Source organism: Monodelphis domestica, chromosome 5, assembly GCF_027887165.1.
Source record: "Monodelphis domestica isolate mMonDom1 chromosome 5, mMonDom1.pri, whole genome shotgun sequence".
NCBI classification, from domain to species: domain Eukaryota; kingdom Metazoa; phylum Chordata; class Mammalia; order Didelphimorphia; family Didelphidae; genus Monodelphis; species Monodelphis domestica.
In genome coordinates this window covers 102,787,338-102,859,051 of record NC_077231.1, presented here as the reverse complement: position 1 = coordinate 102,859,051, position 71,714 = coordinate 102,787,338, and the positions used below count along the sequence as shown (strand labels likewise).

At 47.7% G+C, this 71,714-nt stretch overlaps 2 long non-coding RNA genes across 2 annotated transcripts; one reads left to right on the top strand and one right to left on the bottom strand.

Moving 5' to 3' along the window:
- Nucleotides 1–30,543: 30,543 nt before the first annotated feature.
- LOC130454542 (uncharacterized) lies at nucleotides 30,544–43,174 on the bottom strand. Its single transcript, XR_008912156.1, has 3 exons — nucleotides 43,046–43,174; nucleotides 32,967–33,315; nucleotides 30,544–31,721 (listed from the first exon to the last, which is right to left on the bottom strand). It is a non-coding gene; the product is annotated as an uncharacterized LOC130454542 (long non-coding RNA).
- A 77-nt stretch (nucleotides 43,175–43,251) lies between these two features.
- LOC107650055 (uncharacterized) lies at nucleotides 43,252–56,002 on the top strand. Its single transcript, XR_001624716.2, has 3 exons — nucleotides 43,252–43,920; nucleotides 55,204–55,357; nucleotides 55,909–56,002. It is a non-coding gene; the product is annotated as an uncharacterized LOC107650055 (long non-coding RNA).
- The last annotated feature ends 15,712 nt before the right edge of the window (nucleotides 56,003–71,714 follow it).

The window sequence follows — 71,714 nt, the reverse complement described above, 5'->3', positions numbered from 1 at the left end:
TAAAGATTCTGAAAGCTGGAAATGAAGTTATATGTTCTGTGCATGCTATCCAGTATATACAAATGAAAAGGCGAAATATTGCAGATTGAGTTCAGTGAAGGGCTGAAGAGGCCAGATAGGGAAGAAAGTGTGCATGAAGGGAAGGAACAGGACGTAGGGGTGGAGAAGTCAGTGGGAGACAGATGGTGGATGACAACCATCCATATCATGCTCTAAATCCTCCCTATTCTTCAAGACTCAGCCTTCTTCCCACTTCTTCCAGGAAGCCTGGAGCGGCAGACCCCATCTCTTCACTTAGAGTATCTATGTATCGGATAGAAACAAAGGATGATATCCAATCCCACCCACCTGACTAAGAACCCCCTCTACCACATACGCAGCAGGGACTCACCCAGTCTTTGCTTGCAGACCTCTAGTCATAGAAAACTTGCCATCTGAAGCAGTGCGTTTGTCTCTTGGTCCATTCTAATTTGGGGAAAGTCCTTTCTCCCATCGGACATAACTCAATCTCTTTGCAGAAGCAGCAGCAAGAGAGGAAGCCCAACAGCAGCTGGTTTTACTTAACTGACTTTGGAAAGATTCTCCATATGCCCCGATATAAACCTGTTTGCCTTCCCTTTAGAATGCAAGCTCCTTGTCTTTGGATCCCCAGCACCAGAGTGCCTGGAACACAGTAGGTGCTTCATAAAAATTGCTGACTGATTGATTTGCAACTTCCCCTTGACTGCTCCCAGCTCTTGCCTTTGGGGCCAAGAAGAACAAGTCTAACCCCTCTTCCATGATAAGACAGCTCTTTCACCACTTGGAGATGGCTCTCTAATCCCTGCTGAGTTGTATCTTCTCCAGGCTAAACATCCTCATTCCTTGTCAGATCTAAAGTGATATGTCCCTATGAAATGCAAACATAGAGATGGAAATTAAAATACATTATCAGTAGCAGACAGTTGGGAAGGTCTCAAGAGCAGGCAGGAGAATTCAAATGCAATTGGGGGCTCATGAGTGTGTGTGCTAATTGTTTTTGAGATCCTTTGCTGTCTGTCACAAGCAAGACTGGGTTTAATAACTGAGGAACTCTTCAAGGTGCAGCATCAGAGCACTTCGGAGACCGGAAGGACCTTCTTATATGGAAGCTCATATGCTAAACTCTTAAGTTCCAACTTGTTGAGGCAAGACTCTGAGCCCAGCTGACCCTTCTCTGTCTTGCTCAGGCTTACACACAGCACCTGGCACACGATAAGCACTTAAATGTTGATTGATTGAGTGATTCAATCTTGCCTAGGCTAAGCTCCTCTATCCAGCTCTCTTCCATCTGGCACCATCCCCAGACCACTTTAAGAGAGAGTTTTGGTCATTTCAAACATTTCTGACTCTTGGTGACCCCTTTTAGAGTTTTCTTGGCAAAGGTGCTGGAGTGCTTCACCATTTCTTTCTCCTGTGCATTTTACAGAGGAGGAAACTGAGGCAAACAGTGTTAAATGACTTGCCCAGGGTCACATGGCTAGTAAGAGTATGAGGCTGGATTTTAACCCAGTTCTTCCCATTTTAGGCCCAGCATTCAATGTACTGTGCCACCTTGGTGCCCTTGAGGGCAAATGCCTGAAGAGAAATAATCTTTCCTTTCCACTCTCCTGACTTAATCCCACTTCTTCCTATCCTAACTGCTGCCTGGTCACACACTCTACTCTCCCTTTTGCTTCTTTTTTCTTGGTCAAGCTGAATCCTCTCTGGAAAAGCAAATGGCCAATGAGAGTTGAAACCCAAGATGAGTAAGGAGATAGAAAGAGCACACTGGGAAGCCCTTGATGAACACAAGTCACCTGGTCTCTCTGAGCTCCCTCCTCAGGCCCCGAAAGATGTGAGTGTTTTAGCCATTCCCAGTGATCTTGGAAAGACTATGGCGACTGGGAGAGTGCCTGCAGTACTGCGGAAGGACAAGTGTTGTCCTGATTTTCACTAAATAAAAGAGATTGAAATCTGCACACGATGGGCCAGCAAGCTGGATTCCAGGCCGGATTCTAGGACACGTCCCTAAAACAGCGGTCAGGGAACATCAAGGCAGGGAATGGCAATTATAAAGACCCAGCAGGGCTTCAACAAGAGCAGGTCAGAGCAGACTCATCTCATTTCTTCTGGAAGAGCTCTGAAACAGAGAAATTGGGGAATAGTGTAGATTTTATCTACCAAGGTTTAAGCAGAGCCTTTGATAATGTCCCTCGTGCTATTCTTGTGAGCAAAATAAAAGATGTGGACCAGATAGCAGGACAGCCAGGTGGAAAGATTCCAAGCTGGCTGAATGGCCAAGACCAAAGAGTAATCATCACAAAAGGTTTGATGTCAATGCGGAAGGATGTCCTCCCCAAAGGGGCACCCCAGGCATCTTGCTCATCCCTGGGCTGTCCACATTTTTGCCAGTGACTTTAATTAGGGACTTCAACTGTATACCTTCCTGTTCTCTCGAATTCCTGATTCCTTATCATATGAGATTATGCCCAGCCGAGCCCCAGCCTTGGATCATTCCCACCATTTGACACCTCCACTCCTACACAGGTGCTGCCGTTTCACACACAAGACACTCAGACTCTCAACTCTGGACATTTTCTCTGGTTGGCTCCCATGCCTGAAATACTCTTCCCTCCTTCACTCTGCTTGCTGACCTCCCTAGTCTTTTTTTTTTTTTAACCCTCACCTTCCGTCTTGGAGTCCATACTGTGTATTGGCTCCAAGGCAGAAGAGTGGTAAGGGCTAGGCAATGGGGGTCAAGTGACTTGCCCAGGGTCACACAGCTGGGAAGTGTCTGAGGCCAGATTTGAACCTAGGACCTCCCGTCTCTAGGCCTGGCTCTCCATCCACTGAGCTACCCAGCTGCCCCCTCCTCCCTAGTCTTTTGAATCTCAACTAAAATCCCTTCTTTTACTGGAAGCCTTCCCCAATCCTCCTTAATTCTAGTGTCTTATCTCTCTTAACTACTTCTAATTTGTCCTGTGTATAGCTTACTTTGTATATTTGTTTGTGTGTTGTCTCCCACATTCCTTTGTAAACTCCTTTGAGGGTTCTTTTTTCCCATCCCCAACTCTTAGCACAGTGGTTAAGTTGTTCAGTCATGTCCTACTCTATGTGACCTCTTGGACCTCGGCAAAGATACTGGAGTGGTTTGCAATTTCCTTCTCCAGTGAGGTAAGGCAAACAGAAGTTAAGTGACTTGCCCAAGATCACATAGCTAGTGAGTGTTGGAAGCCAAATTTGAACCCAAATCCTCCTGACTCTAAGCCCAGAACTCTAGGCACTGAACCATCTAGCTTACTTCCCAAATGTTTATTGATTGGCTGATTGACTTGGATAAAGGTATAAGCAGCATCTTGCTTTGATCTGGACCACTGATTTCATTGATATGGAGAGGGAACTCTTGGTAAGAAAAATCCCTCCATGTTGCAGGTTGGTATTTTTGCTGCAGTTTAGTCTTGGAGAGTCACCTGGGGACACTGAGAGTTTAAATGGCGTGCCCAAGGTCACAGAACCAATAGGATCAGAGGTAGGCTTTGAACTCAAATGGTCCTCATTCTGAGGCTGGCTCTCTACCCATTTTTCTGGGTTATCTCTCACTGGGGGCATGCTGATCTGCATGTGCAGAGGACACAAAGCTAGGAGAATTACCTATCAAATTGAATCAGAGTGAGGATCCCAAAAGATCCTAGACTTTGAGTCATATCTAATAAGGCAAAATCTAATAGAAATAAACAAGGCCTTGGAGCTGGATTCAGAGAATCAGCTTTCCATTTAGATGATGGGCAGACCCTGATAGAATGCAGTTCATCTGATGGATTATAATGTTGATGCAGCCTGCTGCCCATCTCCCGACCAAGAGGTGGGAGACTCAGGGGGAAGAATGAGTCACAATCTTAGGGACCTGGACAATGGAAGAATTTGTTTTGCTTGACTAGACATATTTGTTTCAAGGGTTCTATTTTTCTTTTATTCCCAGGGAGGGAGAGGAAGGTAAAAAGGATAAAAATAAATATATGTTCATTGAAAAAAAATTTTAATTAAAAAAATAAACAGAAAATGTTTGAGTTGGAAAGAACCATTGAATATGGAGTGTCCAAACTGAGAGGAACATTAGAACATGAAATATCATAACTGGGAAGGATTTTTGAACCTGGAATATCCAAAATGAGACAGAACTTAAAATGTGGAATATAATCACTAGGAAAGACCTTAGAAAAGTGATAGCAAACCTTTTAGAGATGGAGTGCCAGGCCATGCCCTGACCCCACTCCCCAGATCAAGTGCTGTGCCTGCCCCCTCCAGAGACCAAGTGCCACACTCCACCCTCCCAGAAACTGAGTGCCATGCTCTACCCACCCTTTCTCACCCCTGTGGCCCCCCCTTTAACCTAGACAGAGGAGGGGGGCAAGCACTCCCATTGGACTGCTGGGCAGAGAGATGGGTGATATGAAAAAAGTCATCAGGCACAGTGGAGAAGAGGAGGGGAGCAGATCTTCCCAGGTACCTTTGCCTTTCTAATAACAAACTCTGGGGAGGGGGGGTGCTTGTGCCCACAGAGAGTGCTCTGCATGCCATCTTTGGCACCTGTGCCATAGGTTCACCATCACTACTTTAGACCATAGACTATCAGAACTGAAAGGGCATTAGAATATGGAATATTCAATGAACAATAATTCCCAAGGAATCATGAGGAAACAGGCTACCTACCTCCTAGTAGAAAACTGATGGACACAAAATCAAGATTGAGACCTATTTTTTCTACCATAGTCAATGTAGGAATTTGTTTTATTTAATATTGTGTTTTTGAAAGAAAGGTTGGGGTTTGAGGGGTTGCTTCCTCAATGTTAGGAATGGGAGGGAGAAAATAGGGTTCTAGAACTAAAATAAAATTGAATTAAAAAGAAAAACCATGGACTGTCCAAGCTGAAAGAGAACCCTCCAAAAGATATCAAGACTCCCAGACTCTTTGAGTGCCATGATGTCTAGTCAATCCTCCATTCATTCATTCCTTCCTTCCCCATTCCTCTCTCTACTCATCCCCTGTTCTAGAAGAAGGTCTGTCCCCAGCCTCCTTGCCCTCCTTTGTCCTCTGTTCCTCCTATTCTCCCTTCTTCTTTTATCCTTTGCCATAGTCAGCTCATGTTTTGTCTCCAAGGTAAGATGAGTTTAATGCTGACTCCTCCCATTGCCTCCTAGTTGGTGTGTCTGATGCTGTGAACAAGCAGGGAGGAGAGAGCCGGGCAGGCTTAAGTACCCATGCAGGAAAGGTTACCAAAGAACCATAAATTTAGCATCAGGAGAGCTAGGCTCAAATCTTGATTCTACTACTGACAAGTGTCACTTCTCTCATAAACAATGAACTGGAGGAATTCCATGTGAACTGGAACAACCTCTAAGAATTGATGCAAAGTGAAAGGAGCAGAACCAGGAGAACATTGTACACAGAGATTGATACATTGTGGCACAATTGAATGTAATTAACTTCTCTATGAGTAGTGATGCAATGATCCAGGACAATTCTGAGGGACTTATGAGAAAGATGCTATCCACATTCATTGGAAGATCTGTGGGAGCAGAAACACAGAAGAAAAACAACTGCTTGATCACATGGGTCGATGGAGATATGATTGGGGATATAGACTCTAAATGATCACCCTAATGCAAATATTAATAATATGGAAATAGGTCTTGATCAGTGACACATGTAAAACCCAGTGGAATTGTGCATCAGCTATGGAAGGGAGTTGTGGGGAGGGGAGGGAAAGAAGATGATTTTTGTAATCCTGGAAAAATACTCTAAATTAATCAATTAAATAAAAAAAATTTTTAAAGAGTCACTTCTTTCTGAGGCTCAGTTTTCCCTTTTGTAAAATGTGAAAATTGGACTCAAAGATTAGTTTCTTCCTAGTTCTGACCTGGAACAGAGGGCCAAACTCTGGGGAGATGGCACCCTCTTTATCCATCAACTTATCCAAGGTCAAGTATCTCACATCATGGGAGCTCTCTTTCCTCACTTTGCAGGAAGTTAGGCTACTTTCTAGGTATCCTCTGCAAACTTGAAGGAAAAAGACAGGAATGGCAAAGACCTACCCAGGATCTAGGGTGGGAGCCACCAGGGACAGTCCCTGGATGTCTTGGGAAATGGGGCTCTGAGGCTTTCACTCTGAAGGGAAGTAAATGCCCAACTCTGCTGCCATGACAGCACTGGTTCTGACTCAAGCTCTGCCCCTTAGCCCTTCTAGAGCAGGGAGAAGAGAAAGGAGGATAAGGGAGAGAAGTGAGGAGAAAAGGAAGGAAGGGAAAAGAGAACAAGAATGGGTAAGAAAAGAAGGGAATAGGAACAGTGAGGAGAGAAGACAGAAAAGGAAGAGAGCAGGAAGGGGAGAAGGAATGAGGGGGAAAGATCAGCATTAAAAATCAGGGATATTTGCTCAGGCAGACTCTGAGGACAACCTTCAAGACCTTCTTTGACAGGGACCCAACCTCCTCACAAGATCTCCAAGTCAGAAGGACCCTCAAAAGTCATCTGGTACAACAGAAAAACACTGAGGCAGTTGGTCTTGAGGGAGGAGGGCTGGATGAAAGTCAGGAAAAGCCCAGAATTGAATCCCACACTTGACATTCATGAGACCATGAGCAAGCTGTTAACCCTCAATGAGCCTCATTTTACTCTTCTGCAAAATGGGGGGATGATCCCTGCAGCATGCACTCCTCAAGGTAACTGTCTCCAAAGACAACGTGAACAACATGCTTTTTGCAACCTTTCCTTGTCCTTGGCACTCAGTAGATGCTAAATAAATGCTAACTTGACTTGGCTCGATACTGTAGACTTAGAGAGTGTCCTGGAACACTGAGAAGGTAATGAACTTGCCCAAGGTCACACAACCAAGATGTGTCAGAGGCCAGCTCAAAATGGAGATCTTCTAGCCACTCCACCAAAGCCACCTGCTATTATCACCCAGTTCTCTAAGATCACACAGTAAGTCAGAAGCCAAACCAAGACTTGACCTCTGGGTCCCCCAGTCAGGGTTCTTCCACATACACATTCCCCTATACCAACAGAGGCCCCTGAAGTTCACTCTCTGAGACTCCACCATTTTCAGAAGAAAGGCTAGATCCACGGTGGCTCAAATAGGCTCTTCCTCATTGTTTTGGCCACTCAGGACTGCTCAGCTCCCTAGTCAGAAGTGGGCCTGCCTGCTGGGCCAGTTCCATCCTCCCTCCCTCTCACACCCACCACCCCAAGTGTCTTTGAAAGCCCACCCCAACCCTGACTTTTACTTAAAAGAAAAACAACCTCCCACCCAGATGGAGAGAGTCGGACCATTTCCCAGACATCTGCTGTGTCCTCAAGAAAACACTGAGCCTGGGTGCTCAGCAAATGAAGGACAGCCTAGGGTTGGGAGCTAAGCTCTGCTGGGTGATTATAGAAGAGATAAAGATGAGTGTCCTCCAGATGAAGGCACCATGATGGAAAGAAGCCTAAGGATCTGAGTTCAAATCTTGTCCTTGCTGCTTCCTATGTGACCTTAAAGAAATCACTCGACCTTTGTGGGCTTCAAAAGGAAGAAATCGGCTTGGATAATGGTCTATTGAGTTTTCCAGGACTCTGGACCCAATGAGCCCAGTTTGTGGATGGATATATCTCCTTTGCCTGCCTCAGATTGCTAAGATGGGCAGGAGCTCTGTACAGAGACCCTCAGAGAGGCCAATTCCATTTATCTGATAGGGGAGTGAGGAAGGAAAGCTGGCGGAGGAAAGAAGCTGTTCCTGTAAAGCCATAAGGCTGCTGGTGCCTCGCTAGGGCAGGCAGCTCAGGCAGTGGAGGGAGGAAAGCGATCTTGGGATATAAAGCCCTGGACAATAGGAATCCAATGCTCTGAGAGCAGGAAAGAGCTGGGCCAAGGAGAAGCTCTCCTGAGAAGTGGCCATAGGAAAAAAGTGAGGGATAAGCATGCCATCTGGCAGCCTCCTACTTAATTAATTATTATTACCAAGCAAGGCTTGAGGCTTCATAACCAGTCATTGAATATCAGGACTGGAAGGGACTTTAGAACAGGGAATGGCAGAGCTAGGAGAATCCTTAGAACAGGGAATGGCAGAGCTGGGAGAGTCCTTAGAACAGGGAATGGCAGAGCTGGGAGAGTCCTTAGAACAGGGAATGGCAGAGCTGGGAGAGTCCTTAGAACAGGGAATGGCAGAGCTGGGAGAGTCCTTAGAACAGGGAATGGCAGAGCTGGGAGAGTCCTTAGAACAGGGAATGGCAGAGCTGGGAGAGTCCTTAGAACAGGGAATGGCAGAGCTGGGAGAGTCCTTAGAACAGGGAATGGCAGAGCTGGGAGAGTCCTTAGAACAGGGAATGGCAGAGCTGGGAGAGTCCTTAGAACAGGGAATGGCAGAGCTGGGAGAATCCTTAGAACAGGGAATGGCAGAGCTGGGAGAATCCTTAGAACAGGGAATGGCAGGGCTGGGAGGTCTCTTAGAACTGGGAAGACCAAGGCTGGGAGGGGTTTCAGAACAGGGAATGTCAGATCTTTAGAACCTAGAACATTAGAGCTAGAGAGGCCACAGAAGAGAGTATGCCCCTGTGCTTGAGAATCTAGCATCCTGAGACAAAGTCCCAGATGTGTCATCCCGGTCCCAAGTCTGGGCTCAAAAACTCATCACTCTCCTGGTCATCACCTCAGACCACTCTATGGGGTTTGCCCTGGATCATGAAGTAAGAAACCAAGTTCTAGCCCTGACTTGGCCATTAACATGCTAGATGACTTTGGGTAGGTCATTTCTCCCTCATTCTCAATTTATCTACACAGTGGGGGTGGGGTGGATAGACTAATACATGGGGCAGTGTCTGAGTTCAAATCCTGCCTCTGCTCCTCACTAACTGTATATCCTTGCACAAGGCACTTAACAGTCCCTGCTCCTCAGTTTCCTCACCTATAAAGTGAGGAGACAGGATAAGATGTCCGGATGACTTTGAAGGCCTCTACCGGAACTAAACATGGACAAGTTGCCAGCCCCCCCCCCCCGGCCAGCCTCCCTGCCCCTGGCTTAGGAATCTCACAGCCCAGCCCATCGGGGGACACCAGGGATATTCACACATTCTCTGTCTCATCACCCCTCTCACACGCAGCCCCTCCTCTCTATTCCCACTGCCCCCACTCTAATCCAGAATCTCATTACCACCTGTCTGGTCTACTGCTCTGTCCTCCTCAGAGGCTGCCCTGCCTCTCCCTCTCCCCCTCCGGTCGGGCCTCTCACTGCTGTCAGACTCGTCATTCCTCCCAGGGCTTGGTCCTGTCCCTCCCCTGCTCCAAGCCTCCCACGGGTTCCCAGTCCCCTGCCTGGCCCTTCTCGACAGCCCGCATCTATTCAGTGCCGAGGACGGGCCAGCTGGAGATACAAAGAAAGACCAGGCCAAGCCAACGCCGCCCCCTCCCGCCTCCCCACGTTCCTGTCACAGCTCTCCCCTCCAGGTCCTCAAAGCATCATGTTGACAAAAATGACCCCAGAATCCCGGGGATCATGGGGAGACAGGCAGGCTGAAGAGGCTGGCACACTTGTGACCTGGGCTAGGCTTTCCGGAAAGCAATTTGGAATTCTGCTGTTTAAAAATGGCACATTCCCGTGACCCAGGGATGGCGTGACTCAGTCTATACTCCCAGGAGGATCCAAGAGAGGAAAAGCGCCCCTAAGGATGACAATGTGTATGGCGGCCCTTTTCATGATAGTGGAATTTAGAAACCCAAGGGGCCGCCTGCCCACGGGGGGCTGGCCAGACAAATGATTAATATAATATTGGGGGGACATCAACAAGAATGATGGAGAAACTCAGAAGACCTCTACGAACTGACGCAGAGAGAAGTGGCTGGTACTAGGAAAACAATTTAGAGAGCTGAGGAGCTTTGAAAGACCTCTGGCCAACCATGACGGATGCCACCCACCTCCTGGGAAGGGGATGATGGATTCTGGGTACACAAAGAGACACAGTTCTGGACATGGCCAAGATGAAGATTTCTTTTACTTGACTCCAGATACTTATTTCAAAGGGTTTGTTTTTTTTTTCTTTTTTTAACTGAAAGAAGAAGAATGAGAGGCTAGTGAAGGGGTTGTCAACAGGCAGAGCTGAGCAGGAGCCCAGGGGCCATTGGGACCTGCCCCTAATGAACAGACAAGGAAACCGAGGCCTGAGAAGAAGTGACTAACCTAGGACCAAATGGAGCTATTGTGGCCAGTGGCTCCCAATTCTGGGACCTCCTGTCGCACCGCAGCCAGGAATGATGAAGGTAATTAAAAAACAGAAGCATGGACACCAGAGTTCATTACTCTGCCATTAATGGGCCACACGCGACAGTCATTTCCTTCTTCCTCTCTGGCTTCCAGTATTCCCCCTCCCTAGAAGAAGGGGGTTGGATCCAACGGCCTCTGAGACCTTTCCAGCTCTACTTTTCTGTGTTAGGAGCTCCTCTTCAGTTTGAGACAAGCAAGCAAACCATTAATATTCCCTTTTAAAGAGGCAGCATGGGGCAAGGGAAAGGGCTCCCGTCCTGTTCAAATCCTGCCTCCAGCACGCACTAATGCTGTGGCCTTAGGTGAGTTAGGGTGTGTCTCTGAGCCTCTGTTTCCCCATATGTAAAATAAGGACAATGAGCTCTGCCCTCTCTCCCTTCAGGAGCTGTTGTGAGGCTCACACGCATGATTGTTTCTGAAAAGGCTACCTAAATGTCAGCTAATGTTAGGCTCCGAAGGATCCTTCCAGCTGTGGCATGCCTTGTTCTTCGCTCTGACAGTCCTCTCCCTTTCCAGCTCTCCCACTTTCCGGGTCTACAATCTATTGGAACAATGCCCCTTGGGAGGGCCCAGGTTGCCCACCTCTGTGTCTTTCCTCAAACATGGCACCCAGACCTGAAGGCAGTACTCTCCTTCTTCAGGGCCAGTTATCTGGGACCTAGGAGTGGAAATTCCCTCAATGAGGATGGGCGCTGGGAGCCCTTCTAGCTCCGGCAATCCCGTCGCTGCTGACCGCCTGAGAGTGGAGTAGCTTAGGATCTGGACTGTCAAAGAGAGGGACCACAGACGCTCCTGAGGCCCATCACTTTGCTTTCCAGAGGAGGAGACTGAGGCTGAGAGAGAGGAAGCAAGCAGCCTGCCAAGGTCACCTAGCAGAGTCCAGCTAGAGTCTGGTCTTCGGCCCCCGTCTGGGGGCGAGGCTCTTCCCCAGACTCAGTTCTGCCTGTCACACCCCCTCTGATGTAGAATGCATTCCATGATTGTTTTCACAGCTGATTAGATTGCCTATTTATGCTTCCTCACTTCAGATAATGCTCAGGCTGGTTTGCATTCCACAGACACCCCGAGAGGTTGCAGGGTGGAGGGGACAAAGCCCAGCAGCCAAGCCCAGATAACTTTCCCTTGTCCATTTCTCCACCACCCTGGACTGGGAGCCACATTTTCTGGAGCATCTTGAGGTCCTGATGGGCTCTTACCCTGCCGACTGCAAAAGAGAAAAGCAAAGCTTTCCCCAACAGCCCCTGCTCTGAAGCAGAAAGGTCAAGGCAAGAGACTCAGGTTTTTGGTCCCATCGATGCTCTTGGGTAGCCCAGAGCAAGCCTCAGTTTCCCTTTTTCTCAATGGGAAAGTTAGACAAGATTTTGGGGGAAGCCTTTTTGGCTCATATCCTTTGGGGTTCTCTGGTCCTCTGTCCTCTGAGGGAGGCAGGTGAAGGCTAGAATTAGGCATACGGACACAATGAGACCACAAAGGTGTCTGGAGAGATCTGTTCTAGAAAATAGCCCCAGGAGGCTGTTTTTAGATTCCATGCCAGCTTTTTAGGAGTTAGTACCTCCTACTCTACAACCACATGTCTCAGTACCATCATTGTGCCTGCTCCTGGCAGCTCCATCCCTTTAACTGAAGATGAGCTCCGACATTACAATATCAGATTTGTTAGCACTGTGTCAGAAATAAGAGTAAGGAGGTTCTGAGGGGTTTCTTTGATAGACAAGCCATTACGGACTGGGAGGGACCTTAGAACAGAAGACATTGGAGTTGGGAGAAGCTTAAGAATGAGGAATGTGGGTGTTTGGGCACCATTTTGTCCTACTCCTTTATTTTCTATTTTTATTTTTTAATAAAAGCCCTTACCTTCCACCTTAGAATCAAGGCTGTTGGGGGCAACTGGGTAGCTCAGTGGATTGAGAGCCAGCCCTAGAGACGGGAGGTCCTGGGTTCAAATCTAGCCTCAGACACTTCTTAGCTATGTGACCCTGGGCAAGTCACTTCACCCCCATTGCCTAACCCTTACCACTCTTCTGCCTTGGAGCCAATATACAGTATTGATTCCAAGACAGAATTACCTAAAAAAAAAAAAGAATCAAGGGTGTTTATTGGTTCCAAGGCAGAAGAGGGATAAGGGGCCAGGGTCACATTAGGAAGTGTCTGAGGCTAGATTTGAACCTAGGACCTTCATCTCTAGTCCTGGCTCTCAATCCACTGAGCTACCTTACTGTCCCCACCCTTTTCCTTTAAGAAGAAAAGTCTTTCCTAATCCTCCCAATGACTGGTGTTCTCCTTCCTAAGCACCCTTGTATTGAATTATGTTATATTTATTCTGCTGCTGTTTTTAGCCATCCTTGATATCTCCACCCTCGGGATATATGCTCTTTGTGAGAATGGATTGTTTCCTTCTTGGTTCTGGTAGCCCCGGCAGTGTCTAGCACGTAGTAGGGGCTTAATAACTGTTTTATGGACTGCTCAGTTCTGACTCTAAGTCTCAATGCAGGAATGGATGGCTGGGCAGAAAAGGAGGTTGGAGTCCCATTTGTCAGGACTGCTGTTGAGAAAATTCCCATTCAGATCCACGTGGGATGCCTCTGAGGTTCCTCCCAGATCTCAGACCTCATGACTTCAAGAGGAGGCTTCTCTGGGCCAGAAAGAAGGCCCAGAGAAGAGGCCATGAATGAGTCTCTAAAATTGTTAAGGGGACGGAAGGGAGGGGAGGCTGCCTTATTTACCAGCTCTTGGCTCTCTGGACCTCAGATGCTCCCCATGAAGCTTGAAAGGGATGGATGGAGGGCACGCCAGGCTCTGTCCTACTTCCCCCCATATTGGGGCAGACACATGAAGTTCTGAGATGTGAGCCCAATGGAAATCAGACCTGGACTCAGAAAGGGCTGATGAGGCAAATTCCTGAAGGAAAACCCTGCAACGAGGGAAGTCAGGGGTGTGGATAGTCCATTCATAGAGCTGATTTCAACGCTTTAGGGGGCAGCCAGGTGGCTCAGTGGATAGAGAGCCAGGTGTCCTGGAGGTCCTGGATTCAAATCTGACTTCAGATACTTCCTAGCTGTGTGACCCTGAACAAGTCACTTAACCACCCATTGCCTAGCCCTTACCTCTCTTCTGCCTTGGAACCAGTACTTAATATTGATTCTAAGACAGAAGGTGAGAGTTGTTTTTTTTTAACTCTTTCCTTCCATCTTAGAATCAATACTGTGTGTCATTTCTTAGGCAGAAAAGCAGTAAGGGCTAGGCAATGGAGTTAAGTGACTTGCCCAGGGTCACCCAGCTAGGAAGTATCTGAGGCCAGATTTGAACCCAGGATCCAAGATCTTCCATCTCTGGACTTGGCTCTCTATCCACTGAGCCACCCAGCTGCCCCAGGTAAGGGGATTTTTTTTTAACTTTTTTATTTCACATCAAGGTCATTTCTGGATAGATTTCTTCCTTCTTTTCCATCTAAGCCCTCCCTTATATACCAAAGACAAAACATCAAAACCACCAACAAATCACCCTCTGTCTGGTGCAGCATTCCAAAAGCCGCGTCCTTCTCCCCTCCTATGAGAGGACGTTCTGATTTCTTAGGGATTCATGGGGGAGAAGGGCAAACCTTCCCTACCCCCGGGGCCCTCAGGGCAACAGGAGAAGACAACTGTGATTTGGTAAAGCCGGAGGCCAACCCAAAAGGCCATCTGCTCCTCCCGTAAAGGGTGCTGCCCTGCCATGCACAGCCTTACTCCTGGGTCCCTGGCCAGAGGTTTAAGCTACTCATTCTCTAAAATAATAGAAACCCCCCGGATGACAAGATGCATCTAGTCCATGCCCTGCATTTTACTTATGAGGAAACTGAGGCCCAGGCAGGGATGGAACTCATCCTCAGGTAAACCTGGCTAGTAACCACCAGAGCCAGGATTCAAAACCAGGTTGGTCCTGCAACTCCAAGCCAAGTGGTCTTTCAGCCCCGCCACCAGCTCCAGACAGGCAGCCTGGGCCAGCCCTGAGCTTATGAACACTTCGGCGTCTATGAGAAGAAAGTGCCTGGAACCTGGAGCTCAGGCGCACGCTGAACTGCAGCTTCTGAGATGCTGCACTTTGGGAGGGGAAGGAACCATCCTGGAAGGGAACTGGAAAGGCTTCCCAGCCCATCAGGCAGAGAGCCAAGAAGGCCACCATTCGCTCTGAATTTCCTTCAGTTGAGAAGACTTGGCTCTGCGGAAAGATAAACAGCATCTCTGGAAAGGTCATAAGCCTGAAACTGGCTTCACTAGGTGCCAGGACCGGCCAGGAACGAGGGTCAGGTCTGCCAATAACTCACTTTGTGTGTGGCCTGGGACAAGTCATTCTCCCCCTCTGGGCCCGGCTTCCATCTCAGAACAAGGAGAGAGGTGGAATAGGTGACTCTGAGGGCCCTCCTATCCCTGCCATCCCCTGTTCTAAGCCCCCTCCCAGCTCTGCCATTCCCTCTCCTAAAGTTCCTCTCAGCCCGGACATCCTGTGGTCCTTCCCTTCCCTTAGTCCCTGAATGGGGGTGGAGCCATACAGCCTTTTAGGGGCTCCCTTGGCCTCCTTGGCTGGAGGAAAATAAAGCCATTCAGCTGAAACATGTGGCTCAGCACCCCGACCTCATTATGAGAGGGCTGAGCTCCAGGAGGCTGCTGCCCCTACCACACACTGCCCACCCGCCTCAGCTAGTGGTCCTGCCTTTATCCTGTCCCTCTGGAGGTACCTCCGCTTCTCTGCGCACCGGGGAGGATGGAGAAGGGAAAGGAATTTCTTCAGACCCCCATCACCAGCTCCAGCACCATCCCAGACTCAGGCACAACCCCCCAACGGGACAGCAGAGCCAAGAGCCACAGCCATGGGATGCGTGTAAGGGCTGGGGCTGCCCCCGAGCGAGCTCTGAGCCCTTTTCTCAAGGAGAAAGGATGGAGTTGTGCCAAGATCCCCAAAGGGCCCCAGACAAGCCTTGCAGGTTGGGGAGCAATGTGGCGGGAATAAACATGGAGGACGTCTCGGAATCATTCCTGTAGAGCTAGGGGGAGCCCTAGAAGGCATCAACTCTAATATTAGTATATATTCTGGAATAGTATAGATGAGACAACTACGTCCGAGAGAAGCAAAGTAATTTGGCCCAGGTCACACAGCCATCGGGTAGCTAGGTGGCACAATGGATAAAGTTAGCCCAGCCCGGAGGAGTCAGTTCGAATCCAGCCTCAGACACTTCCTAAGGGCTGATAGCAACAGACCCAGGAGCTGAAACACATTTGGAGTGCTGATCCCAGTTCTACCATTTCTCCCCAGCATCCATCGACACCGGGTAAGCCCTTTCCTAATGTGGGTTTCCATGTTCTCATCAATCCAAGCAGGGCTTGGACCAGGCAGCCTCTAAATCAGGGGTTCTGGATCCCCTCTGGCAGGCAGGCTCATAGAACAAAAAAAATAGGATCACAAAGAAACCCAGTTAGGTTCAAAATCAATTATAAAAAAAAATGTTAACCCTTATTTTCCATTTTAGAATCAATACTGTGTATTAGTTCCCAGGCAGAAAAAGCAATAAGGGTTAGGCAATGGGGGTTAAGTGACCTGTTCAAGGTCACACAACTAACTTGGAAGTATCTGAGCTCAGATTTGGACCCAAAATCTCTCATCTCTGGGCCACCTGGCTGCCCTCTCAAAATATTTTAAAAACAATTTAGGACCCCTAGAATAAGGACCTCTGGTCCCTGTAAGCTTCTAATTGGCTTAGAATGCAAATTCTCACTCTCACCATGATAATAATTCTCATTCATAACACAGAAAGTTAAGATTTACAAAAGCATTTTTCTCACAACCATCTGGCAAGGAAGACTAAACTTAACCATGTTCTCCACTTCATAGATGAAGAATTCTGAGTCAGAGGACCAGGGTTCAAATCCTGGTTTGAATTTAATTCAATAAATATTTACTAAGCATCTACTCTCTGCCAGGCGGGGGATACAAGAAGAGGCCAAAGATGGTCCCTGTTCTCGAGGCACCTGCACCAAATGGCTGTGTGATCTTGGGTAAGTCACTGGAGGACATTCTGGGCTTTGGTATCATCCATGAAAGATGGGGCTGGACTAAGTGACCTCTGAGGCCTCTTCGAGATACAGATCTGGGTTCAGAGAAGTAAGGCTGGCTCATTCAGGGCCTCAGAAGGGTCAGAGACAGGGGCTGAATCTAGGTTTCTGTGACCCCAAGTTCAGGATTCTGCCCACTCTAGTGCTGAGGTTCATGCCTGCAGAATCAGACCTTGAAGGTCTTTAGAAGCCACGGTTCCACTCCACCTGCAGCCATTTGATGCATGAAGCTCCTCCCAGGTGCACTCTCGGCCTGTCCAGTGACGAGGAGCTCACTGCCTGCCAAGACAGCTCCCTTCATCATTAGCAGCTCTCTCCGGTAGAAAGTTCATTCTCTCTCTTTGCCTATTATGAGTCACCCTCTGCCACCCCCATACTCGCAGCCAGCCCAGTGATGGGACCCATTGGGCTTCCCAACATGGGCCGGTTCCCCTCAGATATCATTCAGAACCTCGGAGGGGTGGGGAACCCGGCTGCCTGCGGGCCTGCCAGCCATCTGGTGTTCCTACATGACTGGGCGGTCCTGGGGGGGTGCCCAGTTCCACAGGATGCTCCAGCCCACAGGCCTCGTCACTGGGGGGCCCTTGGCCAGGACTTCACTCATTCCCTCGTGAGGGAAGAGCCTAGAGACACCAGACGCAATGGGAGCCAGGGGCAGTGTGGGCGCTGGCCTCAGATGGGGCCCTGGAGAGGTGGGGTTGAGAGGAAGGGAGCCCTCAGAGCCGTCCTGTGCCTTTGGAGGAAGCCTAAGCGTCCTCGTCTCAGCACTAGAACTGTAGGCTCAGCCATTCCCAACATATCTGTCCTAGAGCAGAAAGCCGGAGGGGTGGTGGGAAGGCCTTGCTCAAAACACCCTGAAATGGATTTCACTTAAAAACGCCAACGAAAGCCAGCTTCCCCACTTCTCCATTGGTGGTCAAATTTGGTCTTCCCAAGACCTGACTTTTTATCTCCTACCAAGTACAACCCCAGATCCTTGGGCTGCTATTCAAGGCCTTCCACCGTCACAAAATTGGAAGGAACCTCAGCTTCTAGCAGGCCAACTGGGAGTCCACTGAGAATGGCTGCCACAACACAGCTGAGGAGCAGGACGTAAGCTCAGAGGCTCTGGCCCGGAAGGAAGTGTCCAGCCTTTGCTTAAAGACCTCAGAGGAGAGAGCGCCCCCTCCCTGCCTGCCAGAGAGCAGCTCACTCCGCTCATTCAGCCAGCCCTCCATCATGGCTGAGGCATCCCCTATCCCTAATCCATCTCTCTGCAACTTCTTCCAGTTCTCTGACCCAAATCCCCCCTCAGAGGCCAAGCAGAGCACGTCTAGCTCTTCACATGAGAATCTTCCGATACTTTCAGCCAGAGAACTTACCTCCCCCTCCAGCCTTCTCTTCTCCAGGCTAATTTAGCCCCACTTCCTCCCCCTGGTCCCTGCCTAGAGCGATAGCTGCTCACCATTGGATATTCTCCATTCTATCAACGAGCCTCCTAATATTTCCCGCTATTCCTCACTCCCTGAAAGGACTTCCGTTTGCTTGTAGACTTTGGGTTTTCGTTCATGTTTGCCAACATCATTTCCCACAACAGCATGAAAACTCCTTGAGGCCAGGAACCACTTCATTTTCCTCCGTATCCCCAGGGCTAGCACCGAGTCTGGCATGCTTGCAAATAAATGGATGATGATGACACCCACTTCCTTTCCTTTCAGGGGAGCCATATCTCATCTCTGATTTATGGTGAGGGATCAGTCAGTTCACTCAGACCTCACTCGGCCCCTGAGGTTCTCTGAGGTTCCATCCCTACTCCAAGACAACTCACCAGCACAAGTTCTCTACCATCATCAACTTGTACCACTCATCATTCACCAAACACACTCTGGGTCAAGCAAGTCAACAAATATTTATTAAGCCCTTACCCAAGTGTAAGCTTCTAGTGGGCAGGCACTGGCTCATGTATATCTTTGTACCCAAACATGAGGCCTTACATATAGGTGGTGCTTAGGCAGCAATTTTAATTTGTTTGGGGACAGCCAGGTTGCTCTGTGGATTGAGAGCAGGCCTAAAGATGGGAGGTCTTGGGTTCAAATCTGGCCTCAGATAGTTCCGAGATGTGTGACCCTGGGCAAGTCCTCATTGCCTTCATTTAAAGAAAAAAGGATGTTATATATTATTGATCCCCAAATTACAAGTGAGGAAATAGATTCAAAGAAAGACAGTAGAGTTAGATTATTCCACTGTGGAGAACCAAAAGTGCCTAACTTGGGCCAAAAGACTCTCTAGTTCAAACCCTCATTTTGCTATTTGCTATTTAGGTGATGTTGAGCTTTAATTTCCTCATTTGTACCATGAAATTCGGGCTAGCTCTTCTCTGAAGTCCCTTCCAGAAAACAGGACCAGACCATCTTGTTTTGTACAGGAGAGATAGGTTCCAAGGGGATTGTTTGTGACTCAAGCAAGGAGTGACTCCTAGAGGCGCCCATTCTCCACTTGGCAGGGTGAGTCTCATATTCCCAGCATGATGGTCACTAGGCAAACTTATGGCACTATGGCATTATTAGACAAAATTAAGAGATTTTGGGCAGCCCCAGGGTTATCTACATATGCATAAGAGTATGCCAGGCATGTGATCTTTGCAGGCAATACAACCAATGTAATTTTAAAAGCAAAGCATTAGGGGGTAGACCTTTAGCTTTCACACCTTTTGAATGCTTGCAGAAAGATTACATCAACATGCCTAGTGACAAAGGACATAAGCATGCCCTAGTGATCATGGACAGATTAACCCAGTGGACAAAAGCATACCCAGCCAAGAAGAATAACACAACCTTTGTAGTCAGGATACTCTTGAACGAGATCATCCCCAGATATGGCATTCCAGACAGCATAGATTCTGATAGAGGGACTCACTTTACAACCAAGATCCTGCAAGAAGTCTATCAGTATCTGGGAATAAAGGGAAATCTACATGCAATTTACCATACGGGCAGTTCAGGACAGGTGGAAAGAATGAATAGAGAAAGTGGGAAAACTATGTGCACAAACACATCTCAAGTAGACAGAAGTCCTACCACTTGTACTATTCCACCTAAGGACAAAGCCCAGGGGAGATCTGCACATATCCCCATATGAATTACTGTTTGGACAGCCTCTCTGGCATGGAAGGACCACAAAACCATCTTACATTTCCATGCTGGGAGGAGAATGCCAGTTACACACTTATCTGACAAATGTGCAGGACAGGCTGAAAGAACTACACAATCTAGGCTTAATGGTGCAAAGGGTACTATTAGACTTTGCACTGCACAACATCAACCCCGGAGACATGGTGTATGTGAAAAATTTTACAAGAAGCACAATAATGGATCCAAAATGGAACAGACCACTCCAAATTGCATTCACAACACCTACCTCAATCAAAATAATAGGGAAAAGAACCGTGGTACCATGCTTCACATGTCAAACATTATGTTGCCCCAATTGGCCCAGAGGAAATTAGATCATAAAATGCCCAGACCATACACAAGAGGTACAGACCCAGAAAGAAATTGACAGGAGTGAGGAAACAAAAGCTATGTATAGCCCCGAACAAAGTGATGCTGAAATATGAATGACGACGGAAGAAAGGTTGATTATAATCCAAGAAGCAGAAAAATCCATCAATCTCCCTCTATATCTATCTAACTCTCCATCCCTCACTCTCACACACTTCCTAGGACAAGGAAAATATTACATACATTCAAAAAAAATCCTGAAACAAACAAGAAAAACTCTACACACAAAGTCTTACCCACATTCATACAATCTTGACCACTCCTACTTACATTCATAAAATATCAACCAATCTTACAAACACTCATACAATAGCAACAAATCTTATAGCATGTATGTTCCTGTGCTAGGAGAGAGAAGGCCACAATCAAGGTGAGATGACAGAGAAATATGTTTCCTGGACAGACAAAGACATCAGGACCAGAAAAATCCTCCAGGACCATCTGAGACTTTAAATGGACAAAAGGAACACAGAAAAGAACTGTAACCTATGAACTACATAGGAAAAAGGAACTTCAAGGAACATCTCATATAAGATGAAGCACCATACATATTAACTTCATATTAAGGACATGCATGCAACACACATAAACCCAGAATAAAAAGAAGATAGAAATATCAGTCAGCATGAGAAGAGGATCCATCTACAGGAAGTAAGTATGTACATGCCACAAAACATATATATAGGACATAACCACAAAACACTGATTTAGGGGCCTTGTCGTAGATAAGCAAGATCCATAATAATGAAAAATGTATTTACTTATAAATAAAATTCTTGCAAGATTCAAACAGGTAGAAAAGAACTGAAAAAACAACTTTTCTGTCTGGTTGATTCCAAAGCAGAACTCGTGTATAGATATAATATGTATATATGTATGTATCATATGTAATGATTATTCAGTAAACATATATACACATAATGTAAATTTTAGAGCACTAACATAAGGTAGGAATCAACTAACAATCTTAACATAACTTAAATCAGGGAAAGAGAATAGTCAGGGCTGAAAAGGGAAGTTCAAAGCTTAGAGAGCCAGTGAAAGGGAAAGAATAGGACTAGTATAATATAGGACACTTAAATAATATCTTAAATTTTAAAGAATTATAATAGCTAATGATGTTAAGAAAGCATAAGATGATATAAGGAGTTATAACAATATTACCATACCTATAGATTATTAAGATATTTTACTAGATAGTTAAATTAACATTGTTGCATATTGTTTGAGGACATTGTTAGTCCAAAACCAAGTTATTTAATTATATCGACCTTTGCAACAAAACACACCTACGCTGAATCTTTTACCAGAAACCCTATCTTTGCGTAGTTTTAGTTAGCCAATTTAAGCTAAGTTAAGAGTAAGATATAGTTAAGTGTGGAAAGATTTTTTTTTTTATTTTGGGAGTGGGATGTAGGATATTGAGTATAGAAAGATAGAAATTTAACATTAAGAAACCAAGGTAAGTAACTTATTCAAAGTTGGTGCAATTGTCAGGGTGACAAATCTGCAGAAGAGGAAAAGGGGGAATCTGTAAGAGAGAAGTTACAAAAGGAAAGAAAAATCATATCCAGCAATGCAAAGGAACAGCCCAAGTGGGGGAAGGGCAAGGAAAACTCAAGATTCCAGGAAGGAATAGAGGAGCTGAGTGAATTCAAAATTGCCAGCTTACTTCTGGTCAGCTTTATCCTCAAGTGGATGGTCTGAGAGGAGGACCTCTGAGACGAAGGATCCCTCTGGACACTAACTACCTTCCAGTGACCCCCTAAATGTCACTGGTTCAAGCTGAAGACAAAAGTAGACTGGGACTTTATAGGACTTTATTGTCTACTGAGAAGATGTCTCTTTCCCCAAATTGTCCTGAACTTCAACCCATAGCCAGATTAGCTTAGGAGGAAGGATAAACCCAACCTCTGACCAAAAGGAGGGTCAGGCAGACAGCCTGAACCCCTCAGAATTTGTGGGGGAGGTCAGTTGCTAATCTGTATGGATTCCTATCTCCCACTTTCCTCACCCAACACCCTCACTCTCCCTGCCCTGTGTGTTCTCAAGAATTAAGTATTACCATTTAGATCAGGTTGACTTGCTCGCTGATATCAAAGAAGGAGACTAGAGATTTGGGAAGAATCATACCATTCCCCAAAAGGGAGAACTATTTCAAGACCAGGGCTGAGGAGTGAACTAAATCTCAAAGGGAAAGGTGGTAGTTGGGATATTGGGAGGATCCAGAAGCAGGAAATTTACCTGCCCCTCAGCAACAGCTAAGATCAAGAAGGGAGGCAGTGAGTCATTTCTCTAAGACTTTCTCCTCCAGTCCTTAACCTCCACCTCTCTGAGGAGACATATTCTGTCCCTCTGGAAGACAAATTGTGCTATCTTCCCCAAGGGGAAAAGAGGGAAGGATCAATCTCTTCCCTCTCTCCATTTCTTCAGTTCTCTCACCCTCTCTCTCCACTTCCCCAGTGTCTTTGTGTGTGACCTCCTTCTGGTCATATATTACAAAGGGTTACTGATAAACTGGAAAGTATCTGGAGGAGGGCAGCCAGGGAGCACCTAAGTATTCCTGGCACTTAATTCAGCCTTGGTCAGAAGTAGATTCATGAATATCCAGGGAGTCTGATCGTGCATTCCTTAGCATGCAAGGAAGAGTCAAGCCCAAATTATCCTGACTTGGATATAATAATATATCCCTCATTATACTGACAAGGAGAACTTTGTGCAAAAAAAAATAGCATTAAAAGGGGAAGCTAGGTGGCATAGTGCCAGGCTAGAAATGGAAGGTCCTGGGTTCAAATCTGGCCTCAGACACTTCCTAACTGTGTGACCCTGGGCAAGTCACTTAGCCACCATTGCCTAATCCTTACTGCTCTTCTGCCTTGGAACCAATTCCAAGGCAAAAGATAAGGTTTGTTTTTTTTTAATATATAGCATTAAAAAGATCAACTCAGGAAGTCTACTAGGGGTAGAGAAGGAGAGTAATTGGGAAATATAAACAGAGGAGAGGTAGGAAGAGAAGAGAAAGAAGCGGAGGGAGAAGGAAGGAGAGAGAGTATGAGAGAGGAGAAAAGGAGGGCAGGGACAGACTGGAAGCTCCTGGAGGCCAGGGACTGTTACATTTTCTCTTTTTATACCCAGCACATAGTACAATTCCCAGAATATAGTATGGACACACCTCAGAGATACTGTGGGTTGGATTCCAGTGCATCACAATGAATGGAAGCACATGAATTTTTTGGTTTCCCAGTGCATAGAAAAGTTAAGTTTACATGACACCGTAGACTATTAAGTGTGCAAAAGTGTTCTGTCTAAAAAAGCAATGTATATCCCCTAATTCAAAAATATTTTCTTGCTAAAAATGCTAACCACCATCTGAGCCTTCAAAGAAAGAGTCATCATGTGTTGATGAACAGAAGGTCTTGCCTCCATGTTGATGGCTTCTGGTTGATGGGACGGTGGGTGCTGAAGGTTGGGGTGACTGCAACAAGAGCTGAAAATAAGACAACAAGGAAATTTGCTGCAGTGATTGACTCTTCCTTCCAGGAAAGATTTCTCTGTGGGATTTGATGCTGCTTGATAGCATTTTAGCCACAATAGAACTTGCTTCAAAAATGGAGTCAATCCTCTCAAACCCTGCTGCTGCTGCTTTATCAACTAAGTTTATGTAATATTCTTCAATATTGTTGTGCCTCAGGGAAATAGGGAGGCCCACAGAGAGGAGAGAGACGGGAGAACAGGTTGGTGGAATAGTCAAAACCTAATGTTTCTGAAGTTCGCTGTCTTATAGGGGGTGATTTGGGGTGCTCCCAAGCAATGACAAGAATAACACCAAATATTGCTGATCCCAGATCGCCATCACAGACATAATAATCATGAAAAATGGGAAATGTTGAGAGAATTACCAAAATGTGACCCAGAGAAATGTTGTGAGCACATGCTGGAAAAATGGTGTGGGGCTAGAGGTAGCTAGATGGCTCCATAGATAGAGAGCCAGGCTTAGAGAGAGGAGGTCCTAGGTTCACATCTGGCTTCAGACACTTCCTAGGTAGGTGACCCTGGGCAAGTCACCTAACCCCTATTGCCTAGTCCTTACTGCTCTTCTGCCTTTGAACTGATACTCAGTATCAATTCTACTGCAAAACGTAAGGGTGTGCTATGGTTTGGGGGTTTCTTACTGATGTCAAGGCGGATGGGTAGTTCAATGGATAATGGGCCTGGACTTGGGAGGACTTGAGTTCAAATCCAGCCTCAGACACTTCTTAGCATGACCTGAGCAAGTCACCCAGCCCTGTTTGCTCAGTCCTTGCTCTTCTGTCTTAGAGTTATTACTAAGAAAATAGGGTTTAAAAAATGGCTCCAAAAGACTTACTTCAAGCAAAGTTGTCACATACCTTTAATCTGTTGGAAGGGACATAACTAACTGCAAAGTGCAATAAAATAATTCATGCCTGACTCAGATACTTCTCATCTGTGTGATTCTGGACCAATCACTTTGCCTCTGTCTGCCTCTGTTTCCTCAGCTGTAAAATGGGGGTAATAATAGCATCTACCTCCCAGAGTAGTTGTAGAGATCAAATGAGATAATACCTATAAAATATTTTATAAACATTCATACTAGCTATTATTATTACTAATAATGTTCACAAATAGCTATTGATTTAGAGAAAAAAGGAGAGGGTCAGAAAAGCAAATAAGGAGAGCCTGAGAGGCAGAGAAAGGGGAAGGGAAGAAAGAAGGAAAAGAGGGAGAAAGTAGAAGTGCCATGAGGGCAGAATGGTTTTCCTTTTTCTTTGTATCCTCTTAGCACCCTTCCTAGATACAGAGCAAGCACTTAATTGCTGTTTGTTGATTGATTAGACTGGGTGGGAAGAAGGGAGGAGGAGAAGGACAGAAGAGAAAGGAGGGAGAGATAGGAGAGATTAAGAACAAGGGAGTTTAAGTGGACTACAACATGGCGCTGCTTAAGTTCTCTGTGGTTCAGGCAATTCTGGATATTAAATAATAGCTCCAGGCATGTCATGGTCTGCCTATGGCCATCCTCCTTGGATGCTCTCAGTGAAGTCACTTTGGGGAGTCTGCGCTGCAGTTGGGCCCAAGTGGGCTTTCATCCACCATCATGGTCTCTCCTGCTCTTTGGAACTTACATTTTCCAGTCTTTAGAGATGTCGGGGCTCGATGATTCATAGTCATAGATCAGGGAGAAAACAGCATGAGAAACAAAACAGTTCTCCCTGTCTTGTTCCATGCAACCTCTGTATAAGGCAACAGAATGTGCCAGGGGAAATCTACTGGATTTGACAGGGAGATCGGGTTCAAAATCCAAGTGTGGATAGAGTAGGGAGTGGACTGGGCCAACAAATGTGACATCTCTGGCCTTCAATTTCGGGCCCTACAGAAGGATGGGGTTGGCTAGATGATCTCTGAGGCCCTTCTAGCACCAAGTCTATGATCCCAGGATGATTTGGCCATCTGGGGGGTTTCTCAAGACAAGGGGTTGTATTTGACCCCTGTTAGAAACTTTTGTTCATATGACGCATGTCAGAATTGAGAGGGCTCTTAAAATAGGGAATATCAGAGCTGGGAGAGACCTTAGAACAGTGTCAGAGACAGGAGGGGTCTTGGAAAAGGGCATGTCAGCTGGGAAGGAGCTTAGAACATGGAATGTCAGAGCTGAAGGGATCTTAAGACAAGATGTTAGGGTTGGGAGGAAGCTGAGAGTGTGGAATACTGGAGTTGGAGGAGTCTTAGAATAGGGAGTGTTAAGAGCTGGTGGGGAGCCTAAAACAAGGAATGTCAGCTATGAAAGAGCTTAGAACATGGCATGTCAGAACTGAAAGGGTCTTGGAACAGAAAATGTCAGAGCTGGAAGAAAGATGAGGACATGGAGTGTTAGAGCTCCAAGAACTTTAGAAGAGAGAATATCAGAGCTAGGAGGGGCCTCAGAACGGCAAACAACAAAGTTGAGGTTAACCTTGAAACAAACATTTAGAAAAGTAACAGATTTAGAACTTAAAATGTCAGAGCCAAAATGTTCCTCCAACCTCATCTGGTTTAACTCTCTCATTGTAAAGATGGGGAAACTCAGACCTTGAGAAGGGATGTGATTTGCCCAAGGCAGCTCCATAGCAAGGGCAGAACTTGGTCCCAGCTCTCAGACCCCCAGCACAGGGCTCTCAACACCAGGCCAAGGTCCCCTTCAGGGTTTAGCCATCAGGCTTTGGAAGAGTTGTCTTCTCCCATCATCTATGGCTGGGGTGAGGCAGAATTCTCTCCTGCATGACCGGATGCTTCCTAGAGCAAAACCTCACGTCTAGACCAGACGTGTTCCTGGGTTGCTTGAAAGCACCCACCCCAGAGGAGGAGGAGGAGGAGGAGGAGGAGGAGTTGGACATTTGGGGAAGCCTTTGCAGAAGACCTACTCTGGCAGTTCTAGGCCATGAATCAGGAAGATGACTCAAAGAACAAGTCACTGTCACTGCAAGGATGCTGGGGGAAAGGGGGTTGAGGGAGAGCATGAAGCCTGAGTCAGAGCGTAGGGTACAGAGAATGTCAGTGCAGAGAGGGATCTTAGAACAATGAAGGTAAAAGATCTGCTCTAAAATGTCAGAATTAAGAGGGACTTTAGAACCTGGAAAGTCTGAGCTAGGAGGGAACCTAGCTGAAAAGGCCAGAGCTGGGAAGGGGCAGAGAATGTCAGAGTCTGAAGGGGTCTTAAGACAGAGCTGGGATAGGACTTGGAACTCAGGATATCAGAGGTAAAAGGAATAATGACTTGCCCAAGATCACCTAGCCAGTCAGTGGCAGACCCAGGATTCAAATTCATTTCTTTTTTTCTTTCTTTTTTTTTTAAATCCTTACTTTCCATCTTGGAATCAATACTGTGTATTGGCTCCAAGGCAGAAGAGTGGTAAGGGCTAGGCAATGGGGGTCAAGTGACTTGCCCAGGGTCATACAGCTGGGAAGTGTCTGAGGCCAGATTTGAACCTAGGACCTCCCATCTCCAGGCCTGACTCTCCATCCACTGAGCCACCCAGCTGCCCCCTCAAATTCATTTCTGACTCTCAGCTTTGGCTCTCTTTCCCTGATGACACAGCTAAGATTAGCAATGCAGCTTTCTTTTTTTTGACAGGTGGGACCAGGCATTGTCAGAACCCTGGAGATCATCAGGCTGCCCTTGAAGGACTGTCCTCATCTCTCTCTGGTCTACTACTCTAACCCTCTATTGCATATGAATTCTCTTCCCACACTCTATACTCCAGCTAACCTAGGGGACACCCAGTTGGGATTCTTCTAGCTCCCCACTCCCCATACACACATGATCCATCCCCAGATCTGCTCTTGCCTCATTGCTGCCCTCTGAATCCTTCTCTTCTTTCCTTATTCAGCTCTGATCTAGGGCCTCCTCCATGAAGTCTCAGGCCCTGTCCCTTTGCTAGTGCTCCCTTCCCTCCACCAATAACCTCAGTTTACTGTCAAAGAAGTGTACAATATATCAAACACTGGGAATCTGAAGAGAAAAGAAATATTTCTATTTACTTTTTTGTGTATATGTCACATCCCCCTTATAGAATATAAGCTCCTTACAGACAGGAACAGTTTCATTTTTTTCCTTTGCATCTCCAGTAGGACAGAGTGGATAGGAAACCTGCTGTGAGGTCAAGAAGAGGAGTCCAAGTCCTCCTCTGCCTTGGGCTATGTGACTCTAGACAAATCCAATCACCCTTCAGAGCCCTGGGCAGCTCTGTAATGCTATAAATTGTAGAGGAAGTGCTGGTCTGCCTTGACAAAGAGAGCTTCTTTATGGGAAATTCCCTACATCACTGGCATCAAAGGCCTAGACACCAAAAAGTCTCAGGTCGTGACTCAATGCCTTGCCTGATATTTTGGTGGGCAATTCCACAATAATGAATTGAAGGGGAGACTACAGTCATTGTGGGCCTAAAGGAAGGATCCCAGAACTTGGAGATGATCTTCTTAGCTCTGTGAAACCCAGGAAAATGGATCACACTCTATCATCTTTCTCTTAGCCCCTGTCTTGGCCCCCTCCTCTGCCCTTTGCTTATCCTTCATGGCATTGCAGTTCCTTTTGTCCCCTCCCCCCATTTTGCTGTAATCACCAGAAGAGCAGGATCTTTGTCATTCTCTTGGCATAATTAATGCAGATCACAAGGTTCTATGTATAGCAGTCACTTAGAAGGTAAGGGGGAAAATATATTGCATCAAGCATAGAGCATTTGTACTGACCACACTCCTCTCTCACCACTCTCTTCTTTTTAAAGAGAGGGACAGAAAGTAAAGAGAGAAAAAAAGCATAAGAGAATAAGATGGACAGAAATACACATATAAATTATTTAAAAGTGTGAATGGGCTAAACTCAATCATAAAATGGAAGAGGTAGCAAAATGAATTAGTAAGCAGAATCCAATGATATGTTATATGCAAAAATGCAAGTAGAGATTCACATAGATTTCAAAAAGTGAAATCAATCAATTATATTGTATTTTAACTGAACACATAGAAAGCACAGAATAAAATATCTGGTCACCAAAACACAGAATCTCCAGGCTGGAAGATCAGGCATTGTCTTCCCTATTAAAATATGAACTCCTTGAGGACAGAGGCTGTTTTGATTTCTTTTTGTGTCCCCTGCACTTATGTGTTTAATAAATGTTTTATTAGAAAGCCATATAGTCCAACCTATATATGAACATAAATCCCTTTTTATGACATCCCCACCTGGGGATCCTCATTTTTCAGAAAGGTTTCTAATAATCTGGAAGGTATCCAGAGTTTTTCAACCAATGAAATCATACCATGGAAACATCAGTTGAAGGAACTGAGGATGTTTCACCTGAAGAGAAGATTTTAGGGGGACATGAAAGCTGTCTTCAAGAATCTGAATGACTGCCAATTAGGAAATGGAGTAGGCTTGTAGTGCTTGGACCCAGAGGACAGAGATAAGAGCAATGCAGGAATTGGCAGAAAGGCAGACTTAAAGGAAAATTTCCAAACAGAGAGCACTGTCCAAAAGTGGAATGGATTACCCACAGGAAATAGGGGATTCCTTCTTCTTGGAAGTCTTCAAAGAGAAGATGATCATATATTAGTGATGCTGTACAAGGGATTCCCATTCAGTTACAGGTTGGATTAGATGGCAGTCACCAAGTCTGAGATTCCAGAATTCTGTGGCCACTGAACCTTGGGGAGTTCACTACCTCAGCTATTAAACTGAATTGACATATTCTCTTTGCAGGCTAAGAATTTCTCTCTACCCTTAAATTCAAAGGCTCAAAATGCCAGCTTTGTGTCCTGAAGTGCTCAGATCACACTGTAACAACAATCCCCCACCCTTTCCACAGCCCTGACCCATGGGTCTCTTGAAGCCTCCAACCTGGGGAATCTCCAGTCTTGTACTTGTCAGGAAATGAAGGAGACTTGTACATGCCAAGAAATCAAAATGGCCTGTTATTCTCTACTCTAATGCCTAGGGCCAGATGGAGTGATTTTGGAAGGGTGCAAAGAGGGCCCAACCATCCCCAGGCCAGCCCACAGAGCAGAGTCCACAGGTTTAGCCCTTGGGCCTTACTCTCCACCACCATCATCCCACCCAAATTTCCCTCTTCAAAAAATGTAACAAATGTATTATTTGCCCCTGATATTTGTCCTAGCCCCAAGCCCCAGGAAGTTTTCAAGACCTGAAAATTTTTATATTGAGTGTAGCCTTGAAACTAAATGAGGTTACAGACTCAGAAAGATAGAGAGAAACAGAGATCACCATGAGGGATGATAGAAACAATGAGAAATGGAGAGTAACAGAGAAAGGAAAGAAGCACAGGCCTGCAGATAAGTGGAAAGGAAAGGAGATAAATTCTAAAGGAGACAGACAGATGGAGGTAGAAAAAGAGAATGAAATCATGCCATGGAAACATCAGTTGAAGGAATTGAAGATGTTTCACCTGAAGAGAAGATTTAGGTGGAGAAAGACAGATGGAGGTGGAAAAAGAGAAGTAGACATGGAGAGAGATAGGAAGTGCTAGAGACAGAAGGTGAGGTAGGATAGGAGACAAAGATGGAGATAGAAGGATGATCGACAAAAGTTGAAAGAGATAAGAAAGAAATGGAAATATACAAAGATGAAGAGATAAAAATAGACAATGAGATGGAAAAGGAGGGAAATAGGTAGAAATAGACAGATGGAAAAACAATAGGGAGAAAGAAAAGAAGACAAAAGGAAGACAGCGGTAAAGAGAGAAGACCAAAGTCCAGGGAGATTGATGGGAAGGGAGAATTTTTAGACAGAGATGGGTCAAAAGTGAGAAATGGAGACAGATAAATCTGGAGAGAAACTGATTAAAGATGAGGATGCCTCTGGTTCTTGGCCATGGCCCAGTCCCTGTGGCTTCCAGGCACCTGATCAAAGAAACATTGTCCCTTGATATCAACTCCAGACCTACATATGTCCCGCTGATGCTCCTTGCTAGCATCTGGCTTCCCTAGGGGAGAATCGAGGGAAAATACTGTTTGCCAGACTTCCTCTTGGACTCTGCTCCATCTTCTTTCCTCCTCAACTCTGCTACCCTCCAACCTATGTCATCCTAATTTCTCTGCTGGTCATCCTGGCTTCTGCCTTCTCTCTCTCTCTCTCTCTCTCTCTCTCTCTCTCTCTCTCTCTCTCTCTCTCTCTCTCTCTCTCTCTCTCTCTCCCCCCAACTTTAGGAACCCAGATGGGGACTAATTCAGAATCTCCAGAGATCCCAGGCACTGCTCAGGACCCAGAAATCTAAAAGCTCTTCCCACCGCTACAATAGGGGGATGCTCCTGAAGGAGGAAAGTTCTCTATGATCAAAAAGTCTGCCCCCAAGACTGCCACCGGAAATTCAAAGACTCACAACTGGAAGGGTTGTAAGAGTCATCCCACCCAAGGACTTCAAATACCCACTGCATCAGGCTGCTGTCAGGGTCCCCAGTTATATTTCACTGCTCTGAGTTCTGAGGAATTAGTCACTGGGCAAACAAGTCTATATGAAAAGAAACAAATACGTGGTTAACGTGTACAAGAGTAAAGGGCTACAAACTACAGACTAAGGAAGAATTATGGTTTGAGACAATGATTTAGTCTAACATTCCTTAATTTAATAACCCTCCCCACCCTGATATCCCATGTTCTAAGAGCCCTCCTAGCCCTGATAGTCACTGTTCCAAAGACCCTCCCAATCCTGACATTCTGGGGGTTTTTATTGTTGTTTTTACACTTCAATGATTGTTTTATTGAACTTTTAATAGAAAACAGGACTTTATTTGCCAGGGAGAATGATGCATGCCATGGTCCTTCTGCTGGAGCCAGCACATGGCTTCCTCTTTGCCAGGTCTGAGACTGGTCCTGATGCAGCCTGTCTCCCACTTCTTCTCCCCAGTGATGAACCCAGACCTACCCAGGCCCACACAGAAGTCCAAGCTATAGGTGCCAATGCTTGACTCATGTTTAATCCCTAGACTGATGCTTTTGGATCCCAGAACCAGAACCGCAGGTGTCTTTTTCCCTAACTCATTCTCACAGCTTCAGTCCCTTCTCCAGAGTCTCTTCGGCTTCGACCTCACAGACTGTCCAGTGAACTGCAACCTTCTGAGCTTCTCGTTTCTCCTGACAGTAGAGTGAGCTTTGACCTACAAGCTGCCCCGCCACCAAGGCTGCCTGGGTCAGCTGGACCCCACTCTCCCCAACACAGGTGTTGAAGCAAAGTTTTCAGATACTCAGTGCCAGCAGGAGGTTTTCCTTTTCACCTTGATCTTGTGACTTGAGGGAGAACTGGAAGAAAGGGCATTTCCTGTTCTAAGGCCCCTCCCAGCTCTGCCATTCCCAATTCTAAGGACTCTTCCAGACCAATATTTCTGAAGACACTGCTATCAATATGAAAATCCCATGCAGCAGAATGGCACTTTGGAAAGATCAATGAAATCTGTGTCAGGGGACCTGAGTTCATACCTATTAAATGTGCTCTATCTCCTCCTCTCCCCCTAGACACAAGCTCCGTGGGGGTGGGTATTGTGTATTTCCAGTGCCAAAACCAATCATTCATATATAATAAGCACTTAACCTAGAAGTTTTCCAGTTGGGTACAACCCTTTCTGACCCCATTTGGGGTTTTTTTTTTGGCAAAGATACAGAATTGGTTTGACATTTCCTTCTCCAACTCATTTTAGAGATAAAGAAACTGAGTCAAATAGGATAAAGTGACTCACACAGATCACACATCTTGTACATGTCAAACTACTCTAATATCTTTGCCAAGAAAATCCCAAATGGGGTCACAAAGATGATACCAAACAGCATGGTCGGTACCAAAGGTCAATCAAGTAATCACCAGATCACTGTATCATGTAATAATTGTATCAACAGAATCAGGAAATCAAGAGAATCAGAAATTCCAATTAAGAGAACTTTTTAAATCATTAAATCCTGAAATCAACAGAATCTGAAAATTATTAAGTCAACAGAATTTTAAAATCATAAATCATAGAATCAATAGAATTGCACAATCAACAGAATCAGAAAATCATGGAATCAGAAAATCAGCATTTTAAAGCTAAACATTCATCCTTGATGTCCCATTAGCATCTCAAACTCAAGACATGCCAAATCAAGCTCATCTCTTTCCTCCTAGCTCTCCTCCCCAGTTTCTCTTTTTCTATAGAGGGTGGCTCAGTCTTTCTCAGTCTCCCAGAGGCTTAACCTTGGAATCCTCTCTTGGACATCCCACCATCAACTCAAACTCAACCTCTCTCAAATGGAGCCCTTCATAGACCACTTCCCTAGCCCTCTCTATGTCTCTTAATGGCACAACCAACCTCCCACATTCCCAGACTCTAAACCTTGGAGTCATCTCTGATTCTCCCACCAATCTTCCACCCTGCTCCAGAACCTCACTCTTTCCCACACCCCTTATAGCTTCCTCGCATTGCCTCTTGGTTCTGTGCTGCTGCAGCCCAGGACAGCTTCTCATTCCAGAACCCAGAACAAGAAGACAAGAGCCAGGAGGCCAAGAGCTCCTACCTGTTTAGAGGAAGCCCAGGGTGGGTTGGTGGATCAATGCCCAAGAGGAAATGATCCTCAAAGGATATGGATTACACACCATCTTGATGCACCAGTTTCGAGGGCTGGTGGTTTGCCGGAGACAAAAAAAGACCACAGGGGCCAGGTCTGGGTGTGGGATGTCAGGGTCAGTGCTGGCACCAGGCTCCTGGGCAGGTGAGGATGGTGGTGTCCGTGGTTGGGGCTGCTGCTCTGTGACTCCAGATTCTGAGGCAAGATCTGGGGCTGAAGGAACAGGGGCCAGGGTGCTGGGATTCCAGGCGGTGGCAGGCAGAACACACTCCGCCATGTCAGCACTGAGCAGGAAGACCTAGAAGAGACCCAGAAAGGGAAACATTAGCAAGACATTGCGTGCCCTACAGTAGCCCCTTCAGACCAAGAAATGGACCCCTCAGATGAGCCAGGTCAAATTTTTCAGCCAGCTGATTGGCCAAACCCCTCACTTAGAATTCAAGAACCACAGAATGTGAGCACTAGGAGAGCCCTTAGAACAGGGAATGTCAGAGCTGGGAGGGGACTTAGAACAGGGAATGTCAGAGCTGGGAGGGAGCTTAGAACAGAGAATGTCAGAACTAGGAGGACCCTTAGAACAGGGAATGTCAGGGCTGGGAGGGGACTTAGAACAGGGAATGTCAGAGCTGGGAGAGATCTTAGAACCCAGAATGTCAGAGCTGGGAGGGAGCTTAGAACAGAAGATATCAGAATTGGGAATATTCTTAGAACAGGGAATGTCAGAACTAGGAGGACCCTTAGAACAGGGAATGTCAGAGCTGGGAGAGATCTTAGAACCCAGAATGTCAGAGCTGAGAGGGAGCTTAGAACAGAAGATATCAGAATTGCGAATACTCTTAGAACAGGGAATGTCAGAACTAGGAGGACCCTTAGAACAGGGAATGTCAGAGCTGGGAGGGAGCTTAGAACAGGGAATGTCAGAACTAGGAGGACCCTTAGAACAGGGAATGTCAGAGCTGGGAGGGAGCTTAGAACAGGGAATGTCAGAACTAGGAGGACCCTTAGAACAGGGAATGTCAGATCTGGGAGGGGGCTTAGAACTGGGAATGTCAGAGCTGGGAGGGGACTTAGAACAGGGAAATGTAAGATGGGGATTGATCTTAGGTCATAAAAATAATGGAGTTGGGAGGAACTTAAGATCATGGGCTACTGGAATACAGAACATCAGCCCTGTTCTAGAGCTTAGAATTCAGCCTGGCAGACCTAAAGGCCAGGCAGCCAGGTTCTTCAGGCCCTCATCCCCCATCCCTCCAAGGTCCCACTTCTTGCCCGCTTCCCCACTGTCAGTGGGTCCCCTCTACTATCATTGTAGGAGCCCATGGTTTGAAGGAGCCGATCTTAGGGGAAAGACACACTGGGCAGGTGGGGCAGGGAAGGCCAGTGGGCCTCAGCTTTCCTCCATTCCCATAAGTCCTGCGTCCCAACCTATGGCAGAACAAGGTTGAGCAGCCTGGGTCCCTCCTGCTCAGAGGTCTCCCGCCCCACCCGCCGCTGCCTAGGCTGACTGTACCCCGATCAGGACCCTGGACACCGTCCTGTCGCACGGCCCACAGACCTCCACGTTCTGCAGATAAGAAGTCTGAAGCCTGGAGGAGGATGGTTGGCCAGGGTCCCGGTGGGAGGCAGAGCGTGTTCCTAGTCCTGACCGGGGCTTTCGCCACCCCACTGCACACACAGCTCCAAATCTTCTGTCTGCCTGCCCGGGTGCCCTATGAACAGAAGTGCTGCTTGGGGCCAGAGAGACGTGGGCCCTCTGCTCTGCTGGCCAAGGCCAGGAAGCCCCAGGCCCGGCTGATCCTCAGCTCTCTAAGCCTCTCCTCACAGCCGGGCAAGGAACCTTGCCCCCATTTCAGAGACACGAACACCGAGGCTCAGGGAGGGAGACTGGCGTGCCATCCCACAGCCTATCCATGGCAAAGCAGGGAAGGACATGGGGAGGAGCTCTGGGTCTGCCAGACCCCCTGGGGTAAGTCCCTTTGCTTTGGGGGGCCTATAAGAGGAGGACATTAATAGATGGCCAACAAGGTCCTCTCGGCTCTAGGTCAATGACGCCATGAGCCCATCCTCACGATGGCAGGAGACGTGGGCATGGTGCTGGCACCTCAGGCCCTGCCTCTTTGCCACCCAGATCCCCCAGCCTGCTTCAGCATTAATCGAAGAAAGAATGAGAACTAACAAGAACAAGCGCCCACTGGGTGTCAGGCACCAGAAGAGGCAGCCTGAGGGCCAGGAAGACCTGAGTTCAAATCCCATCTCTAACAGGTCCTGGCTGTGTGATCCTGGGCAAGTCACTTATCCTCTTCATGCTCTTGGCAACTCCCGGAGAACATATGTCCCTTGTAGAAGAGGAGCTGAGCTAGGCTGGCACGGGGAGTTTCCCCACTGGGAATTGCCTATACCAAGGCTTATCCTCATGTGCCTGGCACTGTGCTGATTACTGGGCTAGGATAGAGTATGGAAGGGACAGGGGAGACCCCCACAGGCAGATGGAAATGAGCACACCCTTGAGAAACTTCTGTTCATTAGGGAATTAATAATGGTGGTAAGAATAATAGGCAGCAGTTCCGTAGGCTAGCACGGTTTGTAGAACACTATATACGGCTTCTCATTTGATCCTCCCGACCCTAGGATGGAGGGGCTATTAGGATGCCCATTTTTCAGATGAAGAAACTGAAATGGCTGGCCCAGGGGGTCACATAGCCAAGTATCAGAGACAAAATTTGAACTCAGGTTCATTGTTCTCTATTCATTAGTCAGTTCTAGTTATCTAAACCGTTATCTTCTGTCTTAGAACCAATACTATGTACTGGCTCCAAGGCAGGAAGAGTGGTCAGGGCAAGGCCATGGGGGTTCAGTGACTTGCCCAGGGTCACACAGCTGGGAAGTGGCTGAGGCCAGATTTGAACCCAGGACCTTCCCTCTCTAGGCCTGGCTCTCAATCCACTGAGTCACCGAATTAGCCAATTCTAAATCAAGAAAATGACCAGAGTCAAGAAGTCCCAAGTTCAAATCTGAATTCAGACCCTTTCCTATCTGTGTGACCCTGGGCAAGTCACTTCACCCTATTTGCCTCAAATTCCTCATCTGTCAAATGGTCCGGAGAAGGAAAGGACAAACCACTGCAGTATCTTTGCCCAAAAAACCTCAGCTGGGGTCACAAAGAGTCAGACATGACTGAGAAACAACTGAACTAACCAACCAAGAAAAGACAGAAGAAAGACTGCACACCTGCTCCTCCCACTCTCACCCCTGTAAACACACACACAGGCACACATCACACACACACTCACGTGCACACATGTGTGCACATGCACACACTCACACATATGCACACATGCTTGTGTGCATGCACACATGCACACACTCACACATGTGTGCACACTCACACATGTACACACTCATGTGCACATATGCACACGTGTGTGCACACTCGCACTCATGCACGTGTGCACATGTGCACACACTTGTGTACACACATGCACACACATGTACACACACGCACACACTCACACACACGTACTCCTCCAGGACCGTGGGGCAGTGCGGTCCTACTCTGGCCTCCTGGGCCTGCCCCCCTGCTTTGGCAGGGTCCCTGCAGCTCCCTGATCCCGTCACCCTTCTCTCCGGCTAGTGTCAGCCTGCCCCGCAGGCACGCAGCTGCTTCTGGTCAGAGCAAAGGAGGGAGAAGGAAGAGAAGGCCCCTTCCCGGAGTCCCTGCGGCTGCCCTGTGAGCCCTCCGAGCAGGGCGACAGGAGGGAAGCCTGAGAAGGGTCAGCCGGCCAGAGGGGCCTGGCTGGGCCCCAGTGCGCAGGCTCACGGCCCTCCGTTGTCCTCCTCTGGGCCTCTGTTTTGTGTCTCTGGAGGGGCGGATGGGGATTCACCTGTGCACACCCAGGACTTGGGTGTAGCTCTGGCCGCCCATGTGCAGACCTGGCGCCTCCTCCATCGCCCCTGCCCCCAAGGCTGCCTCTCCTGCTGGCATCCTCCAAGGTGGACAGGGACACGCGAAGGGCCAGTGTCGGGGAGCGAGCCCTAGCTGGGCCGCCCAGGGTTCAGGGAGGAAGTCACAGGAGCTTAGAGGCACCTCAGAGGAAGTGCAGTCCAAACCCTCTGTTTTATAGAGGAGGAAACACATGACCTAGAGAGGGACTTGGCCAAGGTCACACAGAAAACTTGTCCCACGTCACCCAGATCCCAGCTCAAATCCCGGCTCTACCAGATCAGCATCCCTCCAGGGAGGTGCTACTTGGAGGTGAGGGCCTGGCTCCATGCCTGTGCTGAGCTGAATCCTCCAACAGGGGTGTCCGGGCCGGGAGGGAGCTTAGAACAAGGAATGTCAGGGCTGGGAGAGAGCTTAGAACAGGAAATGTCAGGGCTGGGAGGGAGCTTAGAACAGAAGATATCAGAATTGGGAATACTCTTAGAACAGGGAATGTCAGAACTAGGAGGACCCTTAGAACAGGGAATGTCAGGGCTGGGAGGGAGCTTAGAACAGGGAATGTCAGAGTTGGGAGGGAGCTTAGAACAGGGAATGTCAGAGTTGGGAGGGAGCTTAGAACAGGGAATGTCAGAGCTGGGGGGGAGCTTAGAACAGGGAATGTCAGAGTTGGGAGGGAGCTTAGAACAGGGAATGTCAGAGTTGGGAGGGAGCTTAGAACAGGGAATGTCAGAGCTGGGGGGGGCTTAGAACAGGGAATGTCAGAGCTGGGAGGGGCCTTAGAACAGGGAGTGACAGAGCTGGGAGGGGGCTTAGAACAGAGAATGTCAGAGCTGGGAGGGAGCTTAGAACAGGGAATGTCAGAGTTGGGAGGGAGCTTAGAACAGAGAATGTCAGAGCTGGGAGGGAGCTTAGAACAGGGAATGTCAGAGTTGGGAGGGAGCTTAGAACAGAGAATGTCAGAGCTGGGAGGGAGCTTAGAACAGAGAATGTCAGAGCTGGGAGGGAGCTTAGAACAGGGAATGTCAGAGTTGGGAGGGAGCTTAGAACAGGGAATGTCAGAGTTGGGAGAGAGCTTAGAACAGGGAATGTCAGGGCTGGAAGGGAGCTTAGAACAGGGAATGTCAGAGCTGGGAGGGAGCTTAAAACAGGGAATGTCAGAGCTGAGAAGGACCTCAGAGAGTATCTGGTCCAAACCCCCAATTCTATGGATGCAAAGTGTCTAGTGAAGCCAGAGCCACTCTATTCCAAGAGAATTCATTCTGCCATTGGTAGGTCTAAGCTAAGGCCAGGCCCAGTCACCAAATGTAACAGGGAGGACATTAGGAATTACCATCTTGGGGCATCGGCTATCAATCACCTCCTATTTACTTGAAGAGTAGGCCCATTGGTCCTAAGTGCCAGAACCATTGGATCCTCGAATCTCTCAGTCAGAAGGGAGTCCTGAGGCTGTCTAGTCCAACCCTTTATTTTACAGAGGAGGAAACCAAGGCATGGGGAATGGAAGGGACTCAGGAGCTTAAGTCATTGGGTCCAATCTTCTCCTTTTACAGGGAGGGAAACTGAGACCAACGGGGGGAAGTGACTGGCCCAAGATCCCTCAGGCATGGGATAATCAGGTCCTCCAATCCCAATGCAGAGATCTCTCCTCTCTAGCATGTAGCACCAAATCTTCAACTTAATCTCGGAGAACACCAGGCCTCAGAAAAGGGAAAGGACTGGCCTAAGATCACACCGATAGTGAGCTAAACAGCTGGGCCTCGAGCCCGTGTCCTAACTCCCAGTCTATAGCTCATTCCACAAGACAAGGAAAATGCATTCTATAAAGGGCTTTGCACATTTGAAAAGTTATAGATAATTCCTCCAAGCCATCCTCTAATGGAGTCCCGTCTCCAGGTCCCTCCTCACCCATTCAACCAGAAACATCGTAAGAGTGTTAATGAGCAAAAGTTAACAGCTGCTATAACTGCTAATCTTGCACCGGGCAGGGAAGCTGAGGGGGGTGAGGAGTCCAGGAACCCAGCAGGGCAAGAGCAGGCTCTTGGGCATTGGGGAGTCCCAGCCCCCTCCCTCCCTCTGGCAGGAGAAAAGATGGCAAGCGCCTCATCATGGAGCCAATCGCCAAACCCTAGAACGGGCACCTGGGGCCGACCCATCCCACGCCCAGGGGAAAGGAGCAAAGGGGAGCCTATGTTGGCCTGTCGTTCACAGGCATTGGGAGCCGCCATAAGCCAAGAAGCAGGGGGCCGTCTCTTGACCGGCGTCAGGGCCACCCTCACCTTGGGCCCCCTTCAGTTTCTGCCAAGACCAGACAGCGCCTACGTGGGACCCATGAAACCAAAGTCCACCCTAGGAAACATGGCGGGGGGAGCCAGGGAAGGCCAGAACAGGACTGAAAAGTCAAGTGGGAAGCAAGTCTCCAGCTGGGCTAATGATACCAGGTGGCTATAAGGAGGGGAAACGATATAGGTGTCCCAAAGGGGGTTCAGACTTGTCCAACCATTGTGGAAAGGAGGCAGGACCTCACTTCCTAGCCAAAGACCCCGAAGATGTCCAGGGAGGAAGAGGAAAAAAAGAAAGAAGAAAGGCATCCCTGGGCAGGTTCAGCCCTCTTCCAGACAGCCTGTCCCCTTTGAGGGGAGAGGGGTACCCCGGGAAGTTCATTACCTCCCCCATCATGGGGAACTGGGCCTCCTCCCAGGGTCCCCTTCTCCCCCTCAAAGGGCCACCCACTGGGACCCCAGAGTCCCACAGACCTGGAAAGCAGACTCATGACACCAGATCCAAGGGTCCTCCCCACCCTGTCCACAGCCAGACTGGCTCCCTGTCTTACCTTCAATCGACAGACAGACAGACAGACAGATAGACAGACAGACACACACACACACACACACACACACACACACACACACACACAGGAAGGGGCCAGTGCTAGATGGAGAGAGGGTGAGTGTGTCTGCGTGTTCTGGGCTGTGTACCGCATCTGAATGCAGTTTCTGTGCCTGGCCTAGGTGGCCCTGGAACAAAGGCCAGGATTGGCAGGGAAGGAGAAGACGAGGCTAGGAAGAGCTCTAGGGGAAAGAGACGGGGAAGGATCTTGGGAAAGGAGAGGGGCGTGTAGGGGGTTCCAATCAGAGGAGAGGAGCCCCAGGAAGCAAAAGAGGCCTCTAGGAAGAGGAGATGGAGCTAAGGGAAGGGGAAGGAATCAGATGCTTTGAGCATGGTTTGGCTAAATGAAGATGTCTTCATCCACTCATTCATTCAAGGCAGGGGAAGGGACCCCAGGACAAGATACCAGATGAGGTGGAAAGAACATTGGTTCTAGAGCCTGAAAATCTGCGTTCAAATCCTACTCGTATCATCTACAATCCAAGTGTCCTTGGACAAATCTTTTCCCTTCTGTCAGCTTTGGTTTCCTCCTCTGTGGAAAGGAAGTTGGCCTTCCAGGGCGGTCCAACTAGCTTTAATTCTGTCAACCTACAAGTAGGATCAAAAATGGAGCTCCATAAAGGACTTCAGAGGCCATGAGGGTGACCTTCTCTCTTTGCTGATAAGGCTCCGAGAAATAATAGGACTTGGGGGGGTCACTAGCTAATGAGGGACTGAGAAAAGATTTGAACACGACTCCCCAAATCCAGGACTCTGTTTAGGGAGTTGTGTGCAGGGGGAGGAAGGCAGTCAGGTCAGGGGAAGAACTTGGGAGAAGCCAAAGGTGGGGGGGAAACATACTCCACATGGGTAAGGGGGTTCCTGAGCAGACAAGAGGGTCCTTGGGGGCCCTGCATCCTTTGGAAGTCAGGATTCCCAATCCCACGTCTCCAGAGCCCAAGGTCACAAGGAGGAAGCCCCATAGGTCAGACCTCCTTTCCTGTACCTGTCCTCTAGGCAGTCAATCAACTCCTCTATGTATCAGGCACTGTGCTAAGTTCTGGAGCTTCAAAGAAGGACACAAAAGTTCTTGCTTTCAGGAGTGGAATGCCAAGAGCAGTGTACAAACAAGATAGAGACAGATAAATTGGGGGAGTCTCAGAGGGAAGATTCAGGAGGACCGGCAAAGGCTCCTTGTAGAGGGTGGGACTAGAGGAGACTTGAAGAAACTCAGAGGAGCAGAGAAGGAGAAAGAAAGTTTCAGAACCCCCTCCTGCTCTCCAGTCAGCATCCCTGGGGGCCACTGGACTGCCAGGGATGCTACAGGGAGCTGGGAGAGGACCATGAAATAGGCCTGCAGGAGGAGACAGGACCATGCAAGAGATGCACCAAGCCCTCCCCATCCCCAAGGCTCCACTCCCCTCTCCTCCTCCCTAGGCCCAGCCCCCCTCTCATCCTTAGATTAGGGAGGGAGAAGGATACATAAACGTCACAAAGGGAGACATAGACTCGAATCCCATATAATTAGCCCAGTTGGAAAACTGCTTTCCACTTCAGTCATGGTCCAGCCTTTCCACCATAATGTTTCCTGTGGGGATAGAGCTGATAAAGGGAGGGGAGGTGTAACAAGAAGTATAGACATTGGGGTACAGTGGGAAGAGTGCTAGCGCTGAAGGCAGAAGACCTAGGTTCAAATCCTGCCCCATACCTTCCTAGATGTGTGACCCTGGGCAAGCCTCAGTTTCCTCATCTGTAAAATGAGGGTGTTGAACTAAATGGCTTCTAAGACTTCTTCTGGCTAGAAATCTTTGAACCTATGAGACCTACAGACTTCCAGACAGTAAATTCATGGAGGCCAGGGACCCTGTCTTATCTTAACTACTTCCTTCAGCTATAAGCTTGGGGTTCTGCATTATTCAAGAGATGCTTTAGTCAGTGTTTGCAGTAGCAGAGAGTGAAGCCTTCTAGGAAGTCTGCCCTTCCCATGAACCAACCCAAGGAGCCTTCTCCAGATCTGATTCTGGAAGGATGCTGGGATCATTCAGAGTTTGAGAAGGCAAAGTTGTGTCTCTGTTTCTGCATTCCTACTTGTCCATGCGTGTCTACAGTGGGCCATGCCTTCCCTGCCTCCCTCAAGCCTCAAATTCTGCCTCTAGTCTCTTCCTCATTCACCAGGTCACAAGGATGTATCTTTGATCTAAGATACAGTGGAATTTTTTTGAACACCTTTCAGTCCAAAGGCACCAACCACCTCCTCCATCAAGATTCCTCCTGAGACACCGGCCAGCTGAGGAAGTGGAGGTGGGAGAGGACTAGAGGCTTTCACCAACACACACACACACACACACACACACACACACACACACACGGTTTTTCTGATTTTTACAAAAGGGAAAGTTTTTAAAGCAATGAGACTCCATTAGATTTATGCCGAGAGATTCAGGGTTCAGGGAGTGTGTTTAGTGATCTAATTAGAAGGAGAATGCGGGAGGCAGGATTAAGTCAAAGAAACATCCTGGATGTAGACATTCAGAGGGGAGCACCTGGAGAAAAAAATAAGAAGGGAGACAGCTTTTCTGAGTTGGAAGCCAGCCCCTCTCTGATCCCTTGGTCTCATCTCTAGGACAACAACAACCGCCACAATTACTCTAAATTTAGTGAGAGGATCTGAATGCCAAACCCAGCTATTTCCTGGGTGACCTTGTATGAATCCCTCAAATTCTCTGAGCCTCAGTTTACTCCTCTTTAAGGATGCAGAACCACGATTCTATGTGTGACCTTGGGTAAGAGACTTTCCCATCGTGGGTCTCAGTTTCCTCAGCTGTAAAATGAGAAGGTTGGAAGAGAGAACCTTTGAGGTGCCTTCCAGTCCTCGGTATAGAATGCTCTTGTCTGAAGCAGAACAGTGTATTGTAGAGAGCTCCTCTGCAGACACAGCCACACACACATAGACACCCCTAAAAATGTAGCCCTCTCGCCTGAGAGTCCCCTTCAACGTCTCATCCTTAATCCCCTCAGGAGCACTGAGGGCAAGAACGGTGTCCTCCCTGCCTGCCCACCACTCCTCTGCCTGCTCCCACCCCCAAAACTCCCTGGGAGCTGTGGAAGGAGTGTGGGGGCGGGGGGGTTGGGGGGGGAGAAGGGGGAGAAGGCAGGGGGCAGCCAGCTTTCTCTTAACCCACTGACCCGGCCCTCAGCTCTCCCAGTCAGGGTAAGAGCTCACCCCACAGGTCCCATGTCAGCAGCTCATTTCGCCCAGAAAAAGAGATTTCCACACGGCCATCCTCCCCCCGGCACCCCTCCAGCACCCCCCAGCACCAAACAGCGGGCGAGGACACACGCACACGACAGCGGATGCTGTGAACAGACAATTAAGACCCAATCATCATAAACAGTGATTATGTAACGAGACCCAGAGACTCGATGATTTGGTACCCCAAACAGAGCACCGTGTGGTGGTTTGGGTTTTTCCCCCAGTCCCAACTGACGGGCCTGGATGTCTTCTAGCAGAGGGAAGCCACAGACAGACTTAAGGATGGGGGGGGGGGGGGGGGGGCTTTAACCCTTCACTGCCTTAACCGAGGCGGAGTGCCTCGGGGCTTCATTTCTTCCCCCATCCTTCCCCAGAGCTTCCCCCTGGGCTTTGCCAACCCCCAACCTTCCTCAAGCCCCGGGATCCCCCGCTCCGAGCCTGCCAAGCCTCACCAGAGCCCCTTCAGGTTTCCAGCCCGCGTCACAGAACCCTGATCGAGGGAGGACCAGCAGAGGCAGCCAGGACCGCAAAGCTACTGGGGGGAGGGGGGAAGCCACCCCCGCCTCCTACCCCGGCACCTCCAGCCTGACTTGTTGAATGGGGTAGGCAGCCCAGCTGTACACAGCGGCCAGTATTACCACTGAAAGAACTTTCATCACGGCTGGAAGGGAGGGAGGGGGAACCAAAGTTTCCTTTTGCCTGCCTCCCAACACCTCCCGGAGGGGGAGCAGGTGCTGAACTGGGATGGGAGAGAAGGAGGGGAAGCGACCGAGGGAGCAAAGGGCCTCTAGAGCTCTCTTTTCCAAAGAACACCCCCCAGACCACCAGGAAATGACTAGAGTCAGGTATGTGCCAATCCCGTCAGCCCCCTCCCCCAATATACACACCTACCTTCTCATGGAAGAGAAAGCTTTCGGAAGGTCCAGGTCAAAGTGGAGTGGGGGGAGAAAAAGAGCCCCCCAAATTCCCAACCAGAAAAAGGAGGGAGGATGCCCCTCGGCCCTAGTCCTCACACACCCACACCCACCCCCCCAAAAATCAAGATCAGCTGAGTCTCCAGGGGCCGAGAAACTGCAGGCACAAGCCAGGGGGCTGTCTCAGATCCATAGCAGCCGGCAGTTGGCTGAGGAGGACGGAGATGGCCAAGAAGCTGGGTCTGTTCAGGCTGGAGCCGGGGACTCTACAGAGTCAGAGTTAGAGAACGGCGTCTCCTGGGGGGCGGGAGGTGGGGCAGCATCTAAGGGGGGAGACTAGGGAATGAGGTAGAGACTGTATTTGGGGAGAGGGGCTGGGGGGATGGGGGAAGGGAGAAGAGGGAATGGGGGGATATCTCCTTTCAGAAGGACCAGTGGGGACCCACTAGCTAACAAACAGATGGGGTGGGGGAGATGGGGGGAATAGAGATGAAACTACTCCATTCCAAGGGGGTGGGGGGGAGGAAGGATGGGTTTGAAGAGGGATTGGTTCTCGTTCTCTCCCTCTCCCTCTCTCTCTCTCTCTCTCTCTCTCTCTCTCTCTCTCTCTCTCTCTCTCTCTCTCGCCCCTTCTCTCTCTCCCTGGAGCTTACGATAGGTTCACCAAAGCCTTATTGCAGGGAGAGCGGGTGCCAGCCAGGGAATATGAGCAGATCTGTGCATGCAGAGAAAGCCACGTAAGGGATAGACCATCCTTCTACTGACACCACATGTCTATAGGGGAAGCTACAGTCACAGGGAGAGAGGGCTGGGAGGTGGATGGTCTCGACATGGTGGTGATGCTGGAATGGAATGAGGGAGAGGCTTGGGGTCCAGAGACTCAGCCCACCTGTCTCTTCCTCATGGTATGTGACCTTTGTCTCCCCGCCCCCACTCCAGCCTTAATTTTCTCATCTGTAAAATGGAAAGTAATATACCTGATATGATTGAGAGCAGGCCAGGGTCACTGAAATAAAAAACTGAGGTTATTTTTTCTTGCCTTCTCTACGTGGTCATGGGAGATAAAATCTTCCTATTACCAACCTCCCCCCCACCCCCCAGTTCCCTAAGCCTAGATATTACCTAGCGCTGCCTTGGCAGAGGACACAATCTTCCCTCTTCCTCCAACTCCCTTCCTAGGGAGACAAGCCATCATCTTGTTATGAGGGGGAGGATGAGTAGAAGGACCGCCAGACCTGAAGTCCTGGGCTCTGAAATCCTGCCCTTGCTCTTTTATTCATTTGGGCAACCTGGCCCTTGCCAAGACCTCTTCCTTTATACATATAATGGAGATACTGAGCCATGGAAAATGAAGAATTGGGCTAGACCACTTCACAAGGATGTGGGATCAAAAATGTTGAGCTGAAAAGGTCCTCAGAGATTATCTACCCCGATCACCTTCCTTTACAAAGGGGGAAACTGGGGCCATAAGATGAAGTGATTTGGCAAAGGGCCATTGCAGGTAGAAAAGCCTAGGAGTGTTTCTATTTTATTCTTGGTTACAAGAAAGAGTTCACTGGTGATGGGAAAGGCAGAGATTTAGCCAGAAATAAAGAAGACGTCAAAAAGAAAGACAACAATAAAAAACTGAAATCTATATGCATAGCCTTTGTGGAACAGAGAGGTGGAAATGAAGTAGGTATCCCTCAATTGGGGTATGGCCAGATGAAGTGTGTCCTAAGAATATGATGGCCAATCACTGCTTCACAAGAAATGCTACATGCTCCAAACCCAGAGAAGCAGGGGAAGACTTCTAGAAACTGATGCAAAACCAAGTGAACAGAACTGGAAGAACCATAGAAACAATGACCAGGACAAAGCTGTGGATAGGCCAATAAATGATATTCTATAATTGCTTATATAAGCACATGGACAGCTGGTAGCACAGTGGATAGAATGCCAGGTCTGGAATAAGGAAGACCCAAGTTCAGATCCTTCCTCAGATACTTACTAGTTGTGTGACTCCAGGCAAATCACTTCACCCTATATGCCTCAGTTTCCTCATCTGTCACATGAGCTGGAGAAGGAGCTGGCAAACCATTTCAGTATCTTTGCCAAGAAAACCCCAAATGGGGTCACAAAAAGTGATACAGATACAACTGAAACTATTGAACAACAGCAACATATAAGCACAAGCTGCCGCCCCAAATAGAATGTAGGGCCTTAAGGCAAAGGCTGTTTCTTAGCTGACTTTGTATCACTAGACAGCCAGATCTAAATAGATAATTGTTTGTGGATTGTCATCATAACAACTGAACTTGGCCCCAGAGCAACAGAGAGGTGAAAATTAACCTCCTGCCTTTTATTGTATAGTTAAAAGACTATGAATGCATAATTGTGCATACCCTGTCAGATAAAGCTGATGTGCCCATTGGCTTTGATCAACTGATTTTTTTTCTTTGATAAAGGAAGCATCAAAGAGTTGGTGGGGAGTGAAGGAATGCATGTTCAGAAATGACTAAGGTGTACTAATAAATCTTTTCTTAAATGTTTGTCTATAAGCACCCCAAACCCAAATGAGGAAAGTGGTTCCTTGTCCCCACCTTCCCTTGCTAGGGAGACACTATAGTACTGGAAAGAACACTAGATAAGAGATGGGTTTTTTGCTATCCACATTCAGAGGAAGAACTGTGGGAGTAGAAACACAGAAGAAAAACAACTGCTTGATCACATGGGTTGATGGGGATATGACTGAGGAAGTAGACTCTAAAAGATCACCCTAGTGCAAATATCAATAATATGGAAATAGGTCTTGATCAATGACACATGTTAAACCCAGTGGAATTGGGCATCAACTATGAGAGGGGGAGGGGGAGAGAGGGGGGAGGGAAAGAATACAAGTCTTATAACCATGGGAAAATATTCTAAATCATCTAATTAAATTTAAAAAATTTTAAAAGAGATGGGTTTTTTTAAACCTTTGATTCTAATTCAACTTCTATTATTTACTGTCTTGGGGCCTGGGTAAAGTTCTCTGAGCCCCAGTTAGATAATGAGAGAGTTGAACTAGCTGGCCTCTGAGATCCCTGATGGTCCTAAAAAAAATCCTTTGACCCTGGAGCAGCTAGATGACTCAGTGGATAGAGAGTCAGGCCTGGGCACAGGAGATCCTAGGTTCAAATCTGGCCTCAGATACTTCTTTGATGTGTGACTGAACCCCAAGTCACTGAACCCCAATTGCCTATGCCTTACAACTCTTCTGCCCTGGAATCAATACTTGGTATCAATTCAAAGACAGAAAGTAAGGGTTTAAAAAGATCCTATGACCCTAAAACCAATGCCTGATTTGAGACACTGAATCAAGACAAGGTTCTAAGATTCTGGGACCTTAAGGTTAGACACATGTCTTTTTTTTAACATTTGGAGAAATATACTAGAAATCAAAATAAATTATGTCACAGGACTGTAATTCAAATTCAAAAATGATCATAAGCCTTGCTAGCTCAAGAATTGCTATTCCTCCCAGAATTTATTTGGTAGGAATAACTGTTTAACCAAAGGTATGTATTGAAACACAAATATTATTGTGGGATCTTGGCCAAATCCCTCTCTCTGAATCTTGGTTTCCACACCTATAAAATGAGGGGTTGAATTGTCTCCAAAGGTCCCTTTTGATTCTCCATCAATGACCCTCTGACAATATAACTTCCAGTCCATTAGCAAAGAGCTCTGTTCAGGAAGTCCTGCCTTGAGTCTAGCCTGAGTCTCACATTCCAGCTGAAACATTCTTCTCCTCTACTCTGTCTCCATACCCTTTGGCAGTTTCTTCCCCTTTTCCTTTCCTGGATAAATAACTACCTTTCTATGAACTTGTCTTTAGAGTGGGGGAAATGGGAGGAAACAGGAGAAGGGGCAAAAGGGAAGGTGTAGCAGAATGGCCTGTGCCAAGTTGTAGGGGTAGAGGGGAGTAGATCAGGTTCTTCCTGGTCTCAGCTAGAAGTAACACTCCCCCACTGCTGCCTGCTTCGTTCTTCATTCTCGCTATTTATATTCAGCCAGATATTTGTGGAGTGCTGTGTAATCACTTATTAGCTCCTCAGACTCATTAGGCCTTCTGAGGGATCTCTAGTCCAGCCTGGGACTCAACCTCAGTGACCTGAAGACCGTTTGAGCTGTCCAAGGTACCTGTGGCTCCCAGCCCCAGGTCTTTTGCCTGACTTCTTTCTCTCCACCCTAATCCTTGAATCCCAATTCAAGATCCTTCCCCAAGCTCTGTGGCAGGTCTTAGCCCCTGATTCAGATTGGTTTTGGTTCCAGAGACCTGTCGACCATCTCTAGTTTCCTTGTCTCTCAGACTAGTATCACAACCACTACGCTCTGGAAAGTTGAGTCTCAGGACCTTAGATTGAATCCTGGCTGTCCCTCTTAGCACCTGGGTGACTTTGGGTAAGTCACCAAATCTCTCTAGGCCTAAATTTATTCATCTCTTAAGTGAAGAGGAAGGATGAAATAACCCCCAAACTTTCAGAACTAAAGGTCTTGATGCCCAGTCCTTGCCCCGTCCCTCACTCCTTTCTCTACAAACAGGACTGAGTTCTCTTGGATTTACTCCCAATGGAAAAGAAAATGGACAGATTTTAAAAGAATGCATCAATGGTTTGATGGATAGAGTTCTGGACATAGGTTAAGGAAGACTTGAGTTCAAATCTCACCTCTACTACTAACTAGCTGTGTGTTTACAGACAATTGACTTCATTTAGCTTCTCTGAGTCTTCTGTAAAATAGGAATGAACATACTTATTATACTAACCACATGAGAGAGGTGTTGTGAGGAAAGAAGTATGTTGTCATTATAATGATTCTAGTAACCAACCAGGTGACCAAAGACCTTTCTAACCTCATCTTTTTTTTACCAACCCTTATCTTCTTCTTAGAATCAGTACGGTGTATCAGTTCCAATGCAGAAGAGCATCAAGGGCTAGGCAATGGTGGTTAAGTGACTTGCCCAGGGTCACACAGCTAGGAAGTGTTTGAACCTCCTATCTCCAGGTCTGGTTCTCTATCCACTGAGTCACCTATTTGCCCCCCAATAATATAGCTACCTTCCTCCATGACATTTCTTTTAACCCTTACTTTATGTCCTAGTAATAGTTCTAAGACAGAAGGACAAGGGCTAGGCAAAAAGGGTTAAGTAGCTTGCCCAGGGTCATAGCTAGGAAGTGTTTCAGGTCAAATTTGAATCCAGAACCTTCTATCTCTAGGCCTGGCTCTCTATACACTGAGTCACTTAGCTGCCCCTCTCACCTCGTCTTTAACTAAAGCTTTCCTAAGGTTGATCAAGCCCCTTCCAATACCTATGACCCTAAAACCTTTGCTTGATTCAAGACACTGAACCAAGACCAAGACTCTAAGATATTAGGACCTTCAGGTTTTGCCTTAAGGATTTGTCTGCAGATATATCTCCTAGCCCAAAGGACAATGACTCTTTCCTCCAAAGTACGTCCAAGAGAAAGCAGGAAGTTTCCTACCCAGGGGCTCATTAGGTTATTTTTCCTTGCTCACTCTCAGTGGATCAGAAAACCTCCTGGATGGGGAGATGGTTGGGGGATTACGATGCTCCACTCATATTCCTATGGGAGCTATCTCAGTACTCTGCCTCCTTCTCAGAATGTGTAAGCATCTGCTGGGTTTGTACCCCAAAGAGATAATAAGAAAAAAGACTTGTACAAGAATATTCATAGCTGCGCTCTTTGGGGTGGCAAAAAATGGAAAATGAGGGGATGCCCTTCAATTGGGGAATGTCTGAACAAATAGTGGTATATGTTGATGATGGAATACTATTGTGCTCAAAGGAATAATGAACTGGAGGAATTCCATGGGAACTGGAACAACCTCCAGGAAGTGATGCAGAACGAGAGGAGCAGAACCAGGAGAACACTGTACACAGAGACTGATACACTGTGGCACAAAAGAAGACTTCTCTATTAGTGGCAATGCAATGATCCAGGACAATTCTGAGGGATTTACAAGAAAGAACACTATCCACATCCAGAGAAAGAACTGTGGGAGTAGAAACACAGAAGAAAAACAACTGCTTGATCACATGGGTCGAGGGGATATGATTGGGGATGTAGACTCTAAACAATCACCCTAGTGCAGATATCAATAATATGGAAATAGGCTTTGATCAAGGACACATGTAAATCCCAGTGGAATTGTGTGATGGCTATGGGAGGAGGTTGGGTAGAAAAGAGGGAAAGAACATGATTTTTGTAATCCTGGAAAAATACACTAAATTAATGAATTAAATAAAAATTTTTAAAAAATTTTTAAAGAATGTATGTGCATGTATATACATACACATGCATGTGCTCAGGGTGGCAGGGGGAGAGGGAAGGCAAGTGCAACAAACAGAATTATTATTCAACTTTTTTTCCATCATCTTAAAAATAAGATTAATTTCATTAGACACAGAGATTCCACAAAGCTCATTACTTTCTCTATGGATGCCTCCAGCACTGAGACCCAGGAAAGACAATGTGATATAGTGGAAAGAATTAAATTTTAAGTCAAGTCAGGGGACTTGGATTCAAATCTTGACTCTGCCACTTGCTATTTAGGTGACTATGAGCAAGACCTTCTCCTCTGTGGCTCAGTTTCCCTTGGATTTGATGACCTCTGAGATCTGGCCATCTGGCTGTGAGTGGACTCTGCACTCAGCCCATGTTACCTTCTTTCTCAGAGAAGGCAGGGAACCATGCCAAGCTCTGGAGTTAACTTTGCTTAGCTCAGGACCTTAACTTAACTTAACTTGCTTAGCTAGGATTTATTCAGTTGCCCTTTGGTCTTCAAGAATTCAGTCCCATCAACAGCCAACAGAAGCTACAGATTGCTTCAGGTACAACTTCCCACTGCCCACCCAGTCCACACCTGATTTCCCTACCTCCTCTTCCTCTAGTTCTTGCCTGGGTCTCTGAGCTGCAAGATGCTCACTTTGATTTCTAGCTTTAAGTAAGCTAAAATCACAAAATGTCAGTGTTTGGAGGACTCTTGCAGCAGGGAATGTCAGAGGTGTAAGGGGTCTTAGAACAGGGAATATCAGAGCTGAGAGGGGCTTCAGACACTCCCCAAATCTCTCCTAGAGATAAAGAAACAATGGGGCTTAAGACAGAGAACTCCTGTGAATTGATCCAACCATTCTGGAGGGCAATTTGGAACTATGCTCAATGGGCACTAAAAGACTGTCTGCCCTTTGATCCAGTCATAGCACTGCTGGATTTGTACCCCAAAGAGATAATAAGGAAAAAGACTTGTACAAGAATATTCATAGCTGTGCTCTTTGTGGTGGCCAAAAACTGGAAAACAAGGGGATGTCCATCAATTGGGGAATGGCTGAACAAATTGTGGTATCTGTTGGTGATGGAATAGTATTGTGCTCAAAGGAATAATGAACTGGAGGAATTCCATGGAGACTGGAACAACCTCCAGGAAGTGATGCAGAGCGAGAGGAGCAGAACCAGGAGAACATTGTACACAGAGACTGATACATTGTGGTACAATCGAATGTAATGGACTTCTCCATTAGTGGCAATGCAATGATCTAGGACAACTTGGAGGGATCTATGAGAAAACACTATCCACATTCAGAGGAAAAACCATGTGAGTAAAAACACCAAAGAAAAACAACTGCTTGATTACATAGGTTGAGAGGATATGGCTGGGAATGGAGACTCTAAATGAACATCCTAATGCAAACACCAACAACATGGAAATAGGTTCTGATCAAGGACACATGTAATACCCAATGCAATTGCACACTGGCTGCAGGAAGGGCAGGGGGAGGGGAGGGAGGAATAGAAAATGATTTTCGTAACCAAGGAATAATGTTTGAAATTGACCAAATAAATTTTTTTTAAAAGTCAGAGAAATCAGACTCAGAAGACCTAGATTCAACTCCTATGTCTGTCCCTAATTTACTATTTGATCTTAGTAGAACCCTCCCTTTCTTTCCCAACCCCTCACTGGGCCTCCATTTCCTCATACATTGAATTACTGTTTAGTTTTCAATGGCTGTGAAGGTCTTCCTCAGCTCTGACATTCTATGACTATAAAATTGAAGCAATAGGATGGAAAATCATTGGACTAAGCAAGCTTGTGGGGCCCAGAACCAGGCCTTTGATCTCCTAATGGGAGGCATTATTCTAGCCCTTTGCCCTCTCCTCTGCCCAGGAGCCCCCTGGCACCCAGCACCCTCCAGCACCAGGTGACTGATGTAGAGTGAAGAGGCTGTAGTCCTCACGTTGACCAGCAGGTGCAGAGTGAAGTTCTGTGAAGAATGTACATGGGTAGACACCCTTCATCTTTCTCCAAGCAGGATCCTTATACAGCCAGGTCTAACAGGGGTTTGGGGAGGACATCAGCTGCCAGGTCAGCCAGGCTGATCTCAACCAGCCCTGGATCATCCCCAGCCCTCCCTCCTCAGTCCCTGTCCCAACTACCCACCCTCTATCTATCTACAGGTTTTCTCTGAACAAACCCCACTGCCTTTCCCTCTGTCTCCTTTCTTCAGGCCAGAGGGAAGGGGCCCCCACCAAATGGCAAAGCTGAAAATTAAATGATTTCAAATCCTTACCATTTACAAACAAGCCCCCTCAGGGGGAAGAGAGGAAATAAATTGAACTCATTCATGTAGGAATATCAATGAGTAAAGGAAGAGGAAATGGAGAGTGCCATGGAAGAAGAGCCCAGCTGAACTTAGAGGATAGGACTGGGTTTCATTTGTTTTGTTGTCCTCAGAGGATTTATTGGGGGTTGAAGGAAGCACCTTGTGGGATCCTAGACTGGAAGATCCAACCCCTTCACTTTACAGATGAGGCCCAGATAAGTTGAGCAACTTGGTCAAGATCATATAGGTAGTAAGATGAAATAAAAAATCCTTTTCAACTAAAGGACAACAGAATTTGAGCTGCAGGAGGCCCCAGGGATATTGAGGGGTATAGAGTTAAGAATGGGTGAACCAGGGGGCAGATGGGTGGCTCAGTAAATTGAGAGTCAGGTCCAGAGACGGGCATCCTAGGTTCAAATCTGGCCTCAGACACTTCCTAGTTGTGTGACCCCGGACAAGTCCCTTGACCCCCATTGCCTAGTCCTTCCCACTCTTCTGCCTTAGAACCAATACACAGTATTGCTTCTAAGACAGAAGGTAAGGGTTAAAAAAAAAAAGAATGAGTGGACTAAAAGAGATAAAAAGGAAAGGTATGGGACTTGGAACAAGTCTCCAGAGGTTGGATTCCATGATTTTGGACTAGATGTCCAGTAGACATCATCAACTCAACATGTCAAAAACAGAACTCATGGGTTTTCCCCTAAACCGTCCCTTCTCCTACCTTCCCATTATTGGAAGGGGCATCTCCATCCTCCAAGGCCCTCAGTCTCAAAACCTAGGAATCAGCCTCAACTCATCACTCTCATTCCCTCACACACAAATCTAAGCTGCCCGCTAGTCCTGTGGTCTCCATCTCTGTCTCTTATATAGCCCCTTCTCTGAGCCAACACAGCCACCACTCTGGTGCAGGTCCGTGTCACCTCCAACCTTGATTACCGTCGCAACCTTTCATCGGGAGAGGAGTGAAGGGGATGAAAGCCTGGTGCAATAGAAAGAACTTCAGCTCTGGAACTCTGCAGCCAAGAGGACCTGGGTTGAAATTCCACCTCTGGTTCTTACTGAATAGGATGGACAAGGACAAGTCACTTAACCTCTAAACTTTAGTTTCTTCATGTGGTTAAAAAAGAGAAAGAGATTGAAGGGGATACGGGGTTGATAAGGAAGGACAGAGGAGAGAGAGAGAGAGAGAGAGAGAGAGAGAGAGAGAGAGAGAGAGAGAGAGAGAGAGAGAGAGAGAGAGAGAGAAAGAGAGAGAGAGGAGAGAGAGAGAGAGAGAGAGAGAGAGAGAGAGAGAGAGAGAGAGAGAGAGAATTTAAAAAGAAAATAAGGGATGCAGGACAGGGAAGATGGGAAGTGGCTGAGAGGGCTGGTCCATGAAAGGAAGAAGAGAGGTGGGAGCTGCCTGCCAGAGCCTGGCTGGCCTCCTTTCCACCCTCCCCTTCCCCAGTCCTCTCCACAGGGCCCTGCCTGCTCCAGTGGATCTGGAGAGGAATAATAAAGCCCCAGGCTCTGTCCCTTTCATTACCTGAGCTGGCCTCTCGGCTGACAAAAGCCTAGCCTCCATGCTGCCTTAGAAGAACCCCCAGCTCCTGGATCCCTCCTGGAAACAGACTTCAGTGCTTTCTATTAACTCCTCCAAGTAGGGGCAATTACCTGCATTGTCCTGAAGTCACACACCGCCCAGGGAGAGGGGAGAAAAGCAGCCTGGCAGCAGAGGAAGAGCATCACCTGAGGCCAGGAGCCTGGGAGCCTAATCCATCATTCTCTGCCTTGTTCTACCTCCTCTTCTTCTCTCTTCAGCAAAATCACCTTCCCATCTCCCTGGGCCTGGACTGGGCTCCTGTTCAGACGGAGGGAGCTTCAGGCTAAGTCCTGTGAAGGAATGGCAGGGGCAGCCTTAGACATAGGCAGCCAGTGTCACTTCAGGGACCCTCAAGCCCTCCCCACCTGTAAGGCACCAGTAAGGGCCTGCAATTACTCCAGTCCAGAGGAATGAAGCCCTGGACTTTCAGCTGAGACTTCCTCTGAAAATGGAAGACCTCCAGAGGGAAGCTGGGAGTCGGACGGCACTGGAGCTGGGCTGGGCAGGGGACCTTAGACCGTAGAATGTCAGAACTAGAAAAAGGACTTTGGAATATAAAATGTCAGCCAGAGGGACCTTCTGCCATCAGGACTGGAAAGGACCTCAGAAGAGAGAATATTAGAGCTCAGTGATCCTAGAATCCCTAATGTCCCATCTGAAGGGGGCCTTAGAACAGAGAACGTCAGAGCTAGGAAGGGCCTTTCTGGGAAAAAGCTTAGAAAAGGGACTTGTCACAGCTGGGAGGCCCCTGAGAACAGGAGCCGTCAGAGCTGGGGGAAAACCTTAGAATGGAGAATATGTCAGCGCTGGGAGGCGGCCATTCCCTTCTGAGGTTTGTAAAGCCCACTCCATCCATTAGCGCCTTAACCACAACATGGGGTAATGGATAGAAAGCTGACCTTGGTTGGCCCTGGGACTACCTGAGTCCACAGGTCTACATCCTGCCTCTGATGCCAGATATCCTGAGCTCGGGCTACTTCTCCTGCAGCTTCACCTGGCAAAGTCACCCCAGGAAAGTCTCTAAGTCTCCAAAGCACAATGAAGGTGTCAGCCTGCACTGGGAAAAGGAGTTTCCTCACCTGAGAGCTGCCTTTGCCAATGAAATCCCAGGGCTCACCCTTTTCCCCTTATAACCCAATGAGGTAAATAGTACTGATATTAAATGCCTGTTTTACAAATTATAAAACTGAGGTTTAGTGAGAGGAAATGACTTCTGCATGATCACAGTGATGAGTGCCAAATGTGAAATTGAACCCAGGTCTTCCTGAGTACAAGCCTAGGGCTCTACCCATTATGCAGCCACTGCCTTTGAGTACAGGGTAGAGGGCAGAGGACACAAGTGATGAGATATTAGTGAGAGAAGGACCAACTTTCCATAGAGAGCTGGGTTATGAACTCTGGGGATCCTCTGCACATTAGAGGCAGCAGTAACCCTTCCAGTGACAGTCAGGCAAACCCAGTGTTAGATCCCACCATTGATACCAACTGTGGAGCCTGGAGCAAATCACTTTCCTTTCTCTGAGACTCAGTTTCCTCCCCTGTAAAATGGGTATAATAATAGCATCTACTTCCCACTGTTGGTGTGAGGCTCAAATGAGATAATCTAGGAAATGTACTTAGCAAACATCAAAGTCCTAACTCAATAGACTCTATTAATAGTTATAATAATCTTTTTTTTTCTGGGTATTCCCAGGACCTGGCCAATGGCACATTTCAGAAGCTGAATGATGGCTTGTTGACTCATTTGTTGGCCCCCTACCCCTTGGAATGTAAGCCCTGGAGAGCAAGGTCTGTTTACATTTGTCTTTGTATCTTTCCGACATAACACAGACTGGGACAGACTGGGTAGGCACTTGAGAAATGATGGTAGATTGCTTGGTTGTTGTATTATTTATATCATGATATCATTAATAATAATAGTGATACAGTAATAATTTAATGCCTCCCAGAGCACTTTCGGGTTTTCAAAGCATTCTCCTCTCCTCCTGATGACCCCGTGAGATAAGGAGTGTAGGAGGTTCATTACTCCCATTTTCCATCTAAGAGACAATTCCCAAGGTTATACTGCTGGGGGGGACAATGCCAGGGCTCCATCCATTTCACTGTGCTCAGTGACCACCTGACTGGCCAAGTTGTTGGTTTGGTGGCCTGGAGAGCTTTCATGTTCTTTGACTCCCAAACAAAAATGGCAGCATGCCATGGGAGACCAAGCCTGGGATTCCTGAACAGGCTGAGGCAATCCAGAAGGGTGATCCAGATGATACAAAGACTTCCTAGGATTAATATCTCTGGAACCCTCATTGTCTCAGATCAAGTAATGTCCACCTAAGGCCCTTTAGTGTTGAGTGGACAAAGAGGACAGAGTGGGTCTCCACCAGGGTGAGTCTTTGTGGTAATGGGACACCATGCCCAGAAGGCTCCCCAGCAATCTTCTGAGCACTGCTGAGATCCCAGTCTGAGCATATAAATCATGATTTTTAATAATTGAACATAAGAGCAGAGATTTCGATGGTCATTTAAAGTCTATAAAGTACTTCCCATCCATTATCTTGCCTGATCCTTAGAGAGTTTAGGGCAAATCATGAATATATAATTATCCCCACTTTACAGGTGAGGATAGAGGTGTGACCTCTGCTTCTCAAAGGCCACCCCTACCAAGTGGCAGATACCCCCAGGATGAGTCCAGTGACACAACAGTGGCTGGGGTCCAAGGACCAGCTAATTCAATTCCATTCAATTATTCTTCCTAGACTCTAGAAATACAAAGATAAAGAAGAAAGCATTCCCTGCCTCTGGGAGTTCCTATTCTGTTATGGGAATATAATCCCGACACAGATAAACAAACACAAAGGAAATTCCTTTGCTTTCCTTTTTCTGGAAGGAGAAGACACTAAGAGCTGGGGGGGGGGGGGGGGGGGACAGAAAAACCATCCAGGTGAGAGGTGTGACCTGAGCTGCATTTGGGAAGGAAGCCAAGATTTCCCCAGGGGGAGGGAGAGGGGGGAGGAAGGAGAGATCTCATTACAGAGCCAGGGAACAGTGAGGTGGCTGCCAGAGTGCAGAGAATAACGATCAGGCCAGTTGGCCATAGGAGAAAGTATGTGAAGGAAGTACAATGGTGGCAGGTACTGCTGCCACTGTCCGAAGGAAGAGTGGCTATTTTATCCTGGAGGCACAGGGAGCCACAGAAGAATTCTGAGTAGGGGATTTAATTGATCAGACCTGTACTTTAGGAATATCAGTTTAGGGGTTCGGGAGGATTGGAGAACAATTGGAAGCAAGGTTTCTGCTACTGAAATAACTAGAGACAATGAGGGCTGGAATTGGGGTAGAATTTGGGAGAGAGGAAGAGAAAGGGAGAGAGACAGAGACAGAGAGACACAGAAACAGAGAGAAGGAGAGAGACACAGAGAGAGAAGGAGAGAGAGAAAGAAAGGAGAGACAGAAACAAAAAGACAGAGAGAAGAGGAGGGGAGAGAGAGAGAGAGAAGTACAAAATGGTGAAATAAGATTGCTATCTTGGCAATTCGTTGAATATGGGGGTTGAGGAAGAGAGAAGAGTCACAGATAATCCCAGGGTAGAGGAGGGGGTCACCAGCAGAAGGGTGCTACTCCAGCAGAAGTGGGGACACTGGGAAGAAGGGTGAATTGAGGAAAGAAAGATAATGAGTTCTGCTTTGAACATGTTGAGTGAGATGTCTCTGGGCCATCCAGTGGGAAATGTTCAATAGGCAGTTGGTGAGGCCAGACTTCTGAAACTCGGGGGAAACTGGGCCTGGATCTATAGGTCTGAGAGGTGTCAGCACAGAGACAATAATTGAACCCAAGGGAGCCTAGTCAGGTTTAGAGAGTTTCATCACCAGAAGACCTATCAGCAGGTGAGAAATGTTTTGTTTTTTTTTATTGGAGTCACAGCATCTCATGGAAACAGTCTATATAAGGTATGGAGGAATAGTAATCTACATTGTGATGAAACCACAGATGAATGAATGAATGAATGAGAAAGCAGTTAAAAAGCATGTGCTAAATCCTAGGCATAGAAATAAAAATTCAAGATGATCCCTGCTTCCAAGAAACTCACATTCTAATTTGCAGGAGACAATGTAGACATCCCTAAAGTTTTGAAACACACTTGAACTCACTGAGACCATTAAGGATAAGTGACTTAACCAATGTCACACAGCCATTTTTGGTACAGCCAGTACCCAACCCTGGACCTTCCCATCCCAAGCCCAGGGCTTTTATTTCTGTTGAAGAACCTCTGAGGTGAGGTTTGAATGTTTCTGCTAGCTTATCCTAAACTCAGAATTTGTGCCTCCTTCCTCATGAGTCCCAGAGGGGATTTGGCTCCTGGAGGTCTCCTCAACCTTGTAAGCATCCCTGAAGGACAGAACAGAAACCACCCCAGCCTCACCATTGCAGAACTCAGACCTCTGACTGCCAGACTCAGTACAGGAAACCTGGGTTCTAATCCTGGTTCTGCCAAAAATCTTTTCAGGAACCTTAAACAATTATTTTAACCTCTCTAAGCCTTGGTTTACTGACCTTGAAAATAAAAGGCAAACATTTAGTTCAGACCTATCATGTTCAAGGCACTACCTCAGACTTTTGGGATGGATGAAATAATTTGTCTGCTCCCTCACAGCTTTGGCATTCCCTTTTCTAAGGTCCTCCCAGCTTGGATCTTGGATCCCCATTCTAAGGGCCCTTTCAGGTCCAATAGCCTCCAATTCTAGGAAATCAAATGAGATCAAAGTACAGAATAGGCCAAGATCTTTGCTCCTCCCAGACTTCAAGGACCAGTTTCAGCACATAGTAGGGACGGAATACAGTTTTTACATTAAAATGACTAGTTTTTCAGAGGCCAGAGTGGTCTCACTTGCTTCCAGGTCATCATACCAGGCTCTGTAGATCAAGCATTATTTGACAGATTTTTGATCTCCAGGGTCCACTCCATAATCAGCCCCTCCTACTGGCTGCTACTGGGCTGCTCCCAACCCTTTTCCCTGAGTGCCCCCAGGCAACCAGTCCATCTCCAGTCCACTCAAGTCCCCAGCATGGGGCTGGGGTCAAGGCCAGCTCTCCCTTAGGGAGCCAGAACTTACAGATCAGGGCAACCAACAACATCTGGTATCCAACAGGGGAACAGATGTGGCTATAACTAAGGTTGGTGGTGCATCTCTGCCCCCAGGGAAAGAACCTAAGCAGTTCCCAGGTCTTAGGGAGGGGGAGAGACAACCAGGAGAGAAGGAAGGGGAGATGGAGCAGTATGAGAGAAACACCCACTGGGGAGAGGCAGAGGAAGGAGATCTGCACAAGGGAAGAAGTCTGTTGGCTGAAGGAAAGGTTTGAGGAAGGAAGGAGAGATAGTTGGGAGGAGGATGGGAGAGAAGAGAGGGAAGGATAGAGAGAGAGAGAGATAGAGAGAGAGAGAGAGAGAGAGAAGAGAAAGAGGGATGGGGGGAGAGAGGAGGGAAGAAGAGAGGGTTGGAGAAAGAAGAAAGAAGAGAAGAATGGAGAGAGAGAAAAGAAGGAGACATGGAGGGAAACAAAGATGGAGAGCAGAGAAGAGAGGCAGGGAAAGAGAAAAGAGAGTGAGGGATGGAGAGAGAAAAAGGAGGAATGGAAAAAGAAAAGCAGGAAGGATGAAAAGAAAGAAGAGAGGCAGATGTGGAAAGAGATGAGGAATGGAGGGGGAAGGAGAAAGAGGGGGAGGGAGGAAAGAGGAAAGAGGGAGAGAGAGGGAGAGGGAAGTGAAAGAGAGAGGGAGGGAGGAAAGAAGAGGGAGAGGGAAGAGAGAGGGAGAGAGGGAGGAAAGAAGAGGGAGAGAGGGGGAGGGGGGAGAGAGAAAGAGAGAGAAAATGCAAATGTGTGATTTGAACCTAACTTTAGCTCCAGAGTGGGATGACTCACTCTTCTGGGGGGGGAGCAGCTGAAGCAATTCCAGGTTTCTGTTTATATACCTAGATGAGCTAAATATACAGGCTGAAAGGTTCGTCTGTTCTGGCCCAAAAGCTCTTTAGTGCCTTTTCTCACACACCCCCATCCCCTAGCACCCCCCAGCACACACAAACCCCAGGCACCTATCCCCCACTCCTATCCAGACCTCACTCCCTGGCACAAAGCAATGGTAGCTACAGGTTCCCCATGCAGTCGTCTATCAGCTCTGCTGAAGGCCAAGCAGGCAGGTGGGAGGCCCTCATGGCCCATTCACAACCCAAAAAGACCTTGGAGATCACTGAGGCCAGCTCCCTCATTGATCATGAAAGGCTTCCCTAAGCTTCCATAGCCAGTAAGTGGCTGATCCTCTGATCCCTGGGCTAACTCTTCTTTACAAACGCAACACAGATTTGTGTGTCTACTGTGAGCTATTCCACTGTACACTCTGCTATGCAGGGAAATTGGGAGCCAGGAATGCCCCAAGCCCAGCCACAAGCACTCTCTGCCAGGCCCCTCCTGGGAACGAAACCAGAGACTCATAGAAGGTCAGAGCCAAGGAGGATCCTAGAACACGGCACACAGATCAGAGCTGGGGGCACTAGTAGAGACTGTCTTCTGCAGCTCCTTCCTTTTCCAGATGAGGAAGCTCAGGGTCAGAGAAATGGCAGGCCCAAGGTCACACCGGATGCCAGGGCCAGATCCTAGGCTTTGTAAAAGGAGGCACTTAATTAATGCTTATTAAATGAATGGAAACCAGGGAGAGCACCCAAGCCTCCCATTTAGAACATTCCCAACACGCCCCTGGGAGGAAGAGGTAGGTCAGGAGGGGAGGGAGGACAGCAAGGATACTCAGCGTGGATGATAAATGGTCCAGCCTCCCACTGGAGGCCCTGAGGATAGAGGCAGGGAAGGCAGGGAAGGCACTTGTTAGGCATGAAGCATGAAGAAGATGCTGAGGCAGGATGGAGCTCAGCCCAGTTCAACCACTCACTGTTGCCCGCAATTTGAGAGGTACCAAAGAAAACAGAAGAATGCCAGAGGAAACCAGATTGTGTGACCCTAGACAAGTCACTTAACCCCCACTGCCTAGCCCTTACTGCCTTGGAACCAATACACAGGATTGATTCTGTGATGGAAGGCGAGGGTTTAAAAAAAAATAAAGAGAAGTAGAGAAAGACAGAAAGGATGCCTGGGGCAGGAGGGCAGGTCTCCATCCCAGAGCTCTGCAGCCCCTGCCATTTCCCTCTCCTCTCCATCCGGGGGCTCTGTCTGGGCCTCACAACCCTAGTACAGTCCCCCCCCACCCATGGCTCCCCGATTGCTAGGCATAGCTCATGTTTGGCCTGCTGGCCGCCCCCAGAATGCTAAGTGAGAGCTCCCCAAGGGGGTCAACCACGTACATTCCGGGGGTGCTCTGAATTGGGATTGTGCTTTCTGTGGGGAGCAGAATGGCTTCAGTCTCTTCACCACCTCTGGGTCCCCCCAAAGCCCCCAACCCCCCTCCCGATGCCTGCACCGGGGTGCACCTGGGAGGGGCTCAGGGAATGTAGGGGGATTTAAGACCTCCACAAAGGAGATTCATTTCTGTCCTCTGCACCGGGGTCCCTGGACCCCCTCGGAGAAGGGTAGGGTGACCTAAGAGACTGGGGGAATATCCTGCCTCCCCTCACTTACATCATACCCCAGCCCTGAAGTCCTAGGAGGACAGGCAGCACTGGGGGCGGGACCCTCGTGTTGCCAAGCAACAACAGCCTCCTACTGGGTCTCTCAGTCTGAAGAAATTCCCTTCCGCTCTCCTCTGAATCCCTGCGCCCCAGGAAATTCTTGGGGAGCCCCGGGCACCAGCTGGGGGGCTTTATGCTGGTTCCCAGAGCCCCAGCATGGCAGAACTGGGAGGAACCTCAGGGCAAAGAATGACCCGGGAGGAACCTTAGAACGGCCCAGATGGCTCTTTTCTCCTTTCCTTGTTGGTGTTCTTCAGTGGTTTCAGGCCTGCCCCACTCTCTGTGACTTCATTTGGAGTTTTCTTGGCAGAGACGCGGGAGCCATCTTCCATTTCCTTCTCCAGCTCATGGGACAGATAAGGAAACTGAGGCAAGCAGGCTCAGGGACTTGCCAGGGTCACACAGCTAGAGTCTGAAGCCAGTTCTTCCGGACTCCAAACCTGTGCTCTACCCACGGCGCTTCTCAGCCACCCAGGAGAGTCCGTCTACTCTTCTCTTGTTGTCTCTCACCCTCTGAGGCGGGGGACGTCCCCGCACCCGCTGAAGGGCTTCCTTGAACTCCCTGGGTGACGCTGGGGAAGTCACTTCCTCCTTTCTGACCTGCTCCATCGGCAGTAAAAGGGAGACATGGGACTAGACAACATCCCGGGTCCTTCGGTCTGGCGGTCAGTGCTTCCACTGTGCCGATGAACACACTGAGGCCGGGACGCAGAAGTGGCGTGCCCACAGGCACCCAGGGAGTTAAAGGAGGCCCTTCGGCGGGGGCAGCGACGTGTCCCGGCCATCAGCATTGTGAGACAAAGAGGAGTCGGGCAGGGATCAAACAGAGCCAGAGAGTCGCTGCGCCCTGTTTGCCGAGGCTGGCTCTCTCCTGGCTCGGCCTCCCGCCTCGGACACCCCACCTGAAAAGTGTGAAGAGCCGCCATTCTGGGGAGTAATGAATTATTCCTAATTTAATTACATCTTTAATTCATTCCCGTAGTTTGAAGGCATCATCGGAGCGAACCTCTCTGGGGCTGCGCAGGGAGAGAAAGAAGGAAGCAGAAATGTCTTTAGCTCCCGTTTCACAGAAGGGAGGGAGAGAAATGGTGGCAAGCCACACCGCCTGGTGACGGACCCAGCCTCTGGCCCTTCTCCTCCTCACCAGTGTGGGTCAGTGGTGAAGGAACCGGCTCCGGGGTCTCTTCTAGCTTTGTAAATGCTCCCTAGGATCCTAAATCTAGGGAAAGGCCATGGACTCACACCTTCCACATCCTTACAGAGGGGGAAACTGAGGCCCAGGGACAGACCTGACTTAAGAAGGTACAGGGTTCTAACTCTAATGCAAATACTATCAACAAAGCAATGGGTTCAAATCAAGAAAACATCTAATGCCCAGTGGACTTACGCCTCGGCTATGGGGGTGGGGGGGAGGAAAAGAAAATGATCTATGTCTTTAACGAATAATGGAAATGATCAAATAAAATATATTTTTAAAAAAAGAAATAAAAAAATGAAATTATGGAAAAAAAAGAAGGTACAGGGTTCTAGAGGGGGGGGGGTTGGGGGGGGGGGTGGAAAGGGCCTGCAGAAACCATCTTGTCCAACTCCTTCATTTTACAGAAAAGGAAACCTGAGGGCCAGGGAGGGGCTGTGGCTTGACCAGAATTACACGTAGGATCCTAGATCTGGTGTTGGAAGGATCTTGGAGGTCATCTAGTCCAAGCCCGTCCTTTTATGGTCAACACAACAAGTTTGTCTTCAAACTCTTACTTTCTTTCCTAGGAACAACTCTAAGACAGAAGGGCAAGAGTTAGGCAAACAGGGTTAAGTGACTTGCTCAGGGTCACCTAACTAAGAAGTGTCAGAGGTCAGATTTGAACCCAGGTCCTCCTGATTCCTGGCCTGGGGCCCTATCCACTGAACCACCTAGCTTCCCCTCAACAAGCATTTATTTACCCCTTACTTTTTAAATTTATTTTTATTTATTTATGTTCTCTTGTGTCAAGGGAGGCAACGTCTGGAGACTCAAGCAGGCAGTCTAGGAAGGAATGGGGAAGCTGAGGAACTGATCTAGGGTTTGAACTCAGGTCTTCTGACTCCAAGTACAATCCCTTTTCTTGGCTCCTAAATGTCAGCTCTCCTAAACCTGGGAGCTAGAATCATGGCATCTAAGTCAGTACCCAGTAAGGAGCCTTATGTATCTTGGGGGGAAATAAATCAATCAGTCTAGGGCAATTGGGTGGCTTGGTGGCTAGAGCATCAGGCCTGAAGTCAGGAAGACCTGAGTTCAAATCCAGTCTTGGACATTTACTGAGTGACCCTGGGCAAGTCACTTCACCCTGTTTGCCTCAGTTTCCTCATCTGTAACATGAACTGGAAAAAGAAATGGTAAACCACTCCAGGATCTTTGCCAAGAAAATCCCAAAATGGGGTGGCAAAGAGTCAGACGCAGCTGACGTGAATGAACAACAAACTACATAAAATGTAAATACAAGCTAATTTTGGGGAGGGGGACACTAGGATTGGGGGAACTGGGAAACATCTGCCATGGGAGGCAGTGCTAAAGCTGAGTCAAGCAAGCTAAGGACCCTAAGAGGCAGGCACAAAGGCTAATCTGGCCAAAGGTTGGGAGATGAGAGATGATTGCTGAATTAAGCCCAATTTGAATCAGAGCCAGGAGGGGCCCCCAATCCCTCCATTTCACAAATGGAAATGCATACACATTAAAGCATTATAAATGTTAGCTATCACTATCCTCATTATTGTCATTATTACTGATGAGGAAAATAAGACCCCAGGGAAAGAGCCTGGGGACCCTTCCACAAGGGATGCCTGGACCAGGGGCCTGGGGACATTTAGCCTGAAAACCCACTAACTTGGGAGGGACACAATTGGTTCCTTGAAATAGGTGTAGGGACATTCTCTGAGTTAGAAGGGATAAAGAGCGGAGGGTGCAGAAGAGGGCAGAAAGGCAGATTTTGATGACAAAACCTTCCTTACGATATGAGGGGTTCAAGACTGGAGTGAGCTGCTTTGGGAGGTGATGAGTCCCCATCCGCAGAGGTTTCAGGGAGGCAGCACAGAGTTCCTGTGCCAGGATGGGTTGGCCCAAAGAGCCTCTGAGAATCCTTCTATCTGAAGGCAGGCAGGGTGGGTAGACTAAAAGGAATGACTCAGGTCAAATCCTGCCGGTGAGGCCTCTCACCATCTTCTGTTTCCTCATCTGTAAAATGAGGAGGCTTGACTAGCTGACCGCAGAGATCCCAGCCAGCTCTAGCCGTCTATGAAATGGGAGAGTCTGTGGTTCCATGAATGCAATGGAGAGGGCTAGACCAGAGCCCGCTCCAGCCCAGCTCTGACATTCTAAGATTCTAGCTTGATGCCCCAAGGCAGGGGGCTGGACCAGATGACCTCTTGAGGTGCTTTCCAGCTCCAAGATCTCTAATCCCCACAATGGAGAGAGCAGGGGACATGGGATTCTGGGAATCTGCATCAGCAGCTAGGGAGAATGGCTCCTTCCCAGTATGCAAGCCCAGAGTTCTAGTCAGGACCACCCATGGACGCTCATTCAATGCCACCCCTGCCAGGAAGCCCCTGCAGATTACAGATGCCCACTTCCAGCTCCTCCCTTTCCCACCCCCCGCCCCCGGGGTCCCTCCAGACCTGGAGAGGAGAGGGTCATGAAGGAGACTGGCAGCCCAGCCCTGCCCTCGCCTACATCCAGGCTCCTTTGCGTCCTGTGAAGGACAGCTCCCAGTGCAGACTCCCTTGAATGAGGAGATCATGGTGGGGATGCAGGTCTGTGGAAGTAGGAGGACTAAGCTAGGCATTCAGCAGGCATCTTGCTATTATGGAGAAAACCCTTGGCCAAGCTGGGATTTAAAAGAACTGCTCTCAAGCCCCAGGCCCACCAACCAGGGGCTAGAGGACCTTGGGCAAATCTTCACCTATCTGAGCCTCAGTTTCCTCACCTGTAAAATGACAGCAATAATGCTTGTATCACTGACTCCAGAGGCTGTTGTAAGAAAAGCCCTGTAAAAGTTTTTAAGCACCACAAGAATGTGGGCTCTTGGTTTCATTTCAGCCAGGTTCTTTCTGAGCAAGATGGCATGCCCAGCATCCCACAAGCCCTACTGTGGTGGGAAGGAGCCCTGAATTGGAAGCCCTAGGACCTGGGTACGAATCCCAGCTTGATCGCTCACTCCCTGTAGCTGACTTTTGTCTCCTCTCTGGCCTCTTTTCCCTCATTGGACAACTACTTCTAAAGCAAGAATTCATAACCAGACAAGGGACAGAAATGATCATGAATGATGAAAGAGCATGAGTTACATCAAAGTTTTAAAACTTTGGCACAAATAAAACTAAGTGGAACTAGGATACAAGAAGAAACAGATATTTGAGTCTTTTGCTTGACTACCATTATTTATCCCAAGGGAGAGATTTGGGTTTGGATTTTTAACTTAGAGAAGGAAGAAAGAGAGAGTAATCAAGATTTCAAAAGAAAAAAAAAAGGTCATTTAAGCATTTTTTAAACCCTTACCTTCCATCTTGGAATCAATATTGTGTATTGGTTCCAAGGCAGAAGAGTGGTAAGGGGTGGACAATGGGAGTTAAGTGACTTGTCCAGGGTCACACAGCTGGGAAGTGTCTGAGGCCACATTTGAGCCCAGGACCTCCCATCTCTAGTAGATCTCAGAAAGAAAAGAAGACATGGCTGGCCTGGGAACTTTCCTTAGAATAGAGTAAAAGAGGGGGGCAATTGGGTGGCTCAGTGGATTGAGAGCCAGGCTTCAGGTTCACGCAGTATAAAATGAGAGGGTCCCTCCAGTTCATGGGATCCTCCCCCATAGTTTTATTAATATGGCTGGACAGTGACCCTCACCTCCATATTTGACAGATACAATGTGAAATATGACAAACTGAGGCTGAGAGAAAGAAGTGAGCTGCCCAATTTCAGCCAGTGAAGACCAGGATCTGGGTATTCCACCACCATACACTGTTTCTTCCCCTACAGCCCTTTGCCCTCTCCCCTGCACAAACGTGGTGCCAATAGCAAGGTCCCTCCCCCTGCAGAATCCAGGACTCTGCTCTCTGACCCAGCATGCCCCTAACCCCAGCTTGGCAAAGAGGGCGCCCAGGGTCCATCCCTCTCTCTCAGAAGCTGAAGCAAAGGTTGCTGCCCGGCCATGACAGCCCCAACTGCCTGAAAGACTCATCCACTGCTAGAATCTCTCCATCTCTTTAAGGCAGATTGTTTCAGGAAAAAAAAATCCTAAATCCAGATGCAGACAACCTGGCTTCCTTCCAAAGCCCTAGAATCAGGTAGTGAAGACCTTAGCGATGAGCTGGGCCAGCCTCTTTATTTTACAGATGAGGAAATTAAAGCCCAGAAAAGTCAAATAACTTACCTACAGTCACACAAGTATTCAACAGAATCTGAACCCAGGTTCTGTGACTCCTTGTTGAGGACACTGACGCAGGCTGCTTCTCAAAGGTCCAGCTCAGTGAAGTCATGTCCTCTACACAAAAGCACCTGCCTGGACTCTCCTAGTGACAGGGAGCTCACTACCTCATGCTGCCCTCTAATTCATAACTAGACATCTCTCAATATTTTTTTTATTTTTTTCCCTCATGCTGAGCTAGAATTCACTTCCTGAATTCCACAGCCTTGCTCTTGTGTTTCTTGTCTGGAATCTGGAATCACACAGAATAAACCCACCATGGCCCTTAAGATCAGTGAAGCAAGCCACCAGGTACCCCGAGTCTGCTCCAAATCCTTTATAAACAGGTCACCAGTGGGGACCTTCTCTGGTCACACCTCCTTATCTGGTCCTTCAGGCTCACTGAACCCGGAGCCACAAGGAGGCTTTGAGTAGGGAGCTGAGTGAAATAGAAGGCTCAAAGCTGTCTCTATCCCCATCTCTGCCCCCAGCAATATCTGGGACCCCAGTGGGGAGGGGGACTGGCAGCTGAGCCTCTGGCCCCAGCCACAAGCCGATCAAGTGTCACCAGACAGTCAGATGGGAGGGAGGGGGAAGGGAGAGAGGGGCCGAGTCCAGCCAGCCACTCTGGGGCAGCAGAATAAAAATCAATTGGCGGCCTTGGCGGGAGCTGAATTAGCTGTGACAGGCCTGAGCTCTCCGCACCTGGGATGCGCCCGCTGAGTGTCCGGGAGAGACAATGAGTCCTGACTACCTGTCAGATCCAGCCAGGGACCTGTCAGTGCTGGAAAGGGGGCCCCAGGTGCTCCACCCAGAGCAAGCAATGGAGTTTAAGGGCAGCATCGCCCAGAGCTGGACAGGAGGAGGAGTGGAGGAGGGGAGATGGCCACCAGACCTCCTTAGAGGGGCAGTACAAGCTCAGCAAGGAGACAGGGAAAGGCTGACCTGGCAGGAGGAACCCAGCTGAGCTGATGGCCTCAATCCCCATGCACCCGCTGAGCAAGGGTCTCCCCTCCCCAAAGACCTTAGCCTAAAGCCAGGGCCTTCCTATCCCTCCTGCTCACACTCTGACTGAACAACTGGGAGCTGACCAGCTGCTGATGGAGCAAACATAGTGACTTGAGAGTCAGAAACCCCCAAGTTCAAATTCTGGCCTTGCCCCTTGGAAAGCTGGAAGAAATGATTCAGCCACTCTGGGCATCCATACAAAGGGGAATCATATACTCACTGCAACCGCCTTTCTGGATTATTGCTGTGAAGGTCAGAGAAGAAAGAACAGCTCAGATGCTTCACAAATGACTTCCATGAATGACTGTTCCACCAAACATGAGGATGAGAAGTTTATGACAAGATGCTGAGCTGGCAGGATGATTCTCCCACAACTCTAGGAAATCCAGAAGGAAAGAAACAGACTCCCCACCTGAACATGGGGTTCTGCCCTTTGAAACTGGGATTAAAAAGAGATTGTCGTGTTTCGTCCTCTGATGTCTAATGTTTCCCCATTTTTAATGTTTCCTTTTAGCTCTAAATCATCCTCCCACATTCTAATTACACAGCTTGTTTCTGTTTACCAAAGTCAGGATCTCTGCCTCAAGCCCCATCTGACTTAAGGTTAGAAAATCATAGTGACCACTGCTTTGTGACCTGCTACCAAAGGTCTTTTCAACAAAACAAGGACTCCCTTTGCCAGAGCCCTCATTTTCATAACTCCAGGATGATTGTTGATAGAAGAGAAGGGAAAAGACAGAGGAACAAATACCCCAAGAGGAGTCAGCTCCTTCTCAATGACCATACTCCATTGCTGCAAAGTCCTACCCTTACTTTCTTTGGGGGGGGAGGTTAAACCTTTATCTTTTGTCGTAGAATCAATACAAAGTATCTGTTCCAAGGCTGAAGAGCAGTAAGGGTTGGGGGATTGGGATTAAGTGACTTGGCCAAGCTCACACGGCTAGGAAGTGCTGAGATCAGATTTGAACCCAAATCCTCCCATACCAAGGCTTAACTGCCCTCTTGCCTTTACTTTGTATTTGTGCCTGTCTCTGTGCCAAGTGCTGTCCCAAGTACTGGAGATACAAAGACAAAGTGAAATATTCTCTGCCTTCAAGAAGTTTATTTTCTGTTAGGGGGATACTACCTAGAAGCATAGAATCTTAGATCTAGAGTTAGCACACACCTCAGAGACCCCCCCTTCACGTACAAAGAAGGAAACTGAGGCCCAGGGAGAGGAAGTTTACACAAATAAGACATTTGTGTATTTGATCACAGGTCTTTTATTTTAAAACCATTACCCTTTCCACTACCAGGCTGAACTCCAAAAAGAAATACAGGGAAGTTTTTAAAAAGAAGTGATGCCAAGCCTTGATGGAAGATTAGGGTCCTAAGAACAGAGATGAATATCACTTTTGAATATGAGGAACAGTAATATTCGAGGCAGTGAGGATTCATGGATATTGAGAGAGCAATACAGGAAGAACCGAGTTCAAATATCACCTCCAACAAATCCTGGCAGTATGATCTTGGGTAAATCATTTCACATCTCAGGGCTCAAGGGAACTAAGAGAATAAACTGAAGAGAAGATGCCAACATGTACTGGTAAGGGCATTTCCTCTCCCAAGAGTGTTTCATGCCAGTGAAATCACAGGTGTCATCTTTATCCCTGTCCCACAGTATTTATTTCCATATGTGCTTGCCATTTCCTCTGATGATGGAATGCAAGTTCCTTGAGGGCAGGCACTATTTCATTTTTATCTCCAGTGTCTGACACTTATAGATGCCTAATAAATGCCTTGTGATGAATCCAAAAGTCTCCTTCTTATGACCCACTCCCCACACCTAATCCACCAAACTGAAGCTGCCTTCTCCTTCCTTTGGTATCTGACTTCCCCCGGCCTCTCTTCATTCCCTGACTTCAATTATCTATCCTATCTGCTCTCCAGGAGACTGTAAGTTCCTTGTGGGAAAGGATTGGTGAGTCCTGTTATTACAGACAAATCCCTCTTTCTAGGTATGCCCTTCTCCTCAGGGAACATGCCTCCAAGATCCTTCTCTTTCTCATTAAATCTCCTTTTCTAATATCTCCTTCTCTGACATCTACATGAGCACAGATCTTCCCATCCTATACAAATAAAAATAATTGTAAAACCTCATCTGACCCTGCCATCCCTTCAAGCTTTTGCTGCCAAGTTCCTAGAAGGCATTGTCTGCTCTGTCTCTGCTTCCTCACTGCCCACTCTTCTTGTTCCCCTGCTATCTGACTTCTGACCCCAGCACTCAGTCAAAGCTGCTATCCAAAGTTACCCATCCTTTCCTAATTGCTCATTTTGATGATGGCCCCTTCTCAGACCTTGTCCTCCTTGACCTCTCTGCAGCTTCTAATGCTATCAAAGTGCCATCTCTTCCTGGCTCTACTCCCTCCAGTCTGACTATTCTTTCTCAGCCTGGTCCTCTACTGAACCATGAACTATTTCTTACCCCCTAGCTATGGGTGTCCTCCAATGCTCTATCCTGAGTCTTTTGGCCACCTCATTAGAACCCATTGTTTCAATTATCATCATTTGTCGCTATCCCTAAGCTGCATATTTCACCCTATCTCCCTCTGTAATTCCAGTCCTCTGTGTTCTTCCAACCGTCTGGTGGACAGCTCCACCTGGCTGCTCTATCAGCATTTCAAATACCTGTCAAAAAGCACTCCTTGCCTTCTCTCTCTCTCTCTCTCTCTCTCTCTCTCTCTCTCTCTCTCTCTCTCTCTCTCTCTCTCTATCTATCTCTCTGTCTGTCTTTCTCTTTCTCTCTGTCTCTGTCTCTCTCTCTTTCTCTTTCTCTTTCTCTCTCTCTCTTTCTCTCTCTCCTCCTCCTCCTCTCTCTCTCCCATTCTTTCTTTCTCCTCTTCTCCCTCTCCCTTCATTCATTCTCTCTTTTCCCTCTATCTTTTCTATATGTTTGTCTCTGCTCTAATCTGTCTTCCACAAAGATGTTAAAAATAATCTTCCTAGGGCAATTTGGAACTATGCCCAAAGGTCACTAAAAGACTGTCTGCCCTTTGATCCAACCATAGCACTGCTGGGTTTGTGCCCCAAAGAGACAATAAGTAAAAAGACATGTACAAGAATATTCATAGCTGCACTCTTTGTGGTGGCAAAAAAAACTGGAAAATGAGGGAATGCCCTTCAATTGGGGAATGGCTGAACAAATTGTGGTATCTGTTGGTGATGGAATACTATTGTGCTAAAAGGAATAATAAAGTGGAGGAATTCCATGGAGACTGGAACAACCTCCAGGAAGTGATGCAGAGTGAGAGGAGCAGAACCAGGAGAACATTATACACAGAGACTGATACACTGTGGTACAGTCGAACATAATGAACTTCTCCATTAGTCTCAATGCACTGTCCCTGAACAATCTGCAGGGATCT